At 37.1% G+C, this 72,089-nt stretch overlaps 2 protein-coding genes across 2 annotated transcripts; one reads left to right on the plus strand and one right to left on the minus strand.

Moving 5' to 3' along the window:
* The first annotated feature begins 15,355 nt into the window (after positions 1-15,355).
* Positions 15,356-42,060, plus strand: SLC6A14 (solute carrier family 6 member 14). The gene is made up of 14 exons (XM_061135981.1): positions 15,356-15,514; positions 16,437-16,602; positions 19,559-19,690; positions 21,089-21,253; positions 22,080-22,218; positions 23,647-23,779; positions 26,693-26,833; positions 32,089-32,317; positions 34,065-34,190; positions 35,780-35,898; positions 36,428-36,527; positions 36,789-36,898; positions 39,210-39,377; positions 40,487-42,060. The coding sequence occupies exons 1-14, from the start codon at positions 15,467-15,469 to the stop codon at positions 40,631-40,633; spliced, it is 1,923 nt and encodes a 640-aa protein (XP_060991964.1). The 5' UTR covers positions 15,356-15,466; the 3' UTR covers positions 40,634-42,060.
* Positions 42,061-43,118: 1,058 nt separating this feature from the next.
* Positions 43,119-44,269, minus strand: CT83 (cancer/testis antigen 83). Its single transcript, XM_061137523.1, has 2 exons — positions 44,195-44,269; positions 43,119-43,415 (listed from the first exon to the last, which is right to left on the minus strand). Exons 1-2 carry the CDS (start codon positions 44,267-44,269, stop codon positions 43,119-43,121), a joined length of 372 nt encoding a protein of 123 aa, XP_060993506.1.
* Between the last annotated feature and the right edge of the window lie 27,820 nt (positions 44,270-72,089).

Below are 72,089 nucleotides of genomic sequence, written 5' to 3' on the forward strand. Positions count from 1 at the left end.
AAAAAAAAAAAAAAAAGAACCACCCTCCCCTCATATCTGCTACCCAGGCATTGCCTTGGATGATGTCATCAGAAAGTTAGCTAGCAGGGAATGTCTGTTTGAGGTTATTAGTCATATTTCTTAATACTCCCAATTACTGCAAAGTTGGGAGGAAGTAGAGTAAACACTGTCAAGGCTGCTAGAGTCCATTTCCTTCATTTTCTGTTTAAATTTTATACCAACTTTAAGGGCAAGAAGCAGAAGAATAGACATTCATACTAGAATTCAAAGAGAGTCCCAGGGTTAGAACTACATATATCACTTTTTCCTCCTTGGGACACCAGAAAGCAGAGAACCATCAAAATTACACTCCATTTTTGTTGTTGTTCTGTTGTCATTTTCATGGACAGTCATACTGGGGCAAGAATGTTAAGATAAGAGGTAATTTGCAGGATTACTCCAAGAATGGGCTTAGGGTACCTTGACATAGTTCATAAATACTTATGATATGTTCCTCAATTACACTAAATTTACTGTCACTTCTATTTCTCTGTCCCCTTTCTTTTTTTTTTTTTTTTTTTGCCTCTGCAGAAAGGATGAGTAGGTAGATTTTAAGAAACAAATTCAGAAAGTATAGTTTTTCTTTAATTATAAAAAATACATATGGTAATTGGAAATATGAGCTATTATCTCATCACCTGGAGAGCTCCCATCCCTAATATTTTAGCATAATTTCTTCCAGACTTTCCAGTATATTTGGGTACATGCTTATTTTTGTATGTAATTATTCTACAACAGAAATTTTCTTGGTTGAATAATATAAAATTAACTGAAACATTCACAAAATGTTTATTCAGTGTGTTACTAGTTTTTCTTGATTATGCTAAATTTTTGTTCATATCTTTGTTTTCTTAGACTACATTCCTAGTAGTAAGAAGTACCAGGTCAAAGAGTATGAACATTTTTCAAAGTTTTGATACATGTTGCCAAACTCAATTTACAGTCTTATTAAATGTGCAAATAAATGTAAATCTAGATTTTCAAACCACAAGAAATTATACAAATATTACCATAAATTTGATTCTAACGTCAGCCAAATAAGAAAAGTGAATGCTACTTTGACCATTCCTCAGCCTCGTTTCACAGACTGGGACTGCTGTTTTTGCCCTTATCTACTTTGAGATTTCCTTAGATAGGATAAGGAGGTAGGATGAAGCCCGGATACAAAATACAATTTGGGATACTTCTAGAGGCACTTTGTGAAATGCTCAAGTGATTCTATTCTTGATGATAACTCCAAAGGCTCCCTCTTACCTACAAGGTGGAATCCAGATGCAAGCATCTCTATTCTTAGGCTCAGCAAGCTACAAATATTTATTGAGCCTGCTATTCTCCAAGCCTTCTTCAAGGCACCAGGGATCCAGTGGTGAACAAGACAAGGTCCCTTCTTCTTGAACCTTGCAGTGTGGTAATCCCACTGCTTTGAGCCAAACATTTTGTCCACTCCCCCTCTCCCACACAAAATTGTTTGCTTTAGTCAGACCTGTATCATGCTGCTTTATGCTCATTGCTGCCTGATTAGTTATTTTGTCCCATAAACCCTAAGCCTTTCAGTCAAGGCTTATCCTACACCTCCTGTGATACTCCCCCTGGCTAACCCAATAATCCAAGCACTTAGATCCATACTTATTTAGCACATGATTGTCTTCTTGAACTCTAACTCCTGAGAAAGACTTACCACAGCTTCCAAAGCACCTAGTGATGTGTATATACAAAATGGCCCTTTTTTTTTTTTAACCAGAACATTGCTTTAATATATTATGATGAAACTGTGAATAAGGCATCTCTCTCTTGCAACAACCTGCCCAAGGAGATGTCATTACTTAAGTCCCAAAGATTTTCATGTCAGTTTAGTTACAAGGATAAAGCACAGTGCCTGCAGTGAGGCTTAGAGTGGGGCTCCAGCAAATAGCACAGGCCTGGGAAGCAGGGAACCAGAGTTCATTACTGGCTCTGCCACTCACACAGGGGGCCTTTGAAAACACAACATTGTGGGTGTTTTCGATTCTTTTGTAAAATGGGTCAATGATACATTTGCTACCCATTTCATAGTGTTATTGGGAAGATGATAAGTGAAGCTATATGTAAAAAGTTATACACGTAGGGGGGGCTTCCCTTGTGGCTCAGCTGGTAAAGAATCTGCCTGCAATGTGGGAAACCTGGGTTTGATCCTTGGGTTGGGAAGATCCCCTTGAGAAGGGAATGGCAACCCACTCCAGTATTCTGGCTTGGAGAATTCCATGAACTGTGTAGTCCATGCGGTTGCAAAAAGTCAGACATGACTGAGCGACTTTCACTTCACTTCATACAAATGGAGTGTTTATTTTCCTCTTTTTAAATTTTATTTTTGAGATATAATTGACATATAACATTATGTTAGTTTCAGGTGTGCAACACAAACACTGAATATTTGTATATATTGCAAAATTGTTATCACAATAAGTGCTCTTTCTTCTTAAAGGGGAAGAGGATGGGTACTCCAATACCAAGTGAAGGTGGAAAGGACTCCAAGATAACTGCTTGCCAGAAACTGCAAGACTTGATAAAAGGAGGGTGCTGGCATGTCATTTTTTGTTTTCACCTCTGCTTATCTAGTAGACCATCTGGTCTATCCCTTATGACTCTGAGCAACAGGAGAAAATAACAGAAGAGAGATGGCAGGGCAAAGAGAAGATTTGTCAGTGGAACAGCCTGAACTTCCAGTGTGGCATAGAAATTATGTATGGGTTTCCTATTGGTCAAATGGATGCCACCAAAGATAGCCAGTGTTGAGTGTTCTTGCTAGGATGCTACCCAAGAAGACAGCCTGTTGATGAAGGTATTCCCAACAGCCAGAGTCTCTGGAGTGTACTACCAAGGCCAGCTTGGCAGGGTTTGCAACTGGATGTCACAGACTAGGGCAAAGATCAGTCACACGTCCACATGGTTCTGGACGACTTCACATGCACCCATAATTTGAATATGTGCCTTGCACAGGTCACTGATGACTGGTCATTCATAGTCAGGGAAGCAGTGACAACTGAACATGTATTTTCCCGAGAGTACTTCCCATCTGAGAAAGGGAATCTAAAAAGAGAAGAAAAAAATAAAAGAGCCAGTAGTCTTTCCTCACCACTCCAAGTCTCTTGAGCTGAAGTCTGGCTATTACTAGAGGAAGAAAGAAAATGAAAAGTAAATAGATAATGAATTGAAATTTTAAAATAGGTTGGACTAGGTTGGACTTTTAATACCTAAAAGTGACCCCAGAACTATGGGATATACCTGAGGCACTGGTTTTTCTTTTTCCTCATGTGTCCTTTACTTTTTTAAAATTGAAGTATAATTAACAAACATTATATTAGTTTCAAGTGTACAACATAATGATCTATATTTGTATTTTTTGCAAAATGATCACCACAATAAGTGTAGCTAACATCTGTCACCTGGCATAGTTAAATTTTTTTTTTCTTGTGATAAGTACTTCTAAGATCTACTCTCTTGGCAACTTTCAAATGTACAAAACAGCATTATTAACTATAGCCACCATGTTGTACATCACATCCCCAGAACTTAATCATGTTATAGCTGAACGTTTATAACTTTTGACCACCTATTTTGCCCACCTTTCCCAACCCATGCCCCTGGCAACCATCAATTTCTTCTCTGTATTCATGAGCTTGTTTTGTTTGTTTTTGTTTTAAATTCCCCATATAAGTGATATTATGTTGTATTTGTCTTTCTTTGCTTGACTTATTTCAGTTAGACACAAAAGATCTAAACAAATGAGTCAGTCTATAACCCACACTGAGGCATTAGCTGGTGTTGTGTAATTACAAGACAGGTGTATCATCACTCCTAAGCCTGAAAACAACAGTATCCCAATAACACAGGATCATGGGCAGCCTGAAACTCTGACCACCAGTGACTGGTTGCTGCACCCCACTGATGTTAATGACTGTAAGAGCACCGATTATGGAGCTGGACTGTATAAAAACACAAACAAATCAGTTATCATGAGATTCAGCAATAAACAAAAGTGCATAGATGAAGGAGGCCTCAGATAGCCCTCCAGATGTCAGTTTTAGCAAACAAAGCTAGAGCATTGCTGTGCCTGGTGAAGGAAGAATGAATTGCATTATGTTGTTTACATATTAGACATTCTATTGCACATCACTTTTACATTAAAGGACTTCAGCCAAGCAAGAAAAAATAAATCCTACACTTTATACACATGATCAGTTTTGTTCATAGTCCTTCCTTTTCCAGTTCTCTGGAATATGTAGAAATAGCAACTCCCAATTTGATCTTTCTTAATTAGAATAAGAGATTGAGAATTCCTGCACATCAACATATATAGTATTAATGTAACTATTCTTTAGTTGATTTCATCTTCTTAAAGGCCCCTAGTAGGTGAATTTCAGTTAGGTTTCATACTGAAACAATCTTTTTTAATGCTTGCTTTTAGTTAAGAAGTTCACAAGATCAATTATTCTGTGGTTCATGGGAAGTGAATGATTTTCTTAGGTGGGAAAGCAAAATATTAGACACCTGGATTTCTAAACGACTCAATATTTAAGTGCTGCAGCATATAGTTTTGATGCAGTTTATTACTGTAAATGCAAACTAGCAGTAAGCATGCTTTACAGCAATGTTTTTGAAAGGAGAGGTACCAGTGTATCAAGAGTGAAGACTAAATATTTCTCTCCTTTAAAGCATCATTATAATAGTATCAGATAACTAGGTCAAATTAACGTGTTTATTATTACTAACAATTTAAAGAGTACCTCTGGTGGGTACCTAACCAAAATTTCAGGGTGATAGAAAAAATGAATATTGGCATACTGAAGAATAGAACAGACTGGTTCCAAATAGGAAAAGAAGTACGTCAAGGCTGTATATTGTCACCCTGCTTATTTAACTTATATACAGAGTACATCATGAGAAATGCTGGCCTGGAAGAAGCACAAGCTGGAATCAAGATTGCCGGGAGCAATATCAATAACCTCCGATGTGCAGATGACACCACCCTTATAGCAGAAAGTGAAGAAGAACTAAAGAGCCTCTTGATGAAAGTGAAAGAAGAGAATGAAAAAGTTGGCTTAAAGCTCAACATTCAGGAAACTAAGATCATGGCATCCGGTCCCATCACTTCATGGCAAATAGATGGGGAAACAGTGGAAACAATGGCTTACTTTATTTTTCTGGGATCCAAAATCACTGCAGATGGTGATTGCAGCCATGAAATTAAAAGACGCTTAGTCCTTGGAAGGAAAGTTATGACCAACCTAGACAGCATATTAAAAAGCAGAGATATTACTTTGCCAACAAAAGTCCGTCTAGTCAAGGCTATGGTTTTTCCAGTGGTCATGTATGGATGTGAGAGTTGGACTATAAAGAAAGCTGAGCACCGAAGAATTGATGCTTTTGAACTGTGGTGTTGGAGAAGACTCTTGAGAGTTCCTTGGACTGCAAGGAGATCCAACCAGTCCATCCTAAAGGAGATCAGTCCTGGGTGTTCATTGGAAGGACTGATGTTGAAGCTGAAACTCCAATACTTTGGCCACCTGATGCGAAGAATTGACTCATTTGCAAAGACCCTGATGCTGGAAAAGATTGAGGGCAGGAGGAGAAGGGGACGACAGAGGATGAGATGGTTGGATGGCATCACTGACTCGATGGACATGGGTTTGGGTGGACTCTGGGAGTTGGTGATGGACAGGGAGGCCTGGCGTGCTGCGGTTCATGGGGTCGCAAAGAGTCGGACACGACTGAGGGGCTGAACTGAACTGATACTGAAGAAAGATACTCTCTGTCCTGGGAGAGAACATTCTCATTTTATTTTTTTAAATCCATGTTAGATCCATTGTCTAGTACGGTTCAAGTGCTTTGGTAAATTATAAAGAAAAATTGCATTGTATAGGAAGGTTAGTGAGCACCTAAGTGCTGCGATTCATGGGGTCACAAAGAGTCAGACATGACTGAGCGAGTGAACTGAATTGAAGTGTTTCATAGGCTTTAAATCCTATGTGTTTGTTGCACCTTAGAGAAAAATGTATGTCTCTCTTTGTTTCAAAGTTCTCACTACTGAAATCCAGCCCTCACCCTGAACCCAGTATCAATCATCCTCACTGTGAGTCAGTTGAATCTGAATCCCCCAATGATGACCCTTGCAAATTGACAATGTGAGACTCCACTAGGGAGGAAGCATAGATGTTGTCTCAGTTGTGGCTTCTCCTTCAAGGAGGGAATAAAGATAAACTTATTCTATCTCACTGAAGATGAAATTATACAAAGTTTCACCTATGTGTACTATTCTACTGGATGTGGGGGGTCAAATAATGCCTAATTATTCCATATCACCATTAATTCTAGTGGAGTACCAAGCCCTATGCAGCAGGAATTCCACAAACAAAACATTTTCTAACATCTTATCTTCATGTTCTCATGGTAAGTTGGTTGGAGAACATAGTATTGGGTTGGCCAAAAAGTTCATTCTGTTTTTTGGCACCATTTAATGGCAAATCCCAAATGAAAACTTTGGCCAACCTAATATTTAGCATCACATAGTTTGGGTTCAAATATCTTGTCATTCGCTAGTTGTGTAACTCTGAGCCAGTCACATAATTTCTTTCTTTTTTTTTTTTAACTAATCATCACAACTCACTGTGCAGTTTATTAGCTTCCTTCCCTGATTGCACCCAGCACATCTGACTCTTCACATTGATAGAAAATGTGTTGTGCCCCAGAACATAACTAGAACTTGATTGCTCTCAGGTATGATTTTTCTTCTTCCCTCTAATGTATAAGTTACACATCTTATACATAGATGTGTTGGTGTTAGTCGTTCAGTTCAGTTCAGTTCATTTTAGTCACTCAGTCGTGTCCGACTCTTTGCAACACCATGAATCACAGCATGCCTTGTAGCTCAGTGGGTAAAGAATCTGCCTGCAATGCAGGGGACCCGGGTTCAATTCCTGGGTTGGGAAGATCCCCTGGAGAAGGAAATAGTCACATAACTTCTTAAGCCTCTGTTTCTTCATTTGTAAAATGGGGTTTATACTAGTTTCTACCTCAAAGGAGTTCTATAAGAATTAAATGGGACATAAGTGTAGATCACTTAACACAGTGTGTCACTCAGTAAATAATTATTTCTTCTCTTCCACCAGGCATCCTCTTCCTTCCATCTTCCTTCCGTTCCTTCCACAGCCCATTCTATTCAATGTGGCATTTAAAAATCTATGAGTAGTGCTGGTGGGAATGTAAATCAAAAAATTACTTTGGAAAACTGGCAACAGCCACTGTAGCTGAACAGGGTATACCTTGTGATCCAGAAGGTATCTGGATCTATACCTAATAGAAACACATATAGAAGACATGTTGCAGGAAAGTTCATAGCTGCACTCTTCAAAACAGCCCCAATCTGGAAACAGCCCAAAATGTCCATTAATAAAATAGATAAATTATAGTATATTCATACATTGGAATGCTATACAGAATGACAATAGAGGAACTACAGATCTGTGTTACGGTACAGCTGAGTCTCCAAAACATTTAAATGCTGAGCCAAAAGAAGTCAAACATAGAGTGTACATGCCATAATACTCCACTTATGAAAAGTTCAAAAACTGGCAAAACCAATTTATGGTGTTAAAATTCAAGATAGCAGTTAAACTGGAGGACAGTAAGGAGGGATCTTCTGGGGCTCTGGTACGGTTGTTTCTTGAACTTGGTGCATGGGATTGTTATACTTGTGAAAACTCAAGTTGTACACCTATGATTTGTACACATAATATTTAAGAAAAGCTGTATAATATGCTACAGCAAATGTTAAAAAATCATGAAAATTAGCAGATTCACTTTTCCTGTTTAGAAAGCACCAGTATGACATTATGCATCAGGTGCTTTCATTTTCTTTCAAGTGTCTCTGGCATGCTATCCTTTAGTATTCTGTAGGAAACTAGTGTGTTTTCTTTGTCCATTCACTAGTTGACATAGCTAAGGAATCATTATCTCTTTACCTGGCAGCAAGGAAATCTATGTGATTGTCTTTCCTAAGTATATTTTACTTCCTAGGATTGAAGGAAACTTTTAGAAATGATTTTTTAATATTTTGACTACGGATGGAGTCAGATTCTTTTAATAAAGTGTTTGTCTGCAACTATAAACTTTAAGGAGATAATTCATATACACACATGTACTATGACTTTTTCCAAAAATATATTAATTTCTTTTTCCTGTAGGTAGACTAGTAGCATTCCTTCTTTTACACTTTCATCTGGTGAAGTTTAAGAGGCTTCTTTCAGAAGAGGTCTAGAAAACAGTGGGGTTACTCAGTAAGAATTGAGTTTGTGAGATTGTTCAACTGCCTTCTGATTTGTGCAAAATTTTCACATCCAAATAGCTAGAAGAAAGCCTTAGATAATGATTCTCTTTTATATTTAGTGACTCAAAATAAGATGGAAGGGACTTCCATGAATAGTGACATAAATTTAATCTCAGTAAGAAGCAGAAAGAATGTGGGCCATAACTATTGGATCAGTTTTTATTTTAATGTTTCTTTTCCTTGACAAAATCAAAATTAGGAGTTGGTTTTTTAGTTGCCGATGACTTCTTTCTAAATAAATCTCTAAAATGATGTCTTTTTTTTTTAAGCTAAGCAGATTCATGGCTGAGGTGTGCACACCCTGGAGGAGAAGGAGCATAAAGTCCAGCATTGTACAATCTGATGCTTGAAGGTCCTTCGTCATAATTTTGAGCTGTTTTTGCACAACAAAAATAGAATGTGCTATGTGTGATTCCCAAGTTTACAATCACTTTACTACTGCTTACCAGACCATGGTTTAGGCCCGGATTTCAAGGCACATGAATGGCCATGCTTTCTCTCTCCAGCTTTATTTCTTGCCCCCACAAACAGAGTTGTCTCATGTTCTCCCATACTCTGCTCATCCCTACCGTATGACTCAGTTTATATAGTTCCCTCTCTCTTGTGCCTGTAACCAAGCAGAACCCTATGGGCTCTTCCCAGGACAGCCCTTCTCCCATGTCCTCAGTTTTAACTCCTCTCTGAAGTACCTAGATGATAGTCTTTGATGCACATTTCCTGAGTTATGTTACAGATGTGAACGCTACCCCTCCACTCAATGGAAGATGCTAACTACTTGACAAACGTCAGCACATGGGGCTTCCCAGGTGGCACAGTGGTAAAGAATCTGCCTGCAGTGCAGGAACTGCAGGAGACACAGGTTCGATCCCTGGGTCAGTAAGATGCCCTGGAGGAGGAAATGGCAACCAACTCCAATATTCTTGCCTGGAGAATCCCATGGACAGAGGAGTCTGGCTGGCTATAGTCCATGGGGTCACAAAGAGTTGGACATGGCTAGAGCAAATTAGCAGCAACATGAGCACATAGCCTAAGGAGTGATAATGTTAACCCCTGTGACACCACCCTGTTTCCTTGTTATCAGTCAATCAGAGAATTGTGTATGAGTGGATCTCCCTGAGATGCCCCCCACAACCCAATCTGGCTTTTAAAAAGGTTTTGCCAAAAACCTTTGGGGAGCTCAGGACTTTTTAGGGCATGAGCCACCAGCCTCCTTGCTTGGCCTTGAAATAAATCTCTCTCTGCTCCAAACTCTGACATTTCAGTTTGTTTGAACTCACTGTGCATTGGACACATGAACTTGCACTAACAACTAGGAATCTGTTCCCAGGTAAGGTCAACCCTGGCCTGGGTCAGCCCCTTCCCTGAACCCCCAGCAGTTGCCAGAGCCCATTTTGCTTCAGAGATCTCAGAGGGACTGTCATCCATGGCACAAGACTGTTTGGAGCTGAGAAACATCCAGAGCTACAGTCCACATTCAGTGTTGTTGAGTGAGTCACTCCAGTTTGCTCTGGCTCAGAATTGTCTCCACTCCATCTGGGCTGCTTCCCTTGTGGAAAGAGAACCACTGTGTCTGCTCTCTTTCAAAAGCTGGACCCGTCTGTTTGGAGACCTCTATCTGAGAGTGGAAGTGGAATTTTAGACTTGATTTTCTGTGTGAACGTAGCTTAGTTGTTGTTTGTGTTTTTGTGTGTATCATTTTGGGGTGAGTCACTCATGATCCATTCTCTTCCAGGAGCCAGGCAGCTCTGCAGCCTCCGTTTGGGAATGGAAGTGGAATTTCTGGAATATGGCTCATCTGATCTCTTGTTTGTGGGACCATATGTTTATTGTTTGTTAGAGTTTGCATTGACCAGTTGAGACATCTTTGGTGATTAATGGGGCTTTGGTGATTAATGGGTTACCAGGATATCCTTCTCTATGGCATTGGTTTCACCTGTGGTAGAATGTTGCTTGGGATTTTCCCTTTTGAACTAGCCTTGGTTGTTCATACAAGGCATCCCAGGTGGTGAAGTGGTAAAGAATCTGCCTGCCAATGCAGGAGACGTGAGAGACGCGGGTTTGATCCCTGGGTCAGGAAGATCCCCTGGAGTAGGAAATGGCAATCTGTTCCAGTAATTTTGCCTGGAAAATCCCATGGACAGAGGAGACTGGAGGGCTATAGTCCATGGGGTCATAAAGAGTTGGACATGACTTAATGACTAAGCACACATGCACACAGTCATTCATTCAACTTCATCTCTGATGATGCATTGGTTAGAGTTCTCCTCTTTTGGACTGATCAGGCATTGGACAGGAATCTTCTTTTGGGGGGCTAGGGAACTGTGACCCTGAGAAACTGGTTTGAATTGTTTGCTTGATATTTGATAACACTGCTGCTGCTGCTAAGTCGCTTCAGTTGTGTCCGACTCTGTAAGACCCCATAGACGGCAGCGCACCAGGCTCCCCCGTTCCTGGGATTTTCCAGGCTAGAGTACTGGAGTGGGTTGCCATTGCCTTCTCCTGGCCATGGATAATTAAGTATGGATGATCAGAGCTCTGTTCCATCTTATAGTTCTCTGGGGTATTTTTGTAAAATGAGGAGATCTTTAACTATGCTCCCTAAATGAAAGAAAATGCCTCAGTACTCTCTAAGATCTGGAGAACAAAGGCCCCTTATGGCTTGGTTATTATATCAAAGTGGGTCTTTTGGTATTGCTGTCCATGCTATTGGGTGTGTGTGTTCATATGTGAATGAGTATCTCAGTACTGAGTCCAAATCCACCTTTTTCATCCTGATTTTGCTGAAAATGAGGCATGAGAATGTGAGCAGGTGATATGTGTTACTGTCTATTACTGTTATTTGTTCGTTTAAACTAAAGTGGATATTTAGGAACTGGAAAAAAAGAAAGTTCCCTGAAAATAGCCCAAAATGGCTGGGTTTTGTACACGTAGTTAGAGAAGGAATTTACATTTCTCTTTCTGTGCCTGTGAGATATAAATGACCTATCTGGGGTCTCTGGAACTTATCTAATCATCTGTGTTGCTTGGAACTAAAGGAAAAAGGGATGTGGTAATAACATTTAAAAAACCTCAAAACTTTTTAAGACTTTTATCATTTATAAGCAGCTAAGTTGATGCTTTGCAAAACTGCCACATCTTCAAGAAAAGTCATAAAAAGGATGTTTTAACAAAAAATGACTTTCTGATAACTTTTAAATCATAGTGCTAAGCTAGATAAGATATTTTAAAAATCTAATGGAAACTGATTTCATAAAATTGTTAGTAAAAAAAATTAATTATATACAACTGAGTAAACTGATGAATATGGTTATAATTTTTTGGTTTTGCCTGAAACATTACTGGCTTTTAATCTATGTTTTTCCAGACGTAAGGAAATCCTCCCCCCTAGGTATAGTTATGACACAGAAAGTTAAAATTAATAAATAGGTATGGGAACTGGATTCCCAGGTGACACAGTGGTAAAGAATCCGCCTGCCAATGCAGGAGACTCAAGATACACACGTTCGATCTCTAAGGCAAGAAAATTCCCTGGAGGAGGCAGTGGCAACTCACTCCAGTATTCATGCCTGGGAAATCCCATAGACAGAGCAACCTGGTGGGCTACAGTCCATAGGGTCGCAAAGAGTTGGACATGACTGAGCACGCACTCGAAAGCACATCATGGGAACTGGAAGCAAAAATGTATAAGTTCAATTACAAATTAGGTAGTAGTTAAGTCTAGGAGGTTTCATCCAGTTCAAATAATTGTAGATAAAGAAGGAAAGAGAATTGTGCTATTTACTAAAGATTCTAAGGAATATTCGCTGCCCAAGGCTGATCAATTCCTTTCTACAATCACCTTTTATCACCCTGTTCAGCAGAAAGTAACCAGAGCTATCCCTTTCCCACAAGACTGTAGAATGGATATTGACAGTGGGGAATTGTAATAGGCAATAACAAATCTAACTCCATATTGGATCTGTTTCTTTTACTTTATCCTTTGTATTCTATTGCTTTTGCTACCAGTTGATCACTTAAGGAACATTGCCTATCTTTTAAAGTATACATGATGAGCCATCTCAGAGAACTCTCCCCCATGCTTAAATGTTAAACAAAAGTATCTCTGTTCAGTTCACAAGGAACATTCTGACCTAACCCACCTGTGAATAGCTGTTTTACAAAATTGTTTCTTGCATTAACAAATGTGTAACTGAGCCTCTGATAAAATGATGACATATAGTCCCATATGAGATAAATGATTGTAATAGTGTAACTCTAGATATGGGAATAAGCAACAAGAGGGAATACTTACTTTCCTGGACCATAAGAAACTAGTAAGACAAGGGGTCCAGAGATTTTTGGCACTGTTAATAAATCCTAGTCCAGTGATAGCACATTGAGTAGCCTATCAATGTAATATTCACCAGACCTGGGAATGAGCATTCCTAGCACATTGGACGAAATACCCTCAAAGCCATGGTCACACAGCCGGACATGACTGAGTAACTAACACTTTCACTTTCAAACTTTCCAAGTTGTTAGGAGCTTCTCTACTGTATAACAGGCAGGGAAAATTGATGATTGTTTCCTCTGCTTACCACTTATCCCTGGAATAGATAGATTCCTAGTCCCTTTTAAAAAAACTTCTTTTAAAAATTTTATTATTGGAGTATAGTTGCTTTACAATAGTGTGTTAGTTTCTGCGGTATAACAAAGTGAATCAGCTATATGTATACATACATCCCCTCCCTCTTGAGCCTCCTTCCCACCCTCCCATCCCACCCCTCTGTTGCTGCTGTTTAGTCACTAAGTCATGTCTGACTCTTTGCGACCCCATGAACTGTAGCCCACCAGTCTCCTCTGTCCATGGGATTCTCCAGGCAAGAATACTGGAGTGGGTTGCTATTTCCTTCTCCAGAGGATCTTCTCAACCCAGGGATCGAACCTGCATTCATCTCCTCTGAATCCTGCATTGCAAGCAGATTCTTTACCCACTGAGCCATCAGGGAGACTCCCCCATCCTTCTACTCCCATCAGTTCAGTTCAGTCACTCAGTCGTGTCTGACTTTTGTGACCCCATGGACTGCAGCACGCCAGGCTTCCCTGTCCATCACCAACTACCAGAGCTTGCTCAAACTCATGTCCATCAAGTCCGTGGCGTCATCCAACCAGCTCATCCTCTGTCATCCCCTTCTCCTCCCACCTTTACTCTTTCCCAGCATCAGGGTCTTTTCTAATGAGTCAGTTCTTCACATCAGGTGGCCAAAGTATTGCAGTTTCAGCTTCAGCATCAGTCCTTCCAATGAATATTCAGAACTGATTTCCTTTAGGATGGACTGGTTGGATCTCATTGCAGTCCAAGGGACTGTCAAGAGTCTTCTCCAACACCACAGTTCGAAAGCATCAATTCTTCGGTGCTCAGCTTTCTTTATAGTCCAGCTCTCACATCCACACATGACTACTGGAAAAACCATAGCTTTGACTGGATGGACCTTTGTCAGCAAAGTGATGTCTCTGCTTTTTAATATGCTGTCTAGGTTGGTCATAGCTTTTCTTCTCTTAATTACATGGCTGCAGGCACCATCTGCAGTGATTTTGGTTACTATCTATTTTCAGTGTTCCATGTAAACAGAACTTTGATATGTGACTTTGATAGTTTGGTAAACGTTATTAGGTTTGCTTTTCAGCTCATTCTTTCATAAAGAGGTTTATAAGTCTTCCTTCCCCTCCTCTCTTCTATGTCTGCAACGGGCTAATATAATTCCTTCATTTTAGCCTTTAGGTCACACCAGTAGCATATAACATTAATAGGTCCACATACACGTGCATGTGCATGTGCACACAGACACAAACACACACAGACATACACACCAACCTGTGCTATATTCAAGACAAAATTAGATGAAACTTACTGATATTTTCTCCTAACTACCTTCCCACTTCCCTCATGGGCTTTCTTCTGCCTTACCTGCTCAGATTCACCAGGGCATATTTCTATTGCAAATGGAAGATTCTTGTCAGTCAGTGGAGAGCAGAGGAGCTGGATGTAGGATACCCAAGACTTGGCTCGTGGCTGGTTCTTCCGTGTGCAGCGATCTGTACTGCGCCTCATATAACTGACACCATCTTTTGCATGGTATGACCGAGTTTAAATCCTTTGAGTTTTCTGAACAAAAGATGCTACCTTGGTAACAGCATTATAACAGTACTTTCCTCCCTGGCCCAACCAGGGTGCTTCCTCATAGTTTACTTTCCAGGCCTCGCCTTTCTTGCAGAGTGGAGTCCTTTGTTAGGGTTAGAATTTCCCATAAACCTGCTCAATAATTTGTTTTTGTTTGGCCTCTTTGAAATTTGCACAAAGCAGTCCCTGTAAAGGGCAACACTGTCCTGAAGGTTGAGAGAGGCGCTTGAGACACAAGCTCAAAGTTGCTCTTTTCAGGCAGAGCCAGCTGAGTAATCTTATCTCAACTGGCTGCTTTTCAAGGTGCCCAATTCACGAGCTTTCCCCTCTGGGAGGAGTGTTTGCCTCAGGGGATCAAGTACTTTCTAGTGAAGGGCAAAACTTTGGGAAATCCCAGAGCCCGGGACAGTACAGTCTGTTCAGGAGAATCTTGGGGAACAGAATGAACCCCACAGACCATGTCCTTCTTTGCCTCAGGCACTGGGAGAGATCAGCACTTGGCCCCAGGACAGAGACCAGACTGAGAGGTTACAAGGAAGCAGGGAACCCGGGACAGGAGGAGAGACTGCAAAGGCAGCTGCCAGGCTCTGAGTCAAAGGCTGTCAGTCATCTCGGCTCCGACTGCTCCGCTGTCTCACAGCCCAGCCCTTTCCCGGGGCCGGGGCAGGGGATTGCTACATGCCAGCTTACCTGGGGAAAAACCGGAGCCTCACTTTAGTCCCTTCCGGTAATTGACATGACAGGGCAACCAGGCGGGGGAGGAGGGAGCTTCCCTCCATAAATGGTCCCACCCCTGGGCAAGGTGGCTCACTCTGGCAGCTAGTGACCGGGGAGTGTGTATCCGTCACCAGTCAAGCTCGGCCAGACTGAGAGACAGGCGGAGCAGCCCAGGGAGCCAGTGAACCATGGACAAGTTGAAGTGTCTGAGCTTCTTCAAGTGCAGAAGGAAGGAGGTAGGAGTCTGTGAGCTGCGGACCTGTGGAGGGCTTGGGAAGGGAAAACTTAAAGAGAGGCAAATCTCAGTTTTTGCTCTCTTCGGCTATTCTGTTTACCACATTTCTGTTCAAATGCTTTCAAGTGTGTCTGAGATGTCCCCATATAGGAGAGGAAACAGGACAGCTCTTACTCTGGTAGCTAGAAGACTTAGGGTCGCCTCATCATCTGCCTTGGGTGTGCCCACCACCTTCTGTGTTCTGTCCCTGTCTGGACTGTGTCCATAGGTTGAAGGGAAATAAGAAAATGACCTGACCTGAGGGAACCCTTCCCTCTTCTCTAAAGTGGAGAGAGTGCTGTTCCACCTGACGGGACATGAGAATTTGTCTGAATATTATTTTGTGGCTTTCAGAAAAGCACTGATTTTACTCTCCAAGATATGGAGAGGCACTCAAACTTCCCTGACAGTTCCAAACATCAAAACTATCAGCCAGTATGAAAAAGAGTCTATGATTTTTTTTTTAAAGCGGAAACTATATTTGAAACTTTTTTCAAAGAGCTCCTCCAATTTCAAGAGTATTGATTTTACCTAATTCATCTTTAAGACTTTTGTACTTGAAATTTTATTTGCCCATCTTCATTTGCCTTTTATACTGGGTGCCACATGTAACCTTTTCACTAAAATTTGGATGATATAACCCAAAGAACTAGTGAAAATATCCACCTACAGAGTTTTTTTTTCATTTTAAAAGCAGCCATGCACAGAGGTGTCACTAGCTTTGGAAAATGTTCTCTTTGGCTATGTTTTTCAGGGTTCGTTTCTCTCTGTCTCTGCCTGTCTGTGTATGTCTTTCTTTCACGGTCACTCTATGAATTTTTGAAATTATGCTTCTGTTTAATTTTTAATAGAAAAATAAGCTGTTGATATTTTTCTTTTTCTAGAATGCTGACGTTGCACCCGAGAATCTTCATGTTAATGAAAATGATGAGAACCAGGAGCGTGGTAACTGGTCCAAAAAATCAGATTATCTTTTATCTATGGTTGGATATGCAGTGGGACTGGGGAACGTGTGGCGATTCCCCTATTTGACCTACAACAATGGCGGAGGTACTACCCACCCCCCAATTTATTTCCCCTTCAGTTTTAAGGGAGGTGCTCTATGGCCTCTGATGATATTTTAAGACCTAAGGAAAGGTATATGATAATATGGGTTAGTGGGAGGATGGGAAACGAGCATACTGCATTTTATTATTAGACCATGGTTTTCTAGCTCAAGTTAGAAAGCTGGTTTCATAAGATCTTCAGATATAAACTTGATAAAAGTTGCATATTTAGCACTTCTGATTTCTCATTTGAAATCCCATGCAATCTTCATATGACTTACTCTTCTTAATTTATACATGTTCCTATGATAATGTGTTCAGACTCAAGTTGTGTTTTGCCTAATTTATTGCTGAATCTAAGCAAAAGGCAGGGAATTCTCATTCTAATAAGAAATTCAAATAAACCATTTGCTTAAATAAAATAAGGCATTACATTTTGGAAACTTAAGTGTGGAAAGAACTGATTAAAAATTAATTAAAGGTTTTGTACTTTAAGCTGCAATATAAGTTACATATACTCCAAATTGGATTGACCAGGTAGAAGATCCTTCTAAAATGCAATAGAATTTAATTCAAGTATAGGTGTTTAATTTCTATAAAACAATATGGTTTATACCTCATAGATCACTAAAGAAGACTCAATTAGAACAAGGAGAAAAAAATAACTCTGAAGTGACACCCAAAAGGAAACAGAATGAATTGCATAATCCTCTAGTAATGTTGAAACAACTTTTCACTTACACCATATTTATTTACTTGTAATTACAAGTCCTATTAGAAGTGTAGAGGTGACATTCCCTTATATTTCAAAATTGGATATCAGTGAAACTATGCCACTGTAATTATTTTTCTTGGTACAATAGGATTTTGTGTGGTGATATTTCAATCTTACATTCCTTATTAATTGGTTATATTAAAACATTCATGTTGCCCTTCAGAGATTTAAGAAAGGAGCTCTGTTTATCAAACACTTGAAGTTTTGGTGCCATAAATTACCCTATCTAGAGACAACATTGTTTAATCAAGAGTTTAGTATACATTTGAGCTGGAAGATGAGTCAGGAATCATATGCCCTAAGGTCAGTGTAGTAGAGAAAAGCATTCAGGTTCCTTTTCAGCCCCTTATGTTCAGGTTTAAATTAAGAAATACCCTGGGAGTTGATGTCATAAAGGGCCAGTACTTACTATAGATTTCTAGGAACTATATCAAACTAGGTTTAATATAGAATTTTTAAACTTAGCTGAAACAAAATGGCATTATTTTATTGTATGCTATTACCTCTCTCACTGTTTCCTCTAAAAATTAGCATATCATATTGGCTCTCATTTTTTAAAGATCACATCATTTAAGTAGTGGATGATCTAGTCTCTCTCAATTGCTTCTTCCTCTTTTTTGCCCAAGGGTAGAACAGGAACTAATGAAATTCAAATTTGTCAAATTTTAATAGATTATATTTAAACCTATGGTCAGGCTTAAAAGACTGTTGCTAAAATCTGGAATCATTTTTATCTTTAGGTGCTTTTTAACACTATAAGAAAGAGAGGTATCAGACTACCTTAGGGTCTAGGTCAGTAGTGTTAACAATTTGACCATTGATGATAACTTGACCAATTGATAATCTACCAGTTATGGTTGTTATTAATAATAATAATATAATGGGTGAAAAGCCATCTATAAGAGTGAGGAAAATTGTTTTTTGTATGTGTCTAAAAACCTGTTTACACTGGGCTAGCAAAACATTGCATATTGTTTTTCAAACAGATATTTTGTATTACTTTTTCTTCATATTTACCATTGGTAGGAATTAAACTTCTATTAGTCATAGTAATGATGGTATGTACATTGCAACATCTGTAAAAACATATTTGTTCCTATGTTCTGGTGACTAGTGACTTGGATGTAACAAGTACTTTATTGTCTTCTTATTTTTAGTAAAAAATATTTTTAGGGTTAGAAAAATGTAATCCCCAGGTATGATGTTACAGTATCATAATGGGAAAACTATATGAAGAAAAAATGTACATAATCCAACCCAAAGTCTATTTTACTCACTTATCTCCACAATTTTCTTATTAAACAGTGTTAATTTAAGACTTCTAGAATACTTAAACAATAAATTTAATATTCTTCTACCAAAAATCTGGTGAAAGTTTTAATGAATTGTATGCCCTAAAAGTAGACAGGATAAATGTAAAATAATAAAAGGTTTAACAAAAAAACAAAAATGGGACTGAATAATCTAAATGTAGGAGAATTGGTCCTTATGAAATTGAATGTTAATTCTGAATGCATCTTTAGGGTTCAAGATTCTTCTACCAAAAATAATGTTTCCTATTAACACATGACTATGTGGAGAATAATGAACTTAACTGCAATAGCTTCTACTTTGAACCACATTTAACATTTAAACCCTAAGTCTTAAAAGCAGATTTTTTTTTTTTTTTTAAGGAGAGAGGAGGGAAACTAGCTTTGAACATATACTATGTGCCTGCCCATTTTGTGAAGTGTTTTCACATAGGCTCTGTGATTAAACCATTACCACAAACTGACGAGTTGGCATCACTCTTCCCATTTATGAGGAATCCAAGATTGAGAGGTTAGATAAACTGCCCCAGGTCACATAACTAGTACATGATGAAGCCAGGATATAAACCGAGGTCTATCTGTCTCCAAAGCCTATGATCATTCAACTTCTTTGAATTGCTTTTTATAGGTTATTGTTTTTAATAATCACAACAACCTCATTAGGTAATACCAACATCCCCATTTCACGGATGAGGAATCCAAGGTTTAGAGAATCAACTACTTTCTCACAGATTTGAAGCCCAGACTCAGTTCTCTCTGACTCTACTATATCAGAGTGCTTTCAAAATGTTGTGTTGGCTGTCAAAGTGCCATCAAGATTTGGGCATATAATAGTACTTTGGTTCTTTTTTTTTTTTTTTTTTTGCCTTTTCTAGGTGCTTTCTTGATACCATATGTGATTATGTTAGCCCTGGCTGGTTTACCTTTGTTCTTCTTAGAGTGCTCCATGGGACAATTTTCTAGCTTAGGTCCAGTTTCAGTTTGGAGGATTCTTCCATTGTTTCAAGGTTGGTATTAAAATGTTTTCCTTATTGTGGTTATTGTTTTGTTCCTGCATATAGCTGTCCTCACTGTATGGATGAAAGCATTTAACATTTGGACATGATGGCCCAGGTGGTAAAGAATCTGCCTGCAATGCAGGAAATGCAGATTTGATCCATGGGTCAGGAAAACCCCCTGGAGGAGGAAATGACACCCACTCCAGTATTCTTGCCTGGGAAATCCATGGACAGAGGAGCCTCCTGGGCTATACAGTCCATGGGGCAGCAAAAAACTGGACACAATTGAGCAACTAACTTTCAAAGGCAGAGACATACATTGTTTTTCTATTCGTCACCATCAAATTTAGAAATCAAATGTTAATATGTATTTCTCTTTATCTTGGGCTGCAGATATGGTCGGGGTTAAGAAGGATATGAGGAAGTTATTATTTTCCTATTTTCACCTTTTGAATTCTCTTGGCAAACAGTCTTGTGTGTTAACTTTATGGCTCTGGCTTTTCTTCTACTTCGTATGCGGATCTGTCTTCCTGCTTTTGCATGTCTTTTACAATGCCTCATTCAGAAAAGTTGAAGGGCAGGTCACTATTTTTTTCTTGGATGATCCTAATGGAATAGGACACTGGGAACATTTTTTTCTTCGAAAATGCTTTGATTGTTATTAAACATCAAACAACCTTTCTGTTTGAAGATTATATATCATTTTTGGTACATGCTAGCTGCTGAAAGTTACTTGTAAAAGTTTCAATGTAACATCAAAAATACATTTATAGTGAGGTGAAGAGACTATCACGCTGGAATATTAAGGAAGCTACCTCAAAAGTTAGTTTTAACAATAGGAGTTATATTCAGTATGCTAAGCTGCATTTTGAAACTAGAGAGTTAAAGAAATTTCAGAAGTTTAAATTCAGATAATTACAATTTACTGAATTTTCTTTAAATATACTTATAGAAATGCTATACATTTTCCCCTTAGGACATTCATTCAGAGGCTTTATCTTCTATTTGTCAAAATGTTGGTTTATAGATGAAGATGGGAGTATTGGTCAGTGAATAGGATATGAGCTTGAATAGTTTTTTTTTTTTTTAAAGTACCCACTCTGACAAGAATTTACAGACTTAATGAGTAATGAACATGGTTTTTCTTTCTGTGAATTCAGTGGCTTAATATAGATCTTTAATCTTGGCACCTTTTCCTGATCAACTCAAAATCTGTCTCAAAAAATCAATCATCAAAATAATTTTGAGAAGCTATTCAGACAGCAGTACTGTCTTCCACCCCTCCAATAAACAGAAAACATTGAAACAGTTTTCTCAGTTTAAAATAGATTTTGTGGAAATTGAGAATGCAGCTGTATGAATTAGCAAAAGAAATTTCACTTATTTTTTAATTGTTCTCTTTTCCAGGTGTGGGGATTACAATGGTCCTGATATCCCTTTTTGTGACAATCTATTATAATGTCATAATTGCCTATAGTCTTTACTACCTGTTTGCTTCTTTTCAACGTGAACTACCATGGTCAAAATGTTCCGTCAGTTGGGCTGATGGAAACTGTAGCAGATCACCTTTTGGTAAAATTCATTTATTTATTGTTAACTCTGAATCATTCATTTTTTTATATTTTCTAACAAGATTAAAGGCCTAAATCATTTCCTAAGAAATTTAGGTTCAACTTTAAGTGAGCCACAGGTTACTGATGAAATCAGAATAAATCATGTATAACCTGAAAGTTGATTAATGCAATATGTTAATTTCTGAGGGCAGCCAGTAAAGCTAAACCACTACTTGGAGTACTTCTTGCAGACCTAGGTTGCGGGTGGCACAAGGAAGAAAATGGGAAAGTGGTAAGAGAGAAAACCACTGTTTATGATACATAGTAGTGTTCAGGAGATGGTGAGTATTGCTAGTCTTTGGAATAATGTAGCATCGATATTGTAGACTATTACCACTGGGATTGGCTGTGTATATTGGAGAATAAATTGATACAGATTTCACACTTCTTAGGAATTTAAAGGCGTCATTTATCTATATAGGTTAAATAAGTTCACATATGAAAATTTCCCTAGAGTACTGAATCCCAATCGAAATGACTATTACTCTACAGCTGTTGTTACTGTAAATATAATATACTGTAAATATAAAAATATACTGTAAATATAAAAATACATACTGTTTAAAAGGGCAGATATTTTCATACTCACCCTCAGCTTAGTAGTAGAGAAATTTTAAGTTGCTGAGTGTGCATGGCTTATTCCATTTGTGAGATTTCTACTCCACATTCAATAAATAACAATTTAGACAGTACCTTAAGTATTTCACCATTTAAACTTTATTTCCAGGAAAACTCTTCTAAAACTAAGTACATGTCTGTGTGTATTCTTTTTTTCTAATTTTTAGTGACACATTGTAATGTGAGTATAAGCATAAATGAAATCTTGCAAGCGAATAAAAGCTGGGTAGACGCCAACAATCTTACCTGCATCAATGGAAGTGAAGTTTATCAGACAGGGCAGCTTCCCAGTGAACAGTATTGGAAGTGAGTACAGTACATTATCTACATCCTAAGCAGATGTTAGTAAAATTTTTTTATAAATAATAAAATATTGATCAGCTCTTTTCTTAATATAAGAGCAAATTATACTTCATTTGACTCAAATGTTTATCCTGTGTGAATAGTAGTAGCCTGCAAAATTAGCCCATAGCTAATAGATTGTCATTCATAAGTTAGTTATTAAATGGGCACAAGGTCATCAGTGATGATTTATATAGTGCTTATTATCTATAAGTTAGGGCATTGCTTTGAAGAAAAATATGCAATTTTTAGACTATAATGAGCAAGTTCTAATGATAAACAGTTGGGTGATGAAGAATACTAGGGGCAGAATTGCTATTTAAGGCTGAAATTCTTCATTATTCATTTTGTTTATAGTTGTCATTATATGACAAAATAGATGTTTGGGGTTATATTTGCTTTTATTAATTTTAAATGATGTCTTTAATCTCCTTACTGTATACCTGATCTTTACTCTTATATAACTTCTTTGACTATTGCTGTAATGAAGTCTTCCTCATCTCCATGTTACTGCTCTGGGTGACCCTTTTAAAATTTGGCCCCTGAAATGTTCTAAACATCAAGCTAAGAAGTAAAATCCTATCTCTATATATGTCCCTAGTGGAAATCATGGAGTTTTACAGAAAGCCTTTGAAAAAGGTATAAAAATGGGACCATTTAGCTTTTATAATAACAGCAAGTATGATGAATTAGAGCTTCCCTGGCTCAGGTGGTAAAGAATCTGCCTGCAATGCAGGAGACTTGGGTTCGATCCCTGGGTCTATATTCAATCCCTGGGTCAGGAAGATACCCTGGAGAAAGGAATGGCAACCCACTCCAGTATTCTTGCCTGGAAAATCGCATGAAGAGAGGAACCTGGTGGGCTACAGTCCATGGGGTCGCAAAGAGTCAGACACGACTGAGTGACTAACACTATGATGAATACGAAAATATTTAATACAATTTAAAATGTCTTCTCTGTCATTTTAACTTGAGGAGAAAAATACCATAATGAGTAAAATAATCTGATGTAAGGTTAATTTTTTCCATAGAGGAGTTTTGAAATATTAGGGGAAAATCGGAGCTAAAGGAATGACTGGATCTTGTATTCTATGATTTGAAATTTTGGATTGGCTGCAGTTGACCAGAAGGTTCTGAGTCTGACTTTTCACTGAATTATTTTTGCCCCTCCATACAACTGTATCAGTAAAAGCCTCATATGACATTGATGTCATGTTAACATTAATAAATACTAATATTAGTATTAATATGTTGTATTAATATTAATAAATATGAATTAGTATGAGTATTAGTAAAATACTCATGAAGCTTCCCCTGTATGAAAGATATTATAAAATTCAATGTATTAAGATGAATGATTGTGTGCTAATCAAAGGACATATGTGTTTTCAGTAAAGTGGCACTCCAACGGTCAAGTGGACTGGATGAGACTGGAGTCATTGTTTGGTATTTAGCACTTTGTCTTCTTCTGTCTTGGCTCATAGTTGGAGCAGCACTATGTAAAGGAATAAAGTCTTCTGGAAAGGTAATTTAGAAAACACCTTAGACAGTGATGTTACTGTTTTCCAATTTCATTGTAGTTCATTGCCAAGTAGTATCAAATGCATGTTTTTTTCTATCATGAGATCTTTCGAATGTGTGAAAAGTTTTCTAAGTAGGCAGCCTCACTCTAAGAAAATACATAACACTGCTATTATTAAAAATAAAACTAGCAAAAATTAGTACTAGATGTGTAATTTCTCTAAACTTGGACCCTTCTAGCTGATACAGCATTCTGAGGCTTGGGAGTATATTTTTAAAATTTCCATCCTATTATAATAAAGAAGCATCTTGAGTGAAATTATATGTTACAATTTTTGGTTTGGAGTCTAAATCCCTGTTATATATGTTATATAGGGTAATAGTGTCAGTATTCCCATTATTCCATTGTTGGAGAGAGAAGGAAAAAAATAAAGCTATACAAGTGTTCTCTTAAAGCTTGCCAAAATTGACTCAGAACCCTCTTTCAGAAGAAAGTCCCCTTCTGAAAAACATTTCCCATGTCATTGTTTTATTTTTAAACTTTCAGAGAGCACTGTGGCAATATCAGAGGACAACATGAAATTTTCTGTGAGCAGCTGTACAATACCCAGAAAAATAAACATGTGTGTGTTTGTAACTACCAGACTGAAATTTCCATAAGGACAGAGAACAAGAATAACTGTGGATACTATCTTTGTGTTCCTGATACAATATCTAGCACAGTTACTGCTACATTGTAATAAGACACTGTTAGATTACAAAAATACTGGGAACATCACAAAGTCAGTGGGAATTTTCCAAAACAATGTTGCGATTGTACATTTTTGAAACCCTTGGTTCCTTTTTGATGTTAATATTGAAAAATCCATGAAAATCCATTTACCCTGGCAATTAAGTTTTACTGGTCTTGGGATGGTTTGTTTAAATCGTCTCCTTGGGCATATTACCAAACATAAGACATATATAGAGAAAAGAAACTATCCACATTAATGAAAGGCTAGCCTCAAAGGCAGTCTGCTCATCTGGAACCATGTGTTATCTAGGATACAAGCAGTTCACATGTATATATGTGTGCTCTCAAACACTCTTAATGGTAGCTTTAAGGATAATAATGTCAAGTGTCCAGTACTCACTTTAAAAACTTTCACAGGAGTTGGGCAACTACTAGATTTTCTTTCTTCTCTGGGATTGAGCATAGACTAACTACTTCAGTTAAAAGTTTACTTTTTAAACTACTTTAAAATCATTTTCTTTCCCACCTTAATGCACTAATTTACCAAGAGGTGATTTTCACTCCTATCAGACATTTGTTGTTTAGTCACCAAGTTGCATCTGACTTTTTGCAACCCCATGGACTTCAGCACACCAGGTTTCCCTGTTTTTCACTATCTTCCAGAGTTTGCTCAAACTCATGTCCATTGAGTCAGTGATGCCATCCACCATCTTATCCTTTGTCGCCCGCTTCACCTCCTCCCCTCAATCTTTCCCAGCATCAGGGTCTTTTCCAATGAGTTGGCTTTTTGCATCAGGTGACCAAAGTATTGGAGCTTCAGTTTCAGTATCAGTCCTTCCAATGAATAGTCAGGGTTGATTTCCTTTAGGATTGACTGGTTTTATCTCCTTGCTGTCCAAGGGACTCTCAAGAGTCTTCTCTAGCACCACAATTCAAAATCATCAACTCTTCATGCTCAGCTTTCTTTATGGTTGAACTCTCACATCTATACATGGCTACTGAAAAAACCATAGCTTTATCTATACAGACCTTTGTCGGTTAAGTGACATCTCTGCTTTTGAATATGCTGTCTAGGTTTGTCATAGCTTTTCTTCCTACGAGCAAACATCTTTTAATTTCATGGCTGTAGGCACCATCCACAGTGATTTTGGAGCCCAAGATCACTTTTCGTCCATCTGTTTGCCATGAAGTGATGGGACCGGATGCCATGATCTTCATTTTTTGAATGTTGAGTTTTAAGCCAGCTTTTTCACACTTCTCTTCCACTTTCATCAAGAGGCTCTTCAGTTCCTCTTCACTTTCTGCCATTAGAGTGGTATCATCTGCATATCTGAGGTTGTTGATATTTCTTCAGGCAATCTTGATTCCAGCTTGTACTTCATCCAGCCTCGCATTTTGCATGATGTACTCTGAACAGAAGTTAAATAAGCAGAGCAACAATACACAGCCTTGATGTACTCCTTTCCCAATTTTGAACCAGTCCGTTGTTCCATGTCTGGTTCTGTTGCTTCTTGACCTGCATACAGGTTTATCAGGAGGCAGGTAATGTGGTCTAGTATTCCATCTCTTTAAGAGTTTTCCACAATTTATTGTGATCCACACAGTCAAAGGCTTTAGTGTAGCCAGTGAAGCAGATATTTTGTTTTTGAAATCCCTTGCTTTTACTATTATGTAATAGATGTTGGCAATTTTTTTCTGGTTCCTCTGCCTTTTCTAAATCCAGCTTGTACATCTGGAAGTTCTTGGATCATGTACTGTTGAAAGATAGCTTGAAGGATTTTTAACTTTACCTTGTTAGTATGTGAAATGAACACAATTGTATAGTAGTTTGAACTTCTGGATGTACAAGCTGGATTTGGAAAAGGCAGAGGAACCAGAGATGAAATTACCAACATTTACTAGGATATATTTAGGAAAGCACTCCATCTGGATTTCAAATAACCACTGCTGATATAGTGTTTATTTACAACATAAACCTGGGAAACATTGCCACATACATCAGAGTGTTTTGAAAGTGGATCATTCGAAGAGTGGTGAAAACAGAAAGAGGAAATTATGCCAACTTTGGTATTAGTATTATCAGGCATTAATAAGCTAAACATTTCAACTGGCTAGTAACTTTGTTTGTATACAATTATATACCATGAGTTTTAAAAATAATAAACTTTTGGTTGTCCTTGGTAGGTGGTGTATTTTACAGCTCTTTTCCCCTATGTTGTCCTACTCATCCTGGTGATTCGAGGGGCAACTCTGGAAGGTGCAGCAAAAGGCATTTCATACTATATTGGAGCACAGTCAAATTTTGCAAAACTTAAGGATGCCGAGGTAAGACAATTCGGATTTCACATTATCTAAGGAGGTAAACCTTAAAAGTCAATACTGAAAATCTTTGATTACCTAGAGTGTTGTAATGTAATAGCTTGTAAAAGAATATAGAGTTAAAGTTATTAATGTTTCTGTCCACTAGGATGCCTGATTTTAAGTGTTTAACATGACACTAATGCTGTCTTATTGGAAGTGAGACAGTCATTTTTAGCAACAGGATTTTTAAAGTCATTTTATTCAAACTGATCCTATTTGACCAAAAGGATTTGGGGCTTATTAATTTGAAAAAGCATATTTCATGCATGAAATACCCACAAATTGATGACCAGGGCTTCCCAGGTGGCGCTAGTGGTAAAGAACCTGCCCGCTAATACAGGAAACATAAGAGACGTGAGTTCAATCCCTGGGTTGGGATGATCCCCTGGAGAAGGGCATGGCAACCCACTCCAGTGTTCTTGCCTGAAGAATCCCATGGACAGAAGAGCCTGGTGGGCTACAGTCCATGAGGTTGCAAAGAGTCAGACACGACTGAAGTGACTTAGCATGCATGTGACTTATCAGATAAACGCGTAGTAGATTTAAAGATTACAGTTCATGGTTTAATGGTCTAATATAAACTTTGTCTTCAAAAGTTAATATTCTGAAGTTAAAACATAAAATTTAAATGAAGAATTCCGTAAACAAAACTGTTACTTGTATACAAGACACATAAATATGTGCCATGAATATGAATAGGTAACTCCTTTTAATATTAGTCTGTCTTCAGATAATGGCTATGTGTATCATATGTACATAAAATCTTTTTGCAATTTTAACTGCAGAGGGAATTGCCAGTAAGTGTACTCCATCGACTTTCCTTCTATTGATACAGCATAATAACACTTTCACTTTTTTAGTAGTCATGTCATATTCTTAGAACACATTAGGCAAAATCCCACATTATATTAAAATCAAGAAACACTATAATATCATATTAGAGTATTAGCCAAAATAGATATTAGTTTTAGCTTGCTATGGTACTTTTTGTGGAACTCATGCTACCTTTCAGCAGTTGCTATGTTCTAAATACTCACAATATGGATATTTAATTATTTTTTGTAGAATGTTTCTGATAACCAAGTCAAATTTATCAATTTTTAGTCGTGGAAATCCATCCTTTACCTTTTTGAAAATTGAGAGGTCAGTCTCCAGCCTTTGGTTACCTTCTGTGTGTCCAAATCATTTTCACTCAGTAGTAATCACAAAAAAATCACTCTAAATCATTGATCTAAATTGATCACTCTAAATCATTTTAGAACTATGAACTTTTATTGTTTATGTGTTGGAGATTAACATACTTTGATGTACCCAAACACTGCTTGTTCTTCATTTTTCTTGGGCCTCACGTTTTTTAACCTTGTTGTTAATCTCTTCCCAAGTAGAAGACCATTTTTGATGATGGATAAGAAACAAATAAAATGGAAGTTGGGATTCATCATCTTCTCTCTGTTAGGTTATTAAACAAGATATAATATGTTAATATACTTTGAAATGGTAAACTGTTATATAAATGAGCATACAAGTATTTTAATTATTGCTGTTATATAACACCAAATAATTGTAAAATGCAGCATTTTTCCTAAGAAATGGACCCTTCATTTTCTTTAAACCTCATAACTTTGAGCACAGTGGAAAAAGCTCCTTTGATATTCTTCTAAGTGGCTTTTAAAGCCTCAGAAACCTAGACTTTATAGCTCTGTGCGACTATTCTGAAATTTTTATGTGACTAGTTTATACTGGTCTGTGTTTTGGTGTCTCTATTATCTTTAGAACATCAGAGCTAAGCCTAAAGTTCTATATGAAACATACAATTTAATTCTCCTACCTCCCCACCCCAACACAAACACTACCCTCACCCCTTCTTTGGGTTTGCTGGCAATGAACATTTTTTCTTAGATGTTTTTTATTCCTCTCCAATCTATATTCTAAGCATGCAATCACAAGTATGTATTTTTCCTTTTCTTTAAATATTTGAACTCTATTGATATCTCTAGGAGAGTAGAGAACCATACAAATTGATAGCTAGAGGGGTCTCCAGTGATTGTTTTACTAACTCCCTCATTCTACAGTGATAAAAGTTGAGACCCAGGAAGATTCACATTTAGTTAAATTTACATCACCTGTTTGTGCATCTTGAATTAAGATTTCCTAATCCCTAAACTTGGAGAAGGAAATGGCAACCCACTCCAGTATTCTTGCCTGGAGAATCCCAAGGACAGAGAAGCCTGGTGGGCTGCCGTCTATGGGGTTGCACAGAGTCGGACACGACTGAAGTGACTTAGCAGCAGCAGCAATCCCTAAACTAATAATCTTCTATATAGCCATGAGATGGGTAGGTATAGAGATGATAAGTATGTTTGGAACTAGGCAGCCTAGTTATATCATTCATGGTATGCATAGCATTCTTACACAACTGAGACCTGCCACACCACCTCCAGACCCCTTCACCCCACTCACATATGCATGCATAATATATCAAGTCAAAGCAGCTGAGAGACTAACATAAGCATGTTCATCTCTTAATATTGGGTTGGCCAAAATGTTCATTTGGGTTGGCCAACCTGATATGTACAACTGCCTAAGAAATGAGTGCATCATAATTTTCACATGATTTTCTTATCTTGTTGTTGTTGTTTAGTCACTAAGTCATGTCTGACTCTGTGTGACCCCATAGACTGTAGACTTCCAGGCTCTTCTGTCCATGGGATTTCTCAGGCAAGAATACTGGAGTGGGTTGCCATTTCCTTCTCCAGGGGATCTTCCCGACCCAGGGATCGAACCTGAGTCTCTTGCATATCCTGCACTGGCAGGCAGATTCTTTACTGCTGAGTCACCACTTAAATATAACCAATCGTTAAATGTATAAATGAAATAACCATGATCTAGCTGTCTATCTATGCATCTATCTACCCACCCATCTATTTATCCATCCATTTTACTTTCTACTGGCTTCCTGCCATTATAAAAGCAATTATAGTATAATAATCATCTAATATCAAGCTGAAGACCTAGTAAATATTTATTTACTCCTAGCAACTTTATTTCTATTGATATTGGAAATAGATTACATAACTTTCAAGGAGAAAATTACTGTTTTTAACTTCCACAAATGAAACTGAGTATCAGTTTATATTTCTTTTCCATAAAAACATAATAGCTATCATTGAATATCCTATTAATTACTTTGTAAATGTTATCTCATTTAATTCTCACATCATTCTTAGGACATATAGTTATTACTACTATTATTATCATCATCATCTCCATTTTACAGATGATGAAACAGGCTTGAAGATTTTAAATGAATCAAATTTAATGAAAGTAAGAGGTATTGGATTTAGACTTCATTCTTTTCGATTCCAGAGCTAGAACTGTTAAGTCACCATGTTAACATGGCCTGCCTTCCACTGACCAATCATATTTTCAGATGGACTAAAAATACACTTTTGCCTACATATATGCCAGTCCTATTATTTGAAGTCTCCATAATTAGATTTTTCTTCAGAGTAATGGTATATCTATAGGATTTCACTATTAAGATGGATTTACCTAGGTTAGTTTCTAAGACTAATTATTGCCCTTTAGCAAAGACACAGGAGGGGTAAATTGTGAAAGGGGGAAAGATAAAGGGATTGAATTAGATGAAGAGTGTGAGCACTGCTTAAAGAGATGAGGCCAGCTACGTGGGGCTCTAATCAAAACATGGAATGAGAGAACTGGATGATTGAAGGGATATCTAAATGTATCATCATTCTTTAAAAACTCCCTAGTATTATCCTTGTTAAGAATATGTTTTTGTTGTCCCCAAGTTGATATGTGGAGTAAACAGAATTCCAATCAAATTCCAAGCACAGTTTCCATAGAACCTGAAAATTTATTCTAAAATTTATGCAAAAAAGCAAGGCGTTTCTTAAGAAATGAGGAAGACTTGTCCTACCAGGTGTGAAATGGTATTATAATGCTAATGCTAAAATAATAATGCTAAAATAATGCTTTTGCATCGGTATAGACATACAGACCCATGGAACAGAACAGTAATCTCAAAAACAGATTTGTGAACATATGGAACTTGATATGTGGCAGAGGTGGGGATGCAGATCAATGGAAAAAGGATGAACTATCCAATTGATACAATTGATATCCAAACAATACAATGGATAATATCAATTATCTTCAATTGATATTTCATTTAGAAAACAATGTATTTGGATTTCTAATGTAATATCCATTAAATTCAATTTCAGGTGAATTAAACTTAAGGATAATAAGCAAAACTAAGTCTTTTAGAAGAAAATATAGGATAGTAGCTTTATGACCTTGGGCTAAGGATTCTTTTTTTCAGTCAGAGAAATCAAGGACAATTCGTAAAAATCAAAGATAGATACCTTCAGCTACATTAAAACAAAATCTTTGGTTCATCAAAGGACACAATGTTAAGAGGGGGGAAAAAGCCACAAATTGGGAGAAAAAATTAAGATGTATAACAGATAAAGGCTTAGAATCTGACTACACAAAGAATTCCTAGAGATCAAATAAGACAAATAACCCAAACAAAACATTGGCAAAATATGTGAACAGGAATTTCACAGGAAAAAAAAAACTATAGAATATAAACAAATAAAAACATGTTAAGCCTTATAAATTATTTAAGGTTATCAACACTCTCATTTCACAGCCATTAGTTTGGACAGTATTCAAAATTCTGATAGATGTTGGCAAGGATGTGGGGGAGTGAGAACTCTCATACCATCTGGTGGGAGTGCAAACTGATACAACCACTTTGGAGAATAATTTGGCAATATTTAGTTGAATTGAAATTTCATATGGTTCAAATTGATAATGGATAAATCTCATATACTACTGAATGGAAAAAGCAGGTTGTATTAGTTTACATGCATTAAGATAACTTTTCTATAAACTCAAAAACATGCAAGGCTAAATGCCATATTGTTTAGGATAGTAAAAATATGAAGAAAACCAGAGAAATGATAAACACAGAAGTCAGGATAGCAGTTACCACTGAAGTTGGAAGTGTGATATGATCAGGAAGGAGCACAGGGAGGCTTTAATAGCCTAGCAACAGTTTATTTCTTAAGCTCAGTAGTGGGTATTTAGGTGTTTGATTTGTTTTTATAAGTTATTCACCTGTATATATGAAATATTTTATACAAATGAAAAATTAAGACTGTGTTTTTAAATATTATTTTCTTTTATAGGTTTGGAAAGATGCTGCCACACAGATATTTTATTCTCTGTCAGTTGCCTGGGGTGGTTTGGTTGCCTTATCATCTTACAATAAGTTCAAGAACAACTGCTACTCAGATGCCATTGTAGTTTGTGTGACAAATTGCCTTACTAGTGTGTTCGCTGGATTTGCTATTTTTTCTATATTGGGACACATGGCTCATATATCTGGAAAGGAAGTCACACAAGTTGTAAAATCAGGTATGTAGTGCTATATATAGCTTCTATATAGCTCATTTAAGAAACACTGATATACTTTATAGCAATTAAAGCACTCAAGATTTAGGGTATTGAGTTTTCTTTCTCATTTCATCTTAAATAACTTGGTTGTTTCAATCATGTAATAACTCTTAGATGATCTGAGAAACAAGACTACATTACAGAACAATTGTTTAAAGCTTTTTCCAAATTTTGTTTAGTGTTTAATATGAACTACTTACTGTTAATGTGAACTACTTACTGCACAATTGCAAGTATTAGGCATCACACTATGCACTTTACATTCATTATCTTCATTTGCGTGTATGTATATAAAGACACATACATATATATACATGTGTGTATTAATATATATATGAATATGTGAAACTATATATGAAAATTAATCCATGTACAATTATTAGATCTGATTTTAATTTTTAAAATGCACAAATGTCATACAGATTGAAACCCAATTGACTTTGAGTATACAGCTGTGTTCAGCTTTAAAGGAATCTGATTAATGAACGTCTTAACTTTAAAGACATTAACTAGAGATGCTTTAATTATCTGGCTTGGTGGCTCAGACGGTAAAGAATCCGCCTGCAATGCAAGAGACCCAGGTTCAATCCCTGGGTGGGGAAGATCCTCTCAAGAAGGGACAGGCTACCCAGTATTCTTGCCCAGAGAATTCCATGGATAGAGGAGCCTGGCAGGCTACAGTCCATGGGGTCGCAAAGACACAACTAAGCGACTAACACTTTCACTTTTGAAGACTCTTAAGAACAGAAGTCTAGGGTTCTTTTAAGTTGGTTTTTCTTACTAAATTTTTATTTATTGTTAGTATCATTTGGTGGAGAGATTGATGAATGAGAATAGAATGTTGGAACTAGAAAGGACTTTGAAGATCATGTAGTGTCCAGCTCCTCATTTACAGAGGATGGGACTGAGCATAGAAATGTTATGTCTTGCAGAAGATCAAATAATTAGGAAGTGATAGAGCCTAGGCTAGAAGCAAATTCTCCTGAAGCCTAGGTCAGTCCCCTGGGAGGTTGGAGACACTTAAAATACTTAAACTAAGTATCATATAATATGATTTAAAAAATGTTAACAAGTGTCTTTAAAGGCAACATACATCAAATAGAAAATAAGATTCAATTTATAGTTTTATTACATACAATCTTGCAGGTGTCCATATAATAATTTAAATGACACTAAAATTATACCTGTTATCTTGTATTAACCTATAATGGAGTATAATGTGCAAAAATACAGAATCACTATGTTGTATACCAAAACTAACAGAATATTGTTGTAAATCAATTATACTTTAATAAAAAAATAAGTTGGCACTACACAGCTGTGAAATGTACAGTGAAAAAAATAAATGACACTACATATTGTGACATTGGGTAAACATTGGAAAGAGAGTTGACTGGAGTTTAAGACAGTTGCTCTTCATTAATTAAAAAAATAAAATCAGCTAAACATCAGTGATATAGTTAAGATTTCTTATGTGGGAAATGTACCATTTACAAAATTTATCTCACTAGCTTAATTTATAACATGTTTACATTATCATATTATAGAACAACCTACATAAACACTTTTAAAAAGTGATAGTGAAACAGTTGCTAAAGAATGTATATTATCCATTGGGTTGCCAAATTGAGATTTTTCTAGTATCTTACATTGAAAAATGTTCAAATATGTGAATTTCTTTAATTTGCATTCCATTAATTTTTCCTAGGTTTTGATTTGGCATTCATTGCCTATCCAGAAGCTTTAGCTCAACTCCCAGGTGGGCCATTTTGGTCCGTATTATTTTTTTTCATGCTTTTGACTTTGGGTCTTGACTCTCAGTTTGCTTCCATTGGTAAGTAATACTCCCAATGTTAACATATCCCTCTCATATTTTACTCTACTTCAAAACATTATTTTCTTACCCTTGTTGCCCCCATCTAGTTTTTACTCTCAGAATGATCTTTCTGAAAATTCTTTTTAACTTAAATTTTAAATATGGAAAAATACAACATATTCATGTATCAGATACTCAAAAGGAACAGACATTAATATTTTATGTTTGCTTCAGACATTTTTTTTAGAAAAATAAACTGTTACAGATAAATTTGAAGTCCTTTATGTTTCTCTGCCTAATACAATTCACATTTCTTCCTTCCTAGAAAGCAACTGTCACCATGGATTATATATATTATTTGTGTACATTTTATATGTATCCATAAATAAGATAGAATTTTTAAATTTCACATAAATGGGAAGTTTCATAGCATACATACCATTCTGACAGTTGCTCTTTATATGTATTATGAATCCATGTTGATACACAGACATGTGTTAGTTGCTCAGTCATGTCTGACTCTTTGCTACACTTTGTGCATGGACTTAGCCTGCCAGGCTACTCTGTCCATAGAATTCTCCAGGCAAGAATACTGGAGTGGGTAGCCATTCACTTCTCCAGGGGCTCTTCCCGACCCAGGGATTGAACCTGAGTCTCCTGCATTGCAGGCAAATTCTTTACCATCTGAGTCACCAAATTAATTCACAATCTGTTACCATAATTATGGGCATTTGGATTATTTCCAATTTTTTTAAATTATTTTAATTGGAGGCTAATTACAATATTGTAGTGGTTTCATGCACTGCTGCAGTAATTATTCTTATATATGGTTCTCTTTACACATAGGAATTTTCCCTAGGGTTCAGTTCAGTTCAGTTACTCAGTCGTGTCCGACTCTTTGCGACCCCAAGAACTGCATCACACCAGGCCTCCCTGTCTATCACCAATTCCCGGAGTCCACCCAAACACATGTTCATTGAGTCAGTGATGCCATCCAACCATCTCATCCTCTGTCATCCCCTTCTCCTCCTGCCCTAGGGTACACAACTAAAAATTCTGAAACAGTGTTTGTCATATCACAGTTACATTAAACATTTTAATAATTTATAGGATAAAGCCCAGCCTCCTCCAGTTGACTTTCAAAGCCTTCCAAAAATTTCAAACATGTTTCTTAATCCTTTACTCATATATCCTTCTACTTTTAGCCAGTACCCTGTTTCATGAACATATATACTTCTTAAAAACCTAGAAGGCCTTTCTGTCTCCATGTGAATTCACCTTATTTAAAAGTTCTACTAAAATTCTTCCTTCCCTATAACCCTCTTTCAAACTTCTTCAGCCCTCGGGAAACTATTACCTTATAATTGCTACCAATGAAAAACCTTACAAAACAGACCAAAAACAACAAATAGAGTTGTATTTGATTTTTTTTAATCAGAACTGATAAGTGGTGACTGCCAAGAGAAAGGACCCTATGGATTTTTAAAAGCAAGAAGTTGGGCCCAGAGTATATTCTCAACATATATTTGTAAATTTTATTAATAGAAGTTGATTTCTATGATTAAAATTATTGGCAAATGAGTTTACATATTTTTTTCCTTCTCAAGAAACAATTACCACGACAATTCAAGATTTATTTCCCAAAGTGATGAAGAAAATGAGGGCTCCCATAACTTTGGGTTGCTGCTTGGTTTTGTTTTTCCTTGGCCTCATCTGTGTGACTCAGGTATACTACAGTATTTTTTCATAGACAAAATATTAGTTGGAATGTACTTTATAATCTAAATGAGGAAGCCACGGTTTAAGAGTATGTTTAGTACAGACTTCAAGATTTTCTGAGTTTTAACCCAGATTCTTTTCCCATCATAACACAATTTCAATAGCATGTATAATTTGGCAGGGGGAGCCCAATAGTGGACAATTTCCCCAATTACAATAGTTACAGACTTTGAACATAGGCTGTATTTCTTGGCAGCTACAAAAGAGCACACTACCTTTCAATTTCATAATTAACTATTCTAAATGCTTATTTTTTTTTTATAGGGACTCAGTATAGAATAAAAGGTACAGCCTGTTTGAGATATTTAAAGCCCAATTTGTGTTTACATTTGAAACATTCCCCTTTTATATTTTGGCAGAGGTGAAACCAAGGAGCATATGTTAAAATCAAATTAGTAGATTCAATCTGAGTACCTCATCAATCGTAAAAGTAATTAAAACTATATTTAAAAGTAACTGACTTTTTTTTTTGGTAGGCTGGAATATACTGGGTTAATCTGATTGACCACTTCTGTGCTGGATGGGGCATTTTGATTGCAGCTATACTGGAAATAATAGGAGTCATCTGGATTTATGGTAAATAGTGACTACAGAATTATCTACACATTTTATTAAAATGACTTTAGTTTTATTCCTTTTCATTATGTTTACTATAACAACTAAGTATAATATACTGGGCAAAAATTTCTTATGAATAAAATGTAGTTAAAGGCATTATATGCTTCATTGCTATAGTACAGGAAAATGTTTAGACATAGAAAGATAACTTAGAGCCAGAATGATTAATGAATGAAAGTGTGAGTAAGGGCTGAATGCACTCTTTATTGCTGTTTTTAGGAGGGAACAGGTTTATTGACGATATAGAAATGATGATTGGAGCAAAAAGGTGGATATTCTGGCTATGGTGGAGAACTTGCTGGTTTGTCATTACGCCTATCCTTTTAATGGTAAGTATTAACATGCCATGAATCTGGTATCAATAATATATATATTTAAACATGTAAATCCATGGCTGATTCATATCAATGTATGACAAAACCCACTGGAAAAAAAAATAATAATAATAATAAAAAAAAGAAAAAAAAATAAACACTTATAAGATAAACTTGACTTATTTACATTAAATACAATAAAGCAAATTAATATCATTTTAAAAATCAATGATTTTCAACTTTTCATGACTGGTGTCTCCAAGTGGCCGAAATTACAGTGCCTTTCTTTGTTGCATTATTTCTGAGGCCATAGGCTTAAACATTTACCATTTGAGACTTAAAGGTATCCTAAAAAGTATCTAGGACAAGATACTTAAAATTTTTCAATACAATAAATTTTTAAAAATGAGTCATTTGCTCATTCCCTAAAAAATATGCTGAGCCACCTACAATGTTCTTAACCTCTCTGTTTAAGACCCAGTCTCTGCCTTCAAGGAATTCAATCTAAACATACTAATTGCTAAGAAACAACACTCAGTTATTAATTCATATTTTTTATGGAAAGTAGTTCTGAAATTACAAAAACTCACATGTGTCAACAAAGGCAATAGTTTATGTTAAAAATTAGTGCGATTTAGGAGCTGAAGGAAGAAGGACATGGCAACCCACTCCAGTATTCTTGCCTAGAGAATCCCATGGACAGAGGAGCCTGGTGGGCTGCTGTCCATGGGGTCGCACAGAGTCGGACACAACTGAAGCGACTTAGCATGCATGCATGTATTGGAGAAGGAAATGGCAACCCACTCCAGTATTCTTGCCTGGAGAATCCCAGGGAAAGAGGAGCCTGGTGGGCTGCCGTCTATGGGGTCGCTCAGAGTCGGAAACGACTGGAGCGACTTAGCAGCAGCAGCAGCAGCAGGAGCTGAAGGAAAGCAAAAAATAAGTTTAAATAACAGTTCAGGACAGTAAAAGGCTGAATGCCAAGTAAATACTTTATGGGATAGAAAATTATTATGCACTAGAGATAATGGTGGGGGTGGGGCAGGGGGAAACTTTATTGAGGATGAGTTTTGGTTCTCATTGCCTCCATGCTTCAACGATTTTCCTAGGAAAGGGTATTATGTAATTTGATCTACACTTTATTTTAGAGGGTGTTTTTAATATTTGGCTTTGACAGTGCTACTAAATATTGTTTTCCTCATTTGACAAGTTTCCATAATAAAATAAGCCCTTTATCAACTTAGATCTAACTAGACATTTTAGCCAGCTAATTTCATTGATTTCTAGGTTTGACAACTCGATTTACTTTAAAATGCAAAGGTATTAGATGTTAAATTATATACATTATCATCTATTTTGTATAAAATCATACATATTAGACTCCACTATCCCTCATCCATTCTCTTGTAATTATATGAAATTATGGTAATTGTGAAATAAACTTAGTGTAATGAAATTAAAGGAATTTTTGGTTTTTGTTCATTTTGTTTGCTTTACAGATTTCTATATAATTAGTTTCAATGCTGCAACAGTCTAGTAGGGTTTTTTAAAAAATACTTTTTAAAAAACTTGGCCTTAAAATGTTTTTATCTTTAAGATTCATTGTGTTACCCAAACATGTTTTTGTTTTTTTTTTTCAATAAGAAAGTGCTTTGGTAACTATGTACCCATGTGTGAATGCCTGTACGTTTTGGGTGTGGAGTAAAGGGTACTCTGTGTAGTGGGAAATAAATAGAAACTACTGATAAGCAAGGCGCAAGGCATGTTCACTAAAATGTATTTTATATTCTCATTGAACTAACTGATATGCTGGCTAGCTTACAGGACAGAATGCTAAGTCACTTCAGTCATGTCCAACTCTTTGCAACCCCATGGACTATAGCCCACCAGGCTCCTCTGTCCATGGAATTCTCTAAGCAAGAATACTGGAGTGGGTTGCCATATTTCTTCCTCCAGATAGCACAGAATAAAATCATGCTATTATAAGTAAAGTTAAAAGTTCAATAATATAAATCTCAGATACTATTTTACTTTCAACAGATATATTTTATGGTAAAGTATTTTACTGAAATATGTGTTGTACAAGTATCTGTATCAATGCTAATTTTTGTAAGACAAATACAAGTTATTTAGATTGGTTCATTTAGAATTTGATTTTCTGGCTAGTTACCTGATTATCTCACCTTGAATGTATTTTCATCTTAATTGTTTTTGATAAATTATTTCTAAGAAATGGAATACAACTGCTAATAATTAGTACAACTGAAACCATTAATGCAATAAAGTCTAATCTTTACCATTTTCTTTTCATATTTTACTTTCACAGTCAATCTTGATCTGGTCAGTGATACAGTTTCGTAGACCTAAGTATGGTCAAATTCCATACCCTAACTGGGGAGTTGCTCTAGGCTGGTGTATGATTACTTTCTGCATTATCTGGATTCCAATCATGGCTATCATAAACATAATTCAAGCTAAAGGAAACATCTTTCAAGTAAGCATGTTAATATTATTTATACTTTATAATATAAAGTACTTGTGATCAAAATGAAGGTTAATATGAGATTTTGAACATGAGATCAAATTAATCACTATTCCCCTCAGTTAACTTTTATACCTGATACAATTTATCTATTACTATGTGCATAACATTGTATTATACTGGATGTATATTTTTGTGTCTCCATGTACTAGACTATAAGCTTAAGAAGGGGTCTTGTCTTGATTGATATCGTATCCTCAAGCCCTATTAAAATGCTTAGCACATAAAAGTTATGGTATCTTGGTGCTAGGGGTAAAGAACCCGCCTGCCAATGCAGGAGACATGAAGCATGGGTTTTATCCCTGGGTCAGGAAGATCCCCTGGAGAAGGAAGCGGCAACCCACTCCAGTATTCTTGCCTGGAGAATCCTATGGATAGAAGAGCCTGGCGGGCTACAGTCCATAGGGTTGCAAAAGAGTTGGACACGACTGAGCAACTGGATTGAACTGAGATGACACAAAGCAACTGACCTTTTTCCTTTATAATTTTCACCTTTAAAACTTCATCTGGTTATAATACATACTATAATAGCATGTTAGAAATGGAAAAAAGTCTGGTAAATGACCTTGAACCCAATCTAGACCCTGAGTTATCCCTCTTTCATGGAGGCCTAAGGGAATGGAGTTGATTATGATATCTCAGTAGGACAATGTCTAGGTAGGCTCAGAAGTCAGACTGGATTCAAGATTTAGGTCATTGTTTAGTGGATCTAGATGAATGGCTTTACCCTTTGATTCTTGAAACTTCCCAGTCATACACTGGTTTAGATCCTAACCTAACCCTTACTCTAAAGCCAGGATAGAAATTCAAAGTATGTGAAGTGATACTGTTGCTTGAATGGGTTCACACACTTCCTTTTGAGCTCATTTACATACTCAGTTATTTTGACTTTGTAGTTAATACAGTTCTATTAACAATTGGTTAAATTTGAGTATCTTTTTTTTCTGTAGACAATTAAGAATTTAGATGATCACTTTTTTACTTTTCTATGTTCTTATTTCATTTTGGTTAGCAAGAAGACATAACACTATAATAAATTTTTTTTTTTTTTTGCTTCTCAGCGCATTGCAACCTGCTGCAGACCAGCTGCTAACTGGGGGCCATATCTGGAAAAACATCGTGGGGAAAGATATGAGAACATGGTAGATTCTAAAAAAGAGACTAACCATGAAATACCTAATATTAGTGACAGTAGAAAACCAGAATGAGATCTATGAGCTTTCCAATTTCAACAGGAATGTAATACAAAAATGTGAATCTACTAATGTTTAGCAATGTAATTTATCTGTTAACACATACATAGCTGCCTCTACTTCACAATAAAAATTTTGTATCACTACAATATTTTTCTAATATACTGAAGGCTTTATTTTGAGCTGGTTATTTAGAAGATAGTTATATTTTCTATTATAAAAGTTTTTAAACACTATTTGCTTATATTTCTTAGTACACAATGTTTCTTTTCCATAAAGCTGGGGAAAATAAATATATTTAAAAGAAAGTGGTAAAATTGAAAATTAGAAATGCCATACATATATGTATATATGGAAAAAATGAACTATGTATAGGAAGACTATTGCTTAATATCTTTGATTCATGTCTAAAAACTTCATGCCTTCATAGTTCACTATTTTAAGGTGAACTTGGTAGTTATATTCTTCATTTACAAATAGTGAAATAAGACAGAAAACTATGGCCAGTAAGTGATAAATCTAGAAAATGGAATCTAGAAGCTTTGATTATTTCTTTCCCCATAAAAATGTGTTCTGTAGGTTATGGGTGGAAGAAAAACATGACTCATCTAATTTCTACTGTGTTTCACAAAATTTAAAGTAGTTCATTATACACCCTGAAGTCTAATTTCAAATAGAACATGGAACAAAATACTGATGAGGAAATGGCTTCAATCAAATCTAAGATCTTATGATTATAATATATAGTTAATAGATAAGTAGAATGATTGTTTTACTTGAATAAGTTACTATTTACATTTGATAACTTATTTACATACTTATGGGAGATAAACTTGTGAAACTTGTCAAGAATGAGGGCAGCCAAACTAGAAAGTCCTATGTGCCAATTTCTTTACAAAAGATAATGAAAACATATCACTAATAGATTTATACACTGATTATATATCATTTACAACTGGTTTAACATCACAATCTAGGATTACCTAACTATGCAAGAAACTTTTCAGTTATTCTTAAGGTTCTTAACATGGGCTTCAGAGACTGTATGAGGTTGAAATTACATGTAATATTTTTCTACATGTATGTGTATATGCATTTTTTCTACTGCGAGAGCCCCTATTTTTCATCAGAATATCAAAAGAAATCTGTGACTCTGAAATATGTTTAAGAACCACATACACTACCGCTGGCTTTTTGTTCTTGTCAAATGATGAATAAAAGAATAAATTTAAGCATTAATTTCTTATATATTTTAAATTCCTTTTCCTTTTGATTGAAGATTAAATGAGTAAGGGATTAAGGTTTTCCTTTAATTTATACTGGTAACTTATTTGGGGGCAGGGGGTATGAAGTTAGGTAGATAGGTAGGCCTATAATTGAACAATCTCAGTGAATTATGTGCATATATATGATAAACTTGTGTTAGATATTTTGAGGATTTTTTTTGAGGCTTCCCTGGTAGTTCAGATGGTAAAGCATTTGCCTGCAATGCAGGAGACCTGGGTTCAATCCCTGGGTCAAGAAGATCCCCTGGAGAAGGGAATGGCTACACACTCCAGTATTCTTGCCTGGAGAATTCCATGGACAGAGGAGCCTGGTGGGCTACAGTCCACGGGGTTGCAAAGAGTCAGACATGACTGAGCAACTAACATACACATTAGATGAGCTTGTATTAGATATTCTGAGGGTTTTCTTTGAGGGTAGGTCAAATGCTGTTAGTGACTGTCAACAGACTACTAGGTTTTATAAAATATTTAAAATAGATTGCTAAATACAGCATATAAATACTTTAATTTTAAGCCACATTACATACATTCTACCATTATTATATTTTGGTGCTATTTGAGGTGTGGATTTTTCACCAAATAAAAAAATGCATGTAATTTTCTACAGGTGACTTGCAATTCAGGGAAGGTTTAGATATTTCTAATGAAATATCTAATTATTAGCAGAGGTGGTGCTGGAAAAGTAGTCTACTTCAATAGCTGACTATGAAGAGTAGTTAAGAGTTTCTGTGACTATCTTTACAAGTATGTAAAGCACAGATCTTAACAGAGTCCCTGGCACATTTTAGGGTGCTCAATGATAGCTCTTAGTATTATTACACAGATTCAATAGTGTTAGACTATTCTGCATAATGGAATAAAGTTCCATCAAATCTCACTAACTTTAATGCAAACTTGGAGACATTTACAGTATTGTAAACCATTAGAAAAAAAACTTTCACAATTGAAGTTAAAATCACTGTATCTCAACTATATTCTCTTTACTGTAGCTAATTAAAAAGAAAACAACTCAAACTGTTTCTTTCTCTATTGTGCTTTCATTCCTTCTCCAGTAAAATATGTTAGCAACATAATCAACTCTCTAAATGTAAGCAAACTGACAAATGTCTGGATTTTGTATCTGACTTGGCACCCCTCCCCTTTTAAATAATAATTCATTTGGTATAAACACATATAATGAAATGAATCCACTCAAAGTCCCTTTAATGATTGCCTCAATTGTTATTACATTCTGTAGGCTTGTCAGTGGATTTCCGGTTAACTAATGCACCATTTAAACCCTTAGTAACTAGGAATTGTTCCAGTTCAGCCAGCTTGTATTCCACGATCCTGAGGTTTACCAATATTCGCTTCTGCATAGCTACTGAGTGTGGGAAATTAATTAAGATATCCCGAGAGAGACTGTTGACCGAAAGACTCTTATCAGTATTGCTCTTAGTTGACTGAGTAGAAAAGGATGATCTTACTAGTGCAAGAGAAGTTGAATTTGATGACATTTCACCAGTGTTTCTCTGTAAGGGAAGGAAATTAAACATATGTAGTTTATTGACTTTAGCAATGTCCAAATACCACCAAATAATAACATTCTTAGTCTTGATTTACCAAAATGAACTGATTGACCTCCCCCAAGATTAAAAATCTGTTGAATGAATACATTGATTTGGAAATATGTCCTTCCCAAACAAAGAGTGAGAAAAAAATCAAAGTAGCCTTCTGATGCCAAAATACCATAGCCTTGGCTTACATTTCTTGGGCATTCCAGTAGGTCTATACTTGGACCCTGTTTGATACTTATCTAAAAGCACTTCACTTGGAACTTTAAACATCAGCAGGAAACCCACATTTTGACCTTAATTATCTGTGATGTCCCCTCCCCCACCCAAAGCTGTCATAAAGATGACTGAAAACGAAAATACAAGGGAGGAAGAGGCAAACAGAATCACATGGGGGTAGTAAAAGCCAGAGAGGAAGAGAGTAGGTACAGTTTCTTAAAATGGGAGGGGGCAGATGGACACTTTCTGCTGTACTTTTCGAGCGGATGAAAAACTCACCCCATCACCTAGTGACTTGGGGCTTTTCACAACACAGTACAGCTGTGGAACTACTGGTCAACATGGGAGAAGTGTGAAGTCAAGAGTCAAAATCTGAGTGCTTTCAAAGGAAAAAGGAATGGGGTGACCCCCGCCTTACTCTTACTTTACTATCTATCTACTCTCTTAAACACACCTCCCTCCCCAAGCCATGTATTTGTCGAGCTTCATCTAATTCCAACCGCTCTTACACACTTTACCTGAAACCAGGTTTTCCAGAAGACAAACATGAAGGCGAACAGAATGCTGCTCACTAGTAGGAACAGGAGACTCATGGTGCCTCTTCAAACCTCTTCCCTCTTCTCGGGCACTGAGGCACTCAGCTGGCAGTTGGGAAGCAGGGGGCCGCTAGCCGCCCGGGAAGCCGAGGGCCACGATGCTCAGCGTCCCTCACTGCCTGGTGCAAGTGGGACGGGAGGCAGCGTCCAGCTTTATATACGCAAGAGAGCGTGTGACCTCACAATTGAGCACGCTCAGGGGGCGGTACGTCATAATCTGATGACGTAACACCGGCTTGAGGGGAAACCAGGCGGCACATACCGCACACCTGATCACAGGATAGTTAGAGATGGTGGGAGAGTTTGGGATTTTCAGGAAGCTGAAACGCGGTAGAAGTAAAGACACCAAATTGACTGGCTAAATGCTAGATTTTAGAAGTGCTCCCCCCCCCCCACCTTTTTTCTGTTAAGATTTTTTTCTCTGCTGCAACCACTTCATTTCAAAAACAAGTTCAATACACTGTAAAAGTAGTTACCTACATAATGTGAGTCGTGGCCAAATACCTCCTTACCATCCCCGCTGCTATTTTAGGATTCACTCCAACCATATTCACATCGGGATAATGTACGTTTGTGCCACTGTACAGTTTAAAAAGTAATTCCAGGTCCATTTCTCTATATAGTCCTCACAATAATTTTATGCTATAGGTATCTTTAATGGTGTGTCTACTTCGGGAAATGCAGAAACAGATTCAGATGTTAAGTAAACTCATTTGAAACTAGTAGCAAAAGCACAGCTTGAATCCACAGAGTTTGAGTTCTGAGATAAACTCCCATTCCCTCATCCTCATCCCCATCCTCAGGACCTCTACCTACAGTTGTGAGCCTCAAATATTTACTCTTCTCCACCCAAGGAATGGAACAGCATATTTGGATTAGTTCATGAGAAGGGACAGATACAGGAATCATTGTACAAGTTAGAAGTGTTCAAGAAATTCAGGTAAATGTACAAGATGACACTGAACTAAAAGTCAGTACTAAAGCCATAGCCAGGATAATCTCAAGATAAGTGTCAAACTGTAACCCACTAACTCTGCTTGGGGAATAACTCACATCTTCATAAAGATAGGAAGGAGAGGAATTACATTTATGCATTTTTATATCAAACTGTTTTCCCAATTATGAGTTCAAACCTTAAAGATTTATTTAACATGTATTTATTAAACACCCATGTAAAGGGCAGGCACTGTGCTGTATTCTGGGAATACGATTATGAGTAAAACTAAAGTCTCTGCTCACCCAGAATGTGCACTCTAGTGTGAGAGATAAATAGTATTCAAATACAGAAATAATGTAAAAGTATTAATGAAATAACTGATAACAGGAGGTACATGATGGCACAGAAGCATATGATAGGATGGGAGATGTAAAGGAGGGTAAAAGTCCTGGCTTTATGACTTACTCAATCAGATGGATGGCAAATAACCAAGTATGGGGATGGTGATCATGAATTTGGTGTTGGGCATGTTGAGTTTGACATGGTTTTTGTCAGGTTGGTTTATTTCTCTTCCCCGGTTCTTGTTTTGTCGCAACAAAAAATTGGAGTGATGGACCAAAAGATGTAGAACATCCAACTCAAGCAGACAGAGATTTTCTTAGTCCAACACTCCCAAGAGAGTTGCCCTCATCCTTCCTGTCAAACCCTCTCGGCTTCCCCCTTTTATGCTTCCAGTCTCCTCCTTTTGGTTATGCCTGATGCAAAGTAGGGATTGCACCCACCACCAATCAATGAAAGGGAAGGCAAATGGGCATATGCTCAAGGCCAATTGACAATTATAAGTTATATAACAGCAAGTTGTATTATTTATGTCTTCCCATAATTCTGTCATAATTAGATGCAGAATATTCATGAGCCCTTAATAAGCTCCTAACTGCCTAAAGTTACTTGGAGAAGCCCCTGTGGTCATTTTGTATCCACTTGTGCCTAGGGTGCATGTGCAGGAGTTGAAAAGTGTGGTTATTTTGTAGCATGTCTGTGAGCTCTCCTGGGTGTTTCTTGGATGGGGTTCAGAGATAGGCTTCCATCCCTTACAGCCAGGCCTCCTCTGGTTGCTCATGTCTAACTTCCAACCTAACACTTTGAACCATGGAATAATTGACCTCAGGGAAATAATTGAAGATATACATTTATGAAGCATCTGCATGAAGATGGCAATTGAAGCTCTAGATGTGTAAGAAATTCCCTCATGTCAGTGTAGGCACATAATTGTGGTTAACACTTAATTTCTTGTTTCATCAAATAAAATTGAGTGAAGCCCAGTACATTGTCTCCAACAATAGAATTTTGAATTTTGATCCTACTGGTATCCAAGGAAGCACTTAAGAGATTTTGGAAAATAGTCTAATCACACACATTGTTGCTAACCATTGACGTTTTTGCATTTTTTATTGTGGTAAAGTATATAAAACATAGAATTTATCATTTTAACCAATTTTAAGTGTACACTTCTGTGGCAGTAAGTAAATTTGCATTGTTGTGCAACCATCCATCTCCAAAGCTTTTTCATCTTTTCCAACTGAAAATCTGTCCTCATTAAACATAAGTTCCTATTCACCCCTCCACTCATCCTCTGGAAACTACCATTCTACTGTCTGTCTCTATGAATCTGAATATACTAGGTATCTCATATAAGTAAAATTACACTTATATTTGTTGTGTTGTGACTTGCTTACAGAATATAAGTATAATGTCGTCAAGCTTCATCCATGTTGTAGCCCTTGTCAGAATTTCTTTTCTTTTTAAAGCTGAAGGATATTTCATTGTAACAATAACTTAAACAAATAAATAGACTTAATTAAAAGAGAAGCAATTCAGTGTGGGCAGGGGAGATTCATAAATGTATTGGGAACCCTGGTTTGTTAGACTCTTTTGTTTTGTCATCTTCAGTATACATCTTCCACCTCATGGTCCAAGATAGTTACTGAATTGTTCTGTTACCAGGCTGGTGGAAAATGTGAAGAAGGATGAGCCTCCTCTCTTTTAAGGAATTTCCCCAAAGCTGCACATGATACTACCACTTTCATTACTGGCCAGAATTTAGATAAGTTGTCAAATCTAGCTACAAAGGAGGCCAAGAAATATAGTTTTTGTTCTGTGTACTGAGCCAAATCAAAATTTATGGTTATGCTACTGAGAAGGAGAAGGTAAGGAGTTATTGAAGGATGTCTGTCAATCTCTCTGATACCTTCTAGAGAAGGAGAATTAGATTTTGTCTCAGGATAACAACCCATCCTTGCACCCATAAGATGCACATGAACTTCATCATTTATAAGGACTTGGCTGATATTTGAAGATTAGGGAAAAGGAGAGGGAGGACAGCAATCTGGCTTGTTCAGAATTCCATCCTTCTACCTTTTCCACCTTGCCTTAATTGAAATTGTCTAAAAATGGTTCTTCCTTTCCAATTGTTGTTCTTCCAGAATGAGTTCCAAGTAGATCACGCCTATTCAAGGCCATATGACTGGGCCTACTGCATTAACCATTTATACATGGATGCTTTTTCCTTTTAACTGACATAATTTTGTGCTGAATGCTATAAAAACAGAAGAATATAAAATGCTTATTTTATGAAATTCAATTAGAACATAATTTAGAGAAACTTAAAAAAAAAGAACAAAGAAACATATGTTGATTTTTTTCTTTCCAATCATACATTCTCTAGTCACACATTTCATCAACAGAGGGCATGGTAGGTTTGTTTCATTTCATTTTTTTCTGGTTGCTCTGTACTTTTCAACTATAGCTTCCTTTCATTTGGAATCACATCATACAATCCACAGTCAAATAAGTGAGTGGTATGTTGTATTTGTTAAATATACCACAGATCATTGATCACAGACAGCATAATCCGGACTTCACTACATATAAATTGCCATAGAATTTTGCTGAGAACATGCCCTTTAAAATTAATCAGATTGAGTCAAAATTTCTACACCATATTTCTTCTCTTTAAAAGAGGAAGAATAAAGATAATATAGTTATGATCAACCCTAACCTGAGATTTTTTGTTCCTCTATCGCCATATCACCCCTGATGTTGTAATAGAGGCAAAATAAAAAGAGTATATAATCTGAATGATGATGCTTAAATCTGGTATTTTATTTTCAGTGACACTGTTTTCCTTTAAGTGACATTTAGAGCTTATTTTAAGTGACCTTTAGATCTGTAATCTGTTCTGGAAAGTATTAAGTGACTTGGAATAAGAATTGCTTTTAGCTTTTCTACTAAGAGAATGAGCTACAACGTCCATCTCAAATTGAGACTTTAACAATTCGTTATGTTTGTCACTGAAACTTTGAAATGCCAACCTGAAAATTGAATTAAAATATAATTTTCAGCCTTTTCATAACTTGTAATAATGGAAAATGTTGATAATTGTTATTAATGTCAGTGGGAAATTTAAGTACAATACAGATTTTTTCTAGTGATATTTATATTTGAGTTGTTTAAAATAAACCAGTTTTTTTTTTGAGGAGTGGTGTGTGTGTGTTTGTGTGTGTGTGAGCACACACATAAGTGATACCTTGAAAGAGCTTGATAGAGCAAACCACAGGATAAATCAGGAAGAAAAAAAACCTTCCAAACAACTCTATTAAATGTCCAGGGAGATTATTCATTACTTTCCATTTATTCAACAAACATTTACTGAATACCAGGCACTGTTCTAGAATAGTAGGGATACAGTAGTGAACAAAACAGACAGAAATCCTCCTTGCAGCTTATATTCCATTGGGAAGCTGTATTCAAATTCCCACACTGATTATTTGTTGGTTTTTCTTTTCAGATTTTCATGGAGTATTTAAACAGTCAGTGATTTAAAAAGTCAGATCATGGCAAATGCATTTTTTGAAGCTAACGTAACCCTGACATAAAATCTTTCCAAGTGTAACACAGAGGATTGAAAGGATGATACTCTTAAAATGAAAAAAAAAACCTAATACAAAGCACTAAGCAAATAAAATATGGACAATATTTTAAAACTAATATCATCAAATATAGTTTGTTTCAGAATATTAGGATGACAACATCAGGAATCTCTAGTATATCATTTCCATAGGTCAAAAGAAAATTATATAAGACTATCTCAACAGGTGTCCAAAAGACGCATTTGCTAAATTTCAACATCCATTTTTGGATTAATTAAACTAAGTGTTAATTTTTTAAAAACCTGGGCATGAAAGAATAGGCCCTTAATATTATGATATCGAGAAGAAAACAATAACCAACATCTGTAACAACAACATATTGGGGACATAGTCAAAATCAAGAACAAGACATGTGTGTTGCATCACTATAATTATTTAATAGTGGTATAGAAATTCTAGTGAATGCAGTAAGAAATATCTGCATAGAAAATCTAAAAGATTCTAAATAAAAATCTTAGAACTAATGACTTTAGTAAAGTGCCAGGAAGCAAACTCAGTGAACAAAGAGCTTTCTTATATACCTATAATAAGTGGGGGAAAAAGTGAAAGTGTTAGTCGCTCAGTCGTGTCTGACTCTTTGTGACCCCCATGGACTGTAGCCCTCCAAGCTCCTCTGTCCATAGAATTTTCTAGGCAAGAATATTGGAGTGGGTAGCATTCTCTTCCTCCAGGGGCTCTTCCCGACCCAGGGATCGAACCTGGGTCTCCCACATTGCAGGCAGATTCTTTACAGTCTGAGCCACCAGGTAAGTCCTGTACTGATAATAGCTAGTTAGAAAACATAGCTGGAAAATGAGACCACTTACAATGACAACATAATATGCAAAATACCCAGAAACAAAAAACTAAAAATTGGCTGAAGAAAATTACAAAACTTCACTAGGAGAGAAACAAGATTTATGTAAATGTAGAAGAAGAACATGTTCCTGGATAGGAATACTAAACAACATAAACATGCCAAGTTTTCAAAAATTCAGATGTAATTTACCTGTAATTCAGATCAAAATCCCAAGAGGATTTTTGAAACTTAAGAAAGTGATTTTAACATTCATCTGGAAATTTTAAAATATGAGACAGCCTAGAAATTTTTGAAGGAAAAAATAAAGAGAAGATACTTGCTTATATAAAAATGCATTAAAGAAACACTTTTTAAAACAATGTGGTGTTAGAACAGGAATATGTGGATGTGGAAAGAGATTGGAAAACAGGACAAAGATGAATGCTCTAGTAGAAAATTGATAAGAACATTCAAAATGAAGCAAAACAATTGACAAAAATCATGATAATAATAATGCTGTGGGCTGTGCTCAGTCACTCAGTCATGTCTGATTCTTTGTGACTCCATGGACTGTAGCCCGCCAGCTCCTCTGTCCATGGAAAGTTTTCCAGGCAAGAATACTGGAATGGGTTGTCATTTCTTTCTCCTAAAGATTATACTGAAGTGAGAAAGAGGCTGGATCTTGAAGTCATGGAAAGGCAAAAGATGATGGTGAGCAAGAAGTGGACATATGTGTGACCAAAGTTTATTAGGCATTGCTATTAAAACTCATAGTATGATGAATACTTTGGAGGAGTTTAAAAACAAGGTGTGACTTCCACTTCCAAGAAGCAACAATTTAAATCTTTCCATATGACAAAAGACAAGGTAAAATTAGGAGATACGACTGGGAGAAGACAATGCCAACAGGTATAACCAAAACCAGTTGAGGGGTCAAGAATCCATAAAGAACTCCTTTACATTTGTTTTTTTTTTTTTTTCATTGTTATCAATAAAAGATGGTCAAAGAATATGGACAAGAAATTCACAGAGGAAGAATATGAATAGTCAATAAATATCCAAAAGGATCATATAGTACATCTATTCTTAATTTTTTTGAGGACCCATCACAATTTTCCATACCGTCCGCATGAATTTACATTCTTATTAACAGTGCTTGAGGGTTCCCTTTTCTCTACATTCTCACTAGTATTTGTTATTTCTTGTCTTTTTTATAATAGACATTTTGACAACTGTGAGGAGATAGCTCATTGTACTTTTGATTTGCAATATGGTGGCACTACAGGTAAAGAGCACGCTTGCCAATGCAGGAGACATAAGTGACATACTTTCGATCCCTGGGTCAGGAAGACCCCCTGGAGGAGGGCATGGCAACCCACTCCAATACTGTTGCCTGGAGAATCCCCATGGACAGAGGAGTCTGTTAGGCTATGGTCCATGGAGTTGCAAAAACACGAGCATTACTGAAGCAACTTATCCCAGCACAGTTCAGTTCAGTTCAGTTGCTCAGTCCTGTCCGACTCTTTGTGACCCCATGAATCACAGCACTCCAGGCCTCCCTGTCCATCACCAGCTCCCGGAGTTTACTCAAACTCATGTCCATCTAGTCAGTGATGCCATCCAGCCATCTCATCCTCTGTCGTCCCCTTCTCCTCCTGCCCCCAATCCCTCCCAGCATCAGGGTCTTTTCCAATGAGTCAACACTTCGCATGAGGTGGTCAAAGTATTGGAGTTTCAGCTTCAGCATCAGCCCTTCCAATGAACACCCAGGACTGATCTCCTTTAGGATGGACCGGTTGGATCTCCTTGCAGTCCAAGGGACTCTCAAGAATCTTCGCCAACACCACAGTTCAAAAGCATCAATTTTTCAGTGCTCAGCTTTCTTCACAGTCCAACTCACATCCATATATGACCACTGGAAAAACAATAGCCTTGACTATTTTAATTTCATGGCTGCAATCACCATCTACAGTGATTTTGGAGCCCCCAAAAATAAAGTCTGACACTGCTTCCACTGTTTCCCCATCTATTTGCCATGAAGTGATGGGACCGGATGCCATGATCTTAGTTTTCTGAATGTTGAGCTTTAAGCTGACTTTTTCACTCTCTTCTTTCACTTTCATCAAGAGGCTTTTTAGTTCCTCCTCACTTTCTGCCATAAAGGTGGTGTCATCTGCATATCTGAGGTTATTGATATTTCTTTGGCAATCTTGATTCCAGCTTGAGTTCTTCCAGCCCAGCGTTTCTCATTATGTACTCTGCATATATTTTAAATAAGCAGGGTGACAGTATACAGCCTTGACATACTCCTTTTCCTATTTGGAACCAGTCTGTTGACCCATGTCCATTTCTAACTGTTGCTTCCTGACCTGCATATAGGTTTGTCAAGAGGTGGATCAGGTGGTCTGGTATTCCCATCTCTTGAAGAATTTTCCACAGTTTATTGTGATCCACACAATTGAAGGCTTTGGCATAGTCAATAAAGCAGAAATAGATGTTTTTCTGGAACTCTCTTGCTTTTTCGATGATCCAGTGGATATTGGCAATTTGATCTCTGGTTCCTCTGCCTTTTCTAAAACCAGCTTGAACATCTGGAAGTTCATGGTTCACGTATTGCTGAAGCCTGTCTTGGAGAATTTTGAGCGTTACTTTACTAGCGTGTGAGATGAGTACAATAGTGCGGTAGTTTGAGCATTCTTTGGGATTGCCTTTCTTTGGGGTTGGAATGAAAACTGACTTTTTCCAGTCCTTTGGTCACTGCTGAGTTTTCCAAATTTGCTGGCATATTGAGTGCAGCACTTTCACAGCATCATCTTTCAGGATTTGAAATAGCTCAACTGGAATTCCATCACATCCACTAGCTTTGTTCATAGTGATGCTTTCTAAGGCCCACTTGACTTCACATTCCAGGTTGTCTGGCTCTAGGTGAGTAATCATACCATCGTGATTATCTGGGTCATGAAGATCTTTTTTGTACAGTTCTTCCATGTATTCTTGCCACCTCTTCTTAATATCTTCTGCTTCTGTTAGGTCCATACTATTTATGTCCCTTATCGAACCCATCTTTGGATGAAATGTTCCCTTGGTATCTCTAATTTTCTTGAAGAGATCTCTAGTCTTTCCCTTTCTGTTGTTTTCCTCTATTTCTTTGCATTGATTGCTGAGGAAGGCTTTCTTATCTCTCCTTGCTATTCTTTGGAGCTCTGCATTCAAATAGGAATATCTTTCCTTTTCTCCTTTGCTTTTTGCTTCTCTTTTTTCACAGTTGTTTGTAAGCCCTCCTCAGAGAACCATTTTGCCTTTTTGCATTTCTATTCCATGGGGATGGTCTTGATCCCTGTCTCCTGTACAATGTCACAAACCTCTGTCCATAGTTCATCAGGCTCTCTGTCTAGGAGATCTAGTCCCTTAAATCTATTTCTCACTTCCACTGTATAGTCATAAGGGATTTGATTTAGATCATACCTGAATGGTCTAGTGATTTTCCCTACTTTCTTCAATTTAAGTCTGAATTTGGCAATAAGGAGTTCATGATCTGAGCCACAGTCAGCTCCCGGTCTTGTTTTTGCTGCCTGTATAGAGCTTCTCCATCTTTGGCTGCAAAGAATATGATCAATCCGATTTCGGTGTTGACCATCTGGTGATGTCCATGTGTAGAGTCTTCTCTTGTGTTGTTGGGAGAGGGTGTTTGCTATGACCAGTGCGTTCTCTTGGCAAAACTCTATTAGCCTTTGCCCTGCTTCATTCCGTACTCCAAGGCCAAATGTGCCTGTTACTCCAGGTGTTTTTTTTTTTTTTTTTTAATATTTATTCATTTATTTGGCTGCACCAGGTCTTAGTTGCAGCATGTGGGATCTAGTTCCCTGACCAGGGATCGAACCTGGGTCCCCTGCATTGGGAGCTCAGAGTCTTAACCACTGGGCCAGCAGGGAAGTCCCACTCCAGGTGTTTCTTGACTTCTTACTTTTGTGTTCCAGTCCCCTATAATGAAAAGGACGTTTTTGGGGGGAGTGTTAGTTCTAAAAGGTTTTGTAGTTCTTCACAGAACCATTCAACTTCAGCTTCTTCAGCGTTACTAGTTGGGGCATAGGCTTGGGTTACCATGATATTGAATGGTTTGCCTTGGAAACGAACAGAGATCATTCTGTCATTTCTGAGATTGCATCCAAGTACTGCATTTCGGACTCTTTTGTTGACCATGATAGCTACTCCATTTCTTCTAAGGGATTCCTGCCCACAGTAGTAGATATAATGGTCATCTGAGTTAAATTCACCCATTCCAGTCCATTTTAGTTCGCTGATTCTTAGAATGTCGACATTCACTCTTGCCATCTCCTGTTTGACCACTTCCATTTTGCCTTGATTCATGGACCTAACATTCCAGGTTCCTATGCAATATTGCTCTTTAGAGCATCGGACCTTGCTTCTATCACCAGTCACATCCACCACTTGGTATTGTTTTTGCTTTGGCTCCATCTCTTCACTCTTTCTGGAGTTATTTCTCCACTGATCTCCAGTAGCATATTGGGTACCTACTGACCTGGGGAGTTCCTCTTTCAGTATCCTATCATTTTGCCTTTTCGTACTGTTCGTGGGGTTCTTACGGCAAGAATACTGAAGTGGTTTGCCATCCCCTTCTCCAGTGGACCACATTCTGTCAGACCTTTCCACCATGACCCGTCCGTCTTGGGTGGCCCCACACGGCATGGTTTAGTTTCATTGAGTTAGACAAGACTGTGGTCTGTGTGATCAGATTGGCTAGTTTTCTGTGATTATGGTTTCAGTGTTTATTTCAGCATTGTATACAATAGTCAAGATAGGAAAATAACCTAAGAGCCCACTGTTGGATGAATGGATAAAGAAGAATGAGTATCCACATTATCATCATTGTGGATTTGTAGCTTTAAAATGTTAACTAAATATATACACCTCATTTTAACTTTTATTTCTTTGATTGCTAATTGGACAGCAACTAATCTTGTTTTCACCCATCAGTTTATCTTGATTGGCGCTTTACTCTTTCAATCTGAGTATTCATGTCTTCCTTAAATTCTGGAAAATCCTCTTTATTTTCATATTATTTCTTTATATTTTCTATTCTCTTCTTTTGGAATGCTTGTCAGGTGTGTCATTCACAGTTCTATGTCTCTTAATCATTCTGTAATATTTTCTATCTCAATTCTGAGTCAACTTAGTTTTTAAATTTATTGACCCTATTTTTATTTCTTGAAGTTCTATGATTATTGTAGTCATTTTCTTTATTTTTCTTCTTGTGACTTCTATTCCCTTTAGTGCCTTAAATCACATTATATATATATCTTTAGGGTTTGGTTTGGGGGAGGGAGTTGGTATTGTTCTTTTATTTCTGGATTACCATTTCTTGTACCTGCAGAACTTCTTAAGGATAGATCACAAATTTGTATGACTTGCATTGCGTGTTTATTGTTTGAGTGTGTGCATGCATATTCCTCTGTGGGAATCCTAGGCATCCTGGTTTTTTGAAGATACATCTAAAAAATAAGTTTTCCGTTTGTTTCAGGTAGGGGCATCAGGGATTTCACACATGGGGAGCAGTTTTTAAAATTAACAACCTCAGAAATAATAAAGTTTTAGTTAAAAACCTAATTTTAACTAAATCACATCCACACGAGGAAAATAAATTACCTAAAATTGGGAAATTATACAAAGCAAATCACAGGTTATTTCAATGAAAGATACACATGCTATGTGACATGTATTCATTATGCAAAAATAATATGAGGACTGTAATCAAATATACCCTATAGTAGCATGAGTATGATCCTCCAAAGCCAAAGTTTTGTACTTTAACATGCCTCTGTATGTTTGTATGTTTGAGACTGAGTCAGAATAGGCTCTTTTTCCTGTGAGAAATGTAAAACTAACATATCTTTAAATATAATGATCATTAAAGCAAGTAGACATTTGCAGAGACGTGGATGGACCTAGAGTCTGCCATACAGAGAGAAGTAAGTCAGCAAGAGAAAAACAAATATCATATATTAACACATATATGTATACATGGAATTTGGAAAAATGGTATAAATGAACCTATTTGCAAAGCAGAAAGAGACACAGATGTAGAGAATGAATGTATGGACACCAAGGGGGAAGGAGATTGGGTTGACATGTTCACCTCCACTGAGTAGCCTGGAGATCTAAATGGCTGATGTGTCATACCAAGCACACTTGCAAGTTAGAAAAATCAAAGTGAGCAAATGCAAGGAGAAACTGGGAAGAAAGACCAGAGCAGGTCACAAGCAGAAGACAAAAAAGATTGACTATAAGTCATTAGCTCATCAAAAGACTGGAAATTATGGCTGAGATGGAACCGAAACTGCCCCAAGCAATCTTCAGTTAGCGTCTTTTTTTGTTGTTTATTCAAGTAATTTTATTTATTTATTTATTTTCATTTATTTATATTAGATGGCAGCTAATTACTTTATAATATTGTAGTGGTTTTTGCCACGCATTGATATGAATCAGCCATAGATTTACAGTTAGTTTCTAAGATGAAGAGCAGAACCCACTGTTTCTATTGTCTGGAAGATGCAGTCTCTACAAAATGTCAGATGATGCTTTAGACACATACATTCTACAGGATTGGTACAGTTCACTATTTTTTCCATGAAAGCCTGCTCTGGAAGGAAGAGGTTAAGGTGCATCCAACGGTGAAGGTCCTGACCTGAGCTACATAAATTTGAAAGGAACTCCTGTCCCCTAGTCTCCACATTAACTTAGGCTGGTAACTATTGGAAGATAGACTGACTGAAAATTGTTTTAAAATATGGGTATTTCTGACTTAGGAGAAAAACTATTTCAACTGAATTGAAGTCATTTCAATTGAAAAAATATTCCTGCTTATGATTATTACTAAATTTTATGTGTTTTTAGATGCTAGTTGTTATGTTTTGCTTTATTTATTCAGCTTCAAGAAATAACTGTGGCTGACTGTATTCAAAGAAATAGGAACTGCACCTTGAAATGAACTAGATTTTTTCCCTTCCCGTTACATCTTATTTATTTCTTGGTCTCTTTCAGTCCTAAAGCTGATAATGGGCACTATTATTCCAGACTCTATTTTAAGATCAGTCTACAATACATTGGACTTGGAATCCTACTGTTATTATTGTTCCCTGACTTTAAATTATATTGCAATAATTCAGTAGAAAGTGTACTAAAATTGTACTAAAAAAGAGTAGTCAAGCTTTAAAGAAGTAGTGAATGAAATTCTACAAATTGATAAGAAAATACGGTGAGATTGAATGCTGGACAAAAATCAATAAACCTCCAAAGATAGTAACAAAACTATCCTTTTAAGAAGGTTATTGCTTAAATTCATCTATGAGTTTTGAATGTTGTTACCTTTTTTGAATCAAATTTACCAAGGTTTGGAGATATATTTGTATACATAATCTAAAGTTTTTGCTTTTAGTAATATTATGTGCACATGGGTATATATTATTATGAAATGAAATAACAAATGCCCCTTTCCCTTCCCCTAGAATCTAGTTGCATTGACTTGATAGTTAAATTTAAACAATCTTAAGCCCCCTGAAGGATTTTTCAGCCTTTTTGTGACTATACATTTCTCTAGTTACCAGGTGGGAACAGTTACATTGTAGAAACAGCACTGATTTTTTTTTCCAGTCAGAAAAAATTGTTTTAAATCCTCTTTGTCGAGGGGGGAGGAGCCAAGATGGTGGAGGAGTAGGATGGGGAGACCACTTTCTCTCCTACAAATTCATCAAAAGAATAACTGAATGCAGAGCAAACTTCACAAAACAATTTCTGATCGCTAGCTGAGGTCATCAGGCGCCCAGAAAAGCAGCCCATTGTCTTCAAAAGGAGGGAGGACAAAATATAAAGGATAAAAAGTGAGACAAAAGAGCTAAGGACGGAGATCCGTCCCGGGAAGGGAGTCTCAATACAGGACGTTTCCAGACACTGGGAAACCCTCGCACTGGCGGGCCTCGGGGAAGTGTTTGAACCTTGGAGGGCAACCTGACTCGGAGGGAAACAATAAATAAAACCCACAGATTACGAGCCTAAAAGCAACTCCCAGCAGAAAAGTACCCCAGACACCCGCATCCGCCACCAGCAAGTGAGGGCGGAACGGAGAGGAGCGGGTGGCATTGCTTGAGGTAGGATCGGGCCTGAGTGCCCTGAGGACAATCGGAGGGAGCTTTTGTGAGTTGCCAACTTAAACTGTGGGGCAGCAAAAGAGAGAGAGAAAATTAACCAGCCCAAATACACTGCCGGCCATTCGCAGAACAAAGGGACCGAGAAAGTCCAGAGAAGAGCTTGCAGGCTGCGGACCGGCCCAGCCCCGCCGGAGGCAGGAGGCAGGGGGGAGGGGAAGGGGGCAGGCTCAGCCCCAAGGACCGCATCCCCTGCCGCACTGCAAACAGGCCTCCAGTTTCTAATCAAAGACCTCCTGTGATTCTGGATGGTCGACATCCGCCGGGAGGGTCGTGGCGAGACCCAGGGCGCAGGCACCCGACCAGCGCGGGCGGGGACTGGGGCTGGGGACGCGGGGGGCAGAAGGCGCACGCACCCGACTGGTGCCGGCAGAAACGGAGACTGGGACCACGGAAGGGAGTGGGCGCGCCACACCCGGGGAGAGTGCGCCCGTCAAGTCCCTGGCTGCCTGGACCGCTCTGACGGGGAAGGCACAAAGAGCAGGTGCAGCTTTTTGTACCGAGCTTTTGTGGAACACCCGAGGACTGGAACCGCGTGCAGCGCGGGGCGCGCTCCATATAGAGCAGCCGGGAGGCAGACGGAGAAAGCAGCGCCAGCCCCTCCCCGCAGCGCGACGGAACTAGCTACCTGAATAAGAGTCCACCTCTGCCCGCCTGTGTCAGGGCGGAAATGACGCTCTGAAGAGACCTGCAAACAGAAGCCAAATAAACAAAGGAAACTGCTTCAGAAGGGACCGGTGCAACAGATTAAAATCCCTCTAGAAAACACCGACTACACCGGAAGGGACCTGTAGATACCGAGAAGTGTAAGCTGGAATGAGGAGCTATCTGAAAATGAGCCAAGCCCACACTGACCACAACAGCTCCAGAGAAATTCCAAGATATATTTTTACTTTTTTTTTTAAGTAGGAAAAAAAATTTTTTTTTATTTTTTCTTTTCTATTTTTTTTTCTTTTATTTTCCTTTAAAATTCCCTATAACTCCCAAATTACTCCTTAACTTTCATTTTCATAAATTGTTACGATTTTTTTAATTAGGAAAAACAATTTTTTTCTTTCTTTCTTTCTTTTTCTTTTTCTCTTCTATTTTCTATTTTTCTTTTTCTCTTATTTCTTTTAAAGTCCTCTAGTACTCCTCTACTACTCCTTAATTTTCATTTTCAATACACTATAACCTTACCAAAAAAAAAAGAGAGAAGCCCTATTCCAGACACAGCAATCTAAACAAGATGAAAAGGCAAAGAAATATCCAACAGGTAAAGGAACATGAAAAATGCCCACCAAGTCAAACAAAAGAGGAGGAGATAGGGAATCTAACTGAAAAAGAATTTAGAATAATGATAATAAAAATGATCCAAAATCTTGAAAACAAAATGGAGTTACAGATAAATAGCCTGGAGACAAAGATTGAAAAGATGCAAGAAATGTTTAATAAAGACCTAGAAGAAATAAAAAAGAGTCAATTAAAAATGAATAATGCAATGAATGAGATCAAAAACACTCTGGAGGGAACCAAGAGTAGAATAATGGAGACAGAAGGTAGGATAAGTGAGGTAGAAGATAAAATGGTGGAAATAAATGAAGCAGAGAGGAAAAAAGAAAAAAGGATCAAAAGAAATGAGGACAACCTCAGGGACCTCTGGGACAATGTGAAATGCCCCAACATTCGAATCATAGGAGTCTCAGAAGAAGAAGACAAAAAGAAAGGCCATGAGAAAATACTCGAGGAGATAATAGCTGAAAACTTCCCTAAAATGGGGAAGGAAATAGCCACCCAAGTCCAAGAAACCCAGAGAGTCCCAAACAGGATAAACCCAAGGCGAAACACCCCAAGACACATATTAATCAAATTAACAAAGATCAAACACAAAGAACAAATACTAAAAGCAGCAAGGGAGAAACAACAAATAACACACAAAGGGATTCCCATAAGGATAACAGCTGATCTATCAATAGAAACCCTCCAGGCCAGAAGGGAATGGCAGGACATACTCAAAGTAATGAAAGAGAATAACCTACAACCTAGATTACTGTACCCAGCAAGGATCTCATTCAGATATGAAGGAGAATTCAAAAGCTTTACAGATAAGCAAAAGCTGAGAGAATTCAGCACCACCAAACCAGCTCTTCAACAAATGCTAAAGGATCTTCTCTAGACAGGAAATGCAGAAAGGTTGTATAAATGTGAACCCAAAACAACAAAGTAAATGGCAACGGGACCACACCTATCAATAATTACCTTAAATGTAAATGGGTTGAATGCCCCAACCAAAAGACAAAGATTGGCTGAATGGATACAAAAACAAGACCCCTATATATGCTGTCTACAAGAGACCCACCTCAAAACAAGAGACACATACAGACTAAAAGTGAAGGGCTGGAAAAAAATATTTCATGCAAACGGAGACCAAAAGACAGCAGGAGTCACGATACTCATATCAGATAAAATAGACTTTCAAATAAAGGCTGTGAAAAGAGACAAAGAAGGACACTACATAATGATCAAAGGATCAATCCAAGAAGAGGATATAACAATTATAAATATATATGCACCCAACATAGGAGCACCGCAATATGTACGGCAAACGCTAACGAGTATGAAAGAGGAAATTAATAGTAACACAATAATAGTGGGAGACTTTAATACCCCACTCACAACTATGGATAGATCAACTAAACAGAAAATTAACAAGGAAACACAAATCTTAAATGACACAATGGACCAGCTAGACCTAATTGATATCTATAGGACATTTCACCCCAAAACAATCAACCTCACCTTTTTCTCAAGTGCACACGGAATCTTCTCCAGAATAGATTACATCCTGGGCCATAAATCTGGTCTTGGAAAATTCAAAAAAATTGAAACCATTCCAGTCATCTTTTCTGACCACAGTGCAGTAAGATTAGATCTCAATTACAGGAAAAAAACTGTTAAAAATTCAAACATATGGAGGCTAAATAACACGCTTCTGAATAACCAAGAAATCATAGAAGAAATCAAAAAAGAAATCAAAATATGTATAGAAATGAATGAAAATGAAAACACAACAACTCAAAACCTATGGGACACTGTAAAAGCAGTGCTAAGGAGAAGGTTCATAGCATTACAGGCTTACATCAAGAAACAAGAAAAAAGCCAAATAAATAACCTAACTCTACACCTAAAGCAATTAGAGAAGCAAGAAATGAAGAACCCCAGGGTTAGCAGAAGGAAAGAAATCTTAAAAATAAGGGCAGAAATAAATGCAAAAGAAACTAAAGAGACCATAGCAAAAATCAACAAAACTAAAAGCTGGTTTTTTGAAAAAATAAACAAAATTGACAAACCATTAGCAAGACTCATTAAGAAACAAAGAGAGAAGAACCAAATTAACAAAATTAGAAATGAAAATGGAGCGATCACAACAGACAACACTGAAATACAAAGGATCATAACAGACTACTACCAGCAGCTCTATGCCAATAAAATGGACAACTTGGATGAAATGGACAAATTCTTAGAAAAGTGTAACTTTCCAAAACTGAACCAGGAAGAAATAGAAGATCTTAACAGACCCATCACAAGCAAGGAAATCGAAACTGTAATCAAAAATCTTCCAGCAAACAAAAGCCCAGGACCAAATGGCTTCACAGCTGAATTCTACGAAAAATTTAGAGAAGAGCTAACACCTATCTTACTCAAACTCTTCCAAAAAATTGCAGATGAAGGTAAACTTCCAAACTCATTCTATGAGGCCACCATCACCCTAATTCCAAAACCAGACAAAGATGCCACAAAAAAAGAAAACTACAGGCCAATATCACTGATGAACATAGATGCAAAAATCCTTAACAAAATTCTAGCAAACAGAATCCAACAACATATTAAAAAAATCATACACCATGACCTAGTGGGCTTTACCCCAGGAATGCAAGGATTCTTTAATATCCAAAAATCAATCAATGTAATACACCACATTAACAAACTGAAAGATAAAAACCATATGATTATCTCAATAGATGCAGAGAAAGCCTTGGACAAAATTCAACACTCATTTATGATTAAAATTCTCCAGAAAGCAGGAATAGAAGGAACATACCTCAACATAATAAAAGCTATATATGACAAATCCACAGCAAGCATCACCCTCAATGGTGAAAAATTGAAAGCATTTCCCCTGAAATCAGGAACAAGACAAGGGTGCTCACTCTCACCACTACTATTCAACATAGTGTTGGAAGTTTTGGCCACAGCAATCAGAGCAGAAAAAGAAGTAAAAGGAATCCAGATAGGAAAAGAAGAAGTGAAACTCTCGCTGTTTGCAGATGACATGATCCTCTACATAGAAAACCCTAAAGACTCTTCCAGAAAATTACTAGAGCTAATCAATGAATATAGTAAAGTTGCAGGATATAAAATTAACACACAGAAATCCCTTGCATTCCTATATACTAACAATGAAAAAACAAAGAGAAATTAAGGAAACAATACCATTCACCATTGCCACAAAAAGAATAAAATACTTAGGAGTATATCTACCTAAAGAAACAAAAGACCTATACATAGAAAACTATAAAACACTGATGAAAGAAATCAAAGAGGACACAAACAGATGGAGAAACATACCGTGTTCATGGATTGGAAGAATCAATATTGTCAAAATGGCTATTCTACCCAAAGCAATCTATAGATTCAATGCAATCCCTATCAAGCTACCAATGGTATTTTTCACAGAACTAGAACAAAGAATTTCACAATTTGTATGGAAATACAAAAAACCTCAAATAGCCAAAGTAACCTTGAGAAAGAAGAATGGAACTGGAGGAATCAACCTGCCTGACTTCAGACTCTACTACAAAGCCACAGTCATCAAGACAGTATGGTACTGGCACAAAGACAGAAATATAGATCAATGGAACAGAATAGAAAGCCCAGAGATAAATCCACGAACCTATGGACACCTTATCTTTGACAAAGGAGGCAAGGATATTCAATGGAAAAAAGACAACCTCTTTAACAAGTGGTGCTGGGAAAACTGGTCAACCACTTGTAAAAGAATGAAACTAGAACACTTTCTAACACCATACACAAAAATAAACTCAAAATGGATTAAAGATGTAAATGTAAGACCAGAAACTATAAAACTCCTAGAGGAGAACATAGGCAAAACACTCTCCGACATAAATCACAGCAGGATTCTCTATGACCCACCTCCCAGAATATTGGAAATAAAAGCAAAACTAAACAAATGGGACCTAATGAAACTTAAAAGCTTTTGCACTACAAAGGAGACTATAAGTAAGGTGAAAAGAGAGCCCTCAGATTGGGAGAAAATAATAGCAAATGAAGAAACAGACAAAGGATTAATCTCAAAAATATACAAGCAACTCCTGAAGCTCAATTCCAGAAAAATAAATGACCCAATCAAAAAATGGGCCAAAGAACTAAACAGACATTTCTCCAAAGAAGACATACAGATGGCTAACAAACACATGAAAAGATGCTCAACATCACTCATTATTAGAGAAATGCAAATCAAAACCACAATGAGGTACCATTACATGCTAGTCACGATGGCTGCTATCCAAAAGTCTACAAGCAATAAATGCTGGAGAGGGTGTGGCAAAAAGGGAACCCTCTTACACTGTTGGTGGGAATGCAAACTAGTACAGCCACTATGGAAAACAGTGTGGAGATTTCTTAAAAAACTGGAAATAGAACTGCCATATGACCCAGCAATCCCACTTCTGGGCATACACACTGAGGAAACCAGATCTGAAAGAGACACGTGCACCCCACTGTTCATCGCAGCACTGTTTATAATAGCCAGAACATGGAAGCAACCTAGATGCCCATCAGTAGATGAATGGATAAGGAAGCTGTGGTACATATACACCATGGAATATTACTCAGCCATTAAAAAGAATTCATTTAAATCAGTTCTAATGAGATGGATGAAACTGGAGCCCATTATACAGAGTGAAGTAAGCCAGAAAGATAAAGAACATTACAGCGTACTAACACATATATATGGAATTTAGAAAGATGGTAACGATAACCCTATATGCAAAACAGAAAAAGAGACACAGAAGTACAGAACAGACTTTTGAACTCTGTGGGAGAAGGTGAGGGTGGGATGTTTCAAAAGAACAGCATGTATATTATCTATGGTGAAACAGATCACCAGCCCACGTGGGATGCATGAGACAAGTGCTCGGGCCTGGTGCACTGGGAAGACCCAGAGGAATCGGGTGGAGAGGGAGGTGGGAGGGGGGATCGGGATGGGGAATACGTGTAACTCTATGGCTGTTTCATATCAATGTATGACAAAACCCACTGAAATGTTATGAAGTAATTAGCCTCCAACTAATAAAAATAAATAAATAAATAAATAAATAAATAAATAAATCCTCTTTGTCTCCAATCCAATTTTTATTACTTCGGGCCAGTTATTCAATTTCACTAGAACTCAATTTCCACATCCATAAAGTGGGGGAGTTTTAACTTTTGCCTACAGAGTCCTCTAATTAGTAGGCCTGGCCATTTTTATAAGCAAAGCATCTTTATACTTTGTCACATGATTTAAGGGATCCAATGATAATTATCCCTAAATATTTCTTCCATTGATATGGCTGTAGTATTTAAGATTCCCATATTATATTTGCTTAAGCGTTATGGAAGGAATGCACACTTTTCTGAACAAGGTAAAATTTTGATGCCATTATTTGGTAGTAATAAGTTGATGAAAAGTTTTTTCTGTCCCCTAAAACCTTAATATTCAGAGTGCTGTCTCCAAAGTAGAAAACGTGGTTGTCACCAAGGAGCTCATTAGAAATACAGGCCCCAACCCAGCCCTACTGTATGAGAATAAGCATTTTAACAAGAGACCGGTGGGTCACATGCACATTAAATTTGAGAAGAACTTATCTGAATAACATGGGAAAGTAGTTCAAGTCTGGGCAGGAGAGAAGAGAATCACTACAGTAGAGGGCGTGTACTTTCAGATAATAGCAGGAAGACAAAGATCAATGAGAGGGGCAGAAAGAAGGTCCAAGAAGGGACATGCAGCCTATTTCCCAACTCCTAGGGCAATATATCTTTGATGACAAAGAAAATTGATAATCTGGAGGAAAAAAGAGAAAACTAAACAGAGTGAGAACAATAGAGAGAGAGTGCTTTGGTGCTACAAGGGCAAGTTTCAGTTTTATTTAAAACTTCTATCAATTAAAAAGAACAATTTCTTCTAGGCTAGTAAAACATCCTAGAGGCCTTGGAACCATGAGCAAATTTACATGTTAGTTCACGTTCATCTGACAAAGCATAAAATGCCTGATCACTTTGGTTAACAAATCTAGGACATATTCAGGCCTTATTCCTGAAAAGCTATTGACTTTGAGCCCACTTATGTAAAGGGACTTGACTTCATCCAGTCAATGAGACATATATCTTTGTGTAAATCTTTCTGAAGTTTTAATAATCATTTCACTCATTGTATAGCAGGGCCTTCTTTTTTTCTTTTTCAAATTTTGGTCCACAATGTGAACTGATTCATTGTATGAGAACAAGTTTAAAATAACCAAACTTTGGAAGTGACCTCTGGAAAGTCTGCTTGAAATGCCAAGAATTTGCTGCTCCAGTGCTGTTTTCTCAGTGATTCACAGCATGGCATCATCAGCATTGCTTCTGGAGAAGGCATATCATCTAGTTTGCTATGTGAAAATGGATGAATTAGAAGTCAGAGTGTGAAGTAAAATTGAGTGAATGACAAAAAGGAGTTGAGATTTTTTATTAATGAAAATCCTGTATATTGAAGCCATATGAGTTCATATATCCATATGTCTAACACCTATTTGTTGTTATTCCATCACTAAGTTGTGTCCAACTCTTTGCGACACCATGGACTGCAGCACACCAGGCTTCCCTGTCCTTCACTATCTCCTGGAGTTTGCTCAAATTCATGTCCACCGAGTTGATGATGCCATCCAACCATCTCATCCTCTGTCACCCCTTCTTCTCCTCTAATCCCCATAAGCTATATTTATATTTATGGAAAACAGCAGTATACTATAGTAGCTTTTGTAGTTAAGGAGATGTTCTGATAGCAATATATTCACAGACAATCTTGCTCTTTGTAGAAGAGTAAAGCTTGTTTCATTTTTTTCAGCAAATATATCCTCTATCACTTACTTTACCCAAAGAACTAAGCTAAACATTATGGTAGGTACAGATTGTCTTAGAAAAAGAATAGATGATTATGGTCTGGTAGGGGAGACAAGGCATCCTAATACAATGTATAACAGCTATAAACTAAAAGTTTCAAGAGCTCACAAGAGAGGAAGAAATTGATTCCAGCTGAGGAGAAATCCCAAAGCTCAGTGGAAGAAGTGGCCTTGGAATGAAACCTTCAAAAATAAGGGTTGTAATTGGTAGACGTGTGAGATGAGGGCATTCTAAGCAGAGAAAACAGTACAAATAAACAGGAAAAACAGATTGTATTGAAGGAATTGCTATAGTCCTGCTTATGTGTAGGGCAGCAGAGAGAGACAGGGCTGGAAAGGTGTGTTGAGAAGACGGTTTGCAAACCACATCAAAATCTTCTGGAGATCTTTTGGTCATATCAAATTCCTGGACCCCATCCTAAGATTTGATTCAACAGGCCTGGGATGGGGATGCCAGAAAGTTTTCTATTGGAAAAAGTCTTCCAGGTGATCCAAGGCCCACTCTTTGGATATCACTGCATTAGAGACATATTGCAAAGGTAGATACTGAGGTAATTTAAGAAAGATTGCTCTGGCCTCAATGATTAGGAAGGATTGGAGAGTGGAAAGGGCATAGGTAGGATCAAAAATTGAACACAGAGGTAATTGTTCAGCTGTGAGGCAATAGCCCAGAATTGTGGGCAGCAACAATATGTGTGAGAATTTGCTCTGAAGAAGGATAGGATATAGTAACTGAATGAGGGTAAAAGAAGTCCAAAAAGAAGGTTAGAGCAATGATGATTGTGAAATTCAAGTTTAGGTGACTGAATGGACAGGCGTGCCATTTATCCAACTTAGAATATCAAAAATTAAGCAAAGTTCTTCTATGGGTCACTATAAAGAGATAAGCTAACAATGAGCATTTCCTGACACCCATGACTTTATGCTAATGTTCTGTTGCACAGTTTCATAGCACCTTGTACCTTTACTTTTAGTATATCTTAAAGTGCAGTTTTATGTTAATCTGCATGGCGTTTGATTAATATCTATGTGTCCTGTTAGACGACTAAATCCATGAAGGCAAGGAACCACAATACCCGGAAAATCATAAGAACTCAGTAGATTTTTTTGTTGATTCAGTTTTTCTACATAAGTGGTTGAGTAGACAGGAAAAATGAACTTTTCAGTAACTCATTAACATTAGTACTATATATTACTGGTACAAAAATATTTACATAAAAAAGATTTAATTGTAACTGAACATATTTTTATTCCAAATAATTCATAAAATATAATGGTAAAATTGTGCATTTCCTCTCAGTTAGAGGTACAAAACTTGAGTAAACCAGTTTTGATGAAAGGCTCTCTAAATGAGGTTATGTATGCTTACTTGAACAAGAAAAATTCCAAGCATTTTAGAAGTTCCATCTATCTGAGTGTTTGCTTATTTTAAGAAAAATATGTGTACAATAGATTTGTTTTTATAATTTGAGATTATAGCATATGATTCTGTGTGAATTTTGTAAATTCACTTGAATTTACTTGAATATATACTTGAACTATACTTGAAAATATACTTGAAGTATAGTTGATGTATTGATACAATGTAACATTAGTTTTAGGTGTACTATATAGTGACTTGATATTTACACACATTATGAAATGATGACCACAGTAAATTTAGTAATAATTTGTCCCTATACAAAATTATTACAATATTATTGACCGTATTCCTTTTGTTGTATATTACACCTCTGTAGCTTATTTATTTTGTAACCGGAGGTTTGTACCTCTCAACTCCTTCACCTATTTTACGCCCCTACCCTCTCCTTTCTGGTGACTACCTTTTTGTTCTCTGTATCTATGAGTCTGTTTTCATTCTGTTTTGTTTTTTAGAATCCACATATAAGTGAATCATGTGGTACAGGTCTTAGAAAGACCTATTTTCTATAAATATAAAGGCACATATATATGTATGTATATATATCATACATATATGTGTCATACATACACACATACATGTATGTGTATATATATATATATGATATATATGTATCTGTCTTTATCCATTCATCTAAACTCCATGCTTCTTTATAGCATACTATGCCCTAATTCTGCTTATTTCCACTGCAGTGTTCCAAACTGTTATCTCTCTGGGAAACATGGAACAATTTCAGCAGAAACATTTTCATTCAAAGGGTGGGTATGTTCCTACACTGTAAACAGAATGAGAACTTATGTGATTATTGGCAAGATTGAGGAGGTAATGTAGGTATCATTTGAGTATGATGTGCAGCACTGACTCAGAAAAGCCAGACTTAAAAGAGGCAGAAAAATGTAGCTCTGGGTAGAGCATAGCAAGAATCCCTACACATTAGGGAGAGGTGGATTGGAAGTTGGTAGATGAGCTGGAAAGAACAATTGTGGGTCAACCAAAGATGACTTGGTCTTCTCTGTGATTTTTGTCCTGTTCTTTTTTTTCTAGATACCTTTCTTTTTTCCTTGATGTTGTGAAATATACAACATGAAATTCACCATTTCAAGGTGTGCAATTCAATGGTATTTAGTACATTCACAGTGTTGTGTAACCATCACTACTGTCTATTGTTATTTCTAGAACTTCATCATCCTAAAGGAAAAGTTCATACTCATTAAGCATAGATTCCTTTCTTCTTAAAGTCAAGTTGGAGAGCAGAAGTTCAGGCTGGGATAAAAACATTTAGCTGTGAAATAGCAAGCTTTCTTTTGAAAAAATATCAAGACCATCTCCAAGTTTCGCAGTCATTCAATTTCTTCCCTCTGCTGTAATGTTCAGGGTAGAACTGTCTCTTGAAATCCAGCCCCTAGAGCAAAGGCAGCCATCGGAGAAGTCATTTTCTCTGGTCAGTCCACAGGCACAGACTCACAGCTGGAATTTAATAAACCAAGTTGGTTAAACACTCATTCTTGGGGCTTCTCTGGTGTCCAGTGGTTAGGAATATGCCTGCCAAAACAGGGGACACAGGTTCTATCCCTGGTTTGGGAAGATCCCACATGCTGCAGAGCAACTAAGCCCATGCACTGCTACTACTGAGCCCACACTCTAGAGCTAGTGCTCTGCAACAAGAGAAACCACCGTAGTGAAAAGCCTGTGCACTACAACGAAGAGTATCCCTCACTCACTGCAACTAGAGAAAAGCCCGTATGCAGCCACAAAGACCCAGTGCAGCCAAAAAAAAAAAAAAAAAAAGCCAAAACAAAACAAAGCACTCATTCTCATCATGAACAAAGAGAATACCATTCAGAACACGATAAAAGATTCTGTCAGATAGCCGGTGGAAATTTGCTCTATGATGCAGTAAGCTCAAGTCCAGTGCTCTGTGACAACCTAGAAGGGTGAGACGGGGTAGGAGGTGGGAGGGCGGTTCAAGAGGGAGTGGATATATGTATACCTATGGTTGATTCATGTTGACGTGTGGCAGAAACCAATGCAATATTATAAAGCAATTATCCTCCAATTAGAAATAAATTAATTTAAATTTTTTAAAAAAGAGTGTACTATGGGTTAGTGTACTAGGGTTAGTGTACTATGTCCTTAAGACCTTCCTTAACCACCCATGTACTTAAAAACTCTGACAAAGCTTGGTATGTGTGGGCGGGGGTGAGGAGGAATCTCTTGTAGTTATTGCTTCAAAGGAAAGATAGAAATTTGTGATAAAATGTTAACTCATAGTTTAGTGTTTCTAGACAGAAGAAATAAAGCACCTACAATGCTGAAGAAATATTGCACAGCAGTGTATAAGGGAAACAAATGGAATGAGGACAGAATTGAATGAGGAAAGCTGAGATGTTTGAGCTTATATCTTACTGAAGTTGAATGTAATGGAAGCTACAACATAGTCCACTGGAAGGTTTCTTCAATGAAACAGAGCAATCCCGTCTTCAATAGAAAGAGAAAAAGAAACTGATAATTGATACTTCCCCAACAGTAACTGGGCAGGGTATTATCTGCAGAAACCCACCAGATGGTCTGAGTGAGAGGGAGAATAAGCAAGGTAATGTGAGAGAACACAGATCAGCCACTTTTATTGCAGCATTTCTTGGAGTTTGATGGGAATGGCAGGCAGGCGGCAAGAGTTTTTTAGTATGCATTTGATATTTTTCTTTTGGGAACCAATTTATTTTGATATTATACCTCAAACATCTAAATGATACACAGAACTGAAGTCTCTCAGCAGGCCTTCTTAGCTTAGCCAGAACAAGGTCAGATTCAATCCCTCAGTCACTGAGATTATAACTCATTAGAAGGGAGGACAAGATGACTAACAATTTGACACAAATGGACCAAACATTTAAAAATATTCCACCATTTTGCATACATTTCTTGGAAAATGTCAGTAGGCAGAGAAGAGTATAACTTTCACTTTAATATGGCTTTAATACGGTTTTCTTAATGGACAGAATAGTCTTAAATATTCCCCTTTCAGAATATCAGCAAAGAGGGTCTTTATATCTTCCCAGAAAGAATCATGATATAGGAATTGAGGTAGTCCTCAACCTAAGAAAATAGGTGGGCTCCAGTATTCCATTGCATGTTGGTTGCCTAAAATTTGTAATACATTTTTCTTTAAAGACAATTTACAGGATGAATAAATACACACGTCAACTTCAAAGCCTGGAATGAAATGCAGCACTAAATCTGAGGTCATGGTTTTGGGTCATGAAATAAAGGAATGAGAAAAGAGAGGAAAAATAAGAGATTATTTTTACCCTTTTTCCAGGGTGAATGATCAGTTCAAGGTAAAATTTTAAATCAAGCAAGATTGATCTTTGATTCGCAGTACATACCAGTGTCCTCACAGCCACACAAAACTCAATGCCCTCAGGCTACCCTGCATAGAACCCTGCCCACGACTGTGGGATTCCAAACAGACTTATCCTGCTGCTTAAAATGCTGCAGGATCCAACATTATCTATTGTATTTATCTCTAATAAAACTGCCATATGTTCCTTTCAGAGAATTCATTTTATACCCCAATGTCAAGAAGAAAACAATCTGCTTTAAGTCCCTTTTAATGCTTGGATGATCAATAATCCCTTTTTTGTTGGCATCAATGCTTAAATTACTCAAAGAGAATTCATGTTAATCCAAAGATATCACTAATTAACAGACTTCCTTTGTGTTAATAACATGAGGTGAAACTATTCGAGTAGTGTAGGCAGAAATTTTTTCAGAGCTGGAGGCCAACTAACCAAACAGGTTAGTTATTCCTGAATGGTTCTCTCTTTCAGGAGAAACTTTCTCTAAGATGTTTCAGATTTTTAGTTTCTTCCTTTTGTTACTTTTGCATTAAAAAAAAACAAAAGAATCTTTTTTATAGTGACATTGTGACTCAGGCAGCATTGATGATAACATTCGAATCAGGAACTTTAGCAGAGATGAAGCCAGGACAAGGAATAGTGATCCTGATTCATGAGGGAGGTGTTTTAAAAAGGAAAAATGGACTGTATCCCTTCTTAGGATCAAATTCACTAGTTTTCAAAATGAATTCAACAACACATAAGAGCAAGACATTCACTCCTGTCTAAACCCCAATAAATCATCAGCAGTACAAAAAACAGTACACACAGCATTAGACAATAATAAACTGTAAGATGGCAGAATAATTTAATGTAGATCTTGTGTGAAACAGACTTGTTTTTCCTCTATGGGGTGATTTTTGCCAGGATGTGCT

This window comes from Dama dama, chromosome X (genome assembly GCF_033118175.1).
Source record: "Dama dama isolate Ldn47 chromosome X, ASM3311817v1, whole genome shotgun sequence".
NCBI classification, from domain to species: domain Eukaryota; kingdom Metazoa; phylum Chordata; class Mammalia; order Artiodactyla; family Cervidae; genus Dama; species Dama dama.

Bases quoted from the DNA above. Each gene is read 5' to 3' on its own strand.
- SLC6A14 (XM_061135981.1), top strand. From the start codon at position 15,467: ATGGACAAGTTGAAGTGTCTGAGCTTCTTCAAGTGCAGAAGGAAGGAG. The intron at 15,515-16,436 runs GTAGGAGTCTGT...TTCTTTTTCTAG, and splicing joins TCAAGTGCAGAAGGAAGGAG to AATGCTGACGTTGCACCCGA. The intron at 22,219-23,646 runs GTGAGTACAGTA...ATGTGTTTTCAG, and splicing joins CCCAGTGAACAGTATTGGAA to TAAAGTGGCACTCCAACGGT.
- CT83 (XM_061137523.1), bottom strand. From the start codon at position 44,269: ATGAGTCTCCTGTTCCTACTAGTGAGCAGCATTCTGTTCGCCTTCATG. The intron at 43,416-44,194 runs GTAAAGTGTGTA...CTTCCCTTACAG, and splicing joins TCTGGAAAACCTGGTTTCAG to AGAAACACTGGTGAAATGTC.